The sequence below is a fragment of the Dermochelys coriacea genome, chromosome 8, assembly GCF_009764565.3.
Source record: "Dermochelys coriacea isolate rDerCor1 chromosome 8, rDerCor1.pri.v4, whole genome shotgun sequence".
Lineage (NCBI taxonomy): Eukaryota > Metazoa > Chordata > Testudines > Dermochelyidae > Dermochelys > Dermochelys coriacea.
Genome location: NC_050075.1, coordinates 101438334 through 101510422, shown reverse-complemented (window position 1 = coordinate 101510422; position 72089 = coordinate 101438334). Strand labels below are relative to the sequence as shown.

General features: G+C 45.4%; 1 long non-coding RNA gene across 3 annotated transcripts; it reads left to right on the top strand.

The window, feature by feature from the left end:
• Positions 1-29414: 29414 nt before the first annotated feature.
• LOC119860400 lies at positions 29415-67978 on the top strand. Of its 3 annotated transcripts, none has more exons than XR_005294525.2 (4): positions 29415-29691; positions 66319-66441; positions 66537-66637; positions 67831-67978. It is a non-coding gene; the product is annotated as an uncharacterized LOC119860400 (long non-coding RNA). The 3 variants fall into 3 exon arrangements; XR_005294524.2 differs by having other exon boundaries at positions 66533-66637; XR_006273875.1 differs by lacking the exon at positions 29415-29691 and adding an exon at positions 49186-49262 and having other exon boundaries at positions 66533-66637.
• The last annotated feature ends 4111 nt before the right edge of the window (positions 67979-72089 follow it).

Below are 72089 nucleotides of genomic sequence, written 5' to 3'. Positions count from 1 at the left end.
CCTCAGGCTTTTTAGCTCAGATTTCCCTGGTCCAATTCCCATTGTGTCAGTCAAGATGGCAGCCCGCGGATCAAGAGAGATCGTATTCCAGTCTGGAATAGGAAGTCCAAAACTCCTCTCTTTTTCTTTGCTAATACTTGGGGAAGTTTTGCTCAAGATGCCAAATTTTTCATCTTGTAACAGCCAGAGCTGGAAAACCAGCTCCAAACATGGTTTTTGGTTAGCAGACCGGCCTTGACTTCTGCAATTGTGTTCATTATTTGTATTTCGCTGATTAGTTTTGATGAAGCATTTCCAACCTATAGGGCGCTGACAAACTGTTCTCTTTGGATATTCATTATTCATGTTGTACAATTAGTAACCTGGTATTGTGTATGCTTCCTAATTAGATGACTGAACAGTTTTAAAAAGGAGACTAACTAAACTTGCATAACAATTTTGTAGCCAAATAATGATTCATGCTAAGATTTGTGAAATTTTCAGGATTCATAAATATTTTCACAAATAGCTGGTGATGTCTGAATACCCATATGAATCATAGGGAATTGAACTCTGTAAATGAGTAAATATATTCACAAATTGATTTAAATATTTTTTTCTAGCAGCTCTAGCCAATAGGAAGCTATCAGAAACCCAGTGGACATGTAGATCTGGGCAATTAAAGATATATTATTAGTATATATATTTTGCTAGTAACAAGGAATCCCAAGAGAGCAAAGCCCCATCATGCGAGGTGCTGTACAAATGCACAACAACAAAAAGTCCTGGTCCAAAGAGTTAACAATCTAAAGAGACAAGATGGTATGATCCCTATTTTACAAATGGGGAACTGAAGCACAGAGAGGTTAAACCCAGATCCTCAAAGATATTTAGGCACCTTACTCCCATTGAAATCACTGGAAGTTAGGAACCTAAATACCTTTGAGGATCTGGGCCTAAGCGACTTAAGAACATAAGAGCTGCCATATTGGGTCAGACCAAAGATCCATCTAGCCCAGTTCCTGTCTCCGATAGCAGACAGTACCGGAGCTTCAGTGGCAGTGTACGGAACAGGGCAATTTTTGAGAGCTTCACCCTTGTCTTCCCCCTATAACTTATATAGTTCTTTATTAAGTTCTACTTTTGACCATCACAACATCCCTTGGCAATGAGTTCCACAGGTTAATTGTGTGAAAAAGTAATTCCTCTTGTTTGTATTAATCTGGCTTGTGCAAATCACACACTGAGTCTGTAGGAGAGCTGTGAATTAAACCCCAATGCCTTAAGTCCTAGCCCAAGCACTCAACCACCAGATCATCCTTCCTCTCTGTCTACACAGTTGTATGTATGTTTACATATCTCATAAGATGATAAGAATGGCCAGACTGGGTCAGACCAGTGGTTCTTCTAACCCAGCATCCTGTCTTCTAACAGTAGTCAGTACCCATATGCTTCAGAAGGAATGAACAGAACAGGGCAATTTATCAAGTGATCCATCCCCTGATGTACACTCCCAGCTTCTGGCAGCCAGAGTTTCAGGGAGAGCCAGAGCATGAGCTTGCATCCCTGACCATCTTGGCTAATAGCTATTGATGGGCCTCTCCTCCATGAACTTATCTAGTTCTTTTTTGAACCCTTCACAACATCCCCTGGCAATGAATTCCATAGGTTGGGTGTGCATTATGTGAAGAAGTACTTTCCTAAGTTTTAAACCTGTTGCCTATTAATTTAATTGGGTGTTGTGTTATGTGAAGGGATAAACGCTTCCTTATTCATCATTCATAATTTTATAGACCTCTATCAGATCCCCCCGTTACTCATCTCTTTTCTAAACTGAAAAGTCCCACTCTTTTTAATCTCTCCTCTTATGGAAGCTGTTCCATACCCCTAATCATTTTTGTTGCCCTTTTCTGTACTTTTTCCAATTTTAATATCTTTTTTGAGACAGGTTGACCTGAACTGCACACAGTATTCAAGGTGTGGATGTACCATAAATTTATATAGTGACAATATGATATTTTCTGTAGTATTATCTATCCCTTTTCTAATGGTTCCTAATGTTCTGTTAGCTTTTTTGGCCTGCTGCTGTACATTGAGCAGATGTTTTCACAGAACTATTCACAATTAGGGTTGCCAGTTTTGGTTGGATATGTTCCTGGAGGTTTCATCACATGACATAATCTTTAATTAAAGATTAATCTTTAATTCCTGGACACTCCAGGACAATCCTGTAGAATTGGCAACTCAACGACTCCAAGATCTTTCTTGAACAGCTAATTTAGACCCCATCATTTTGGATGTATTTTTGGGATTACATTTTCCAGTGTGCACTACTTTGCATTTATCAACATTGAATTTCACTGCCATTTTGTTGCCCCATTACTAAGTTTTCTGAGATTCCTTTGTAACTCTTCACAGTCAGCTTTGGACTTACCTATCTTGAGTAATTTTGTCTTATCTGTAAACTTTTCCACCTCAGTGTTTGCCCCTTTTTCCAGATCATTTATGAATATGTTAAACAGCACTGGTCCCAGGACAGACCCCTGGGGGGACCCACTATTTATCTTTCTCCCTTGTGAAAACTGACCCTCTATTCCTGTCCTTTCTTTCCTATCTTTTAATCAGTCACTGATCCATGAGAGGACCTTCTCTCTTGTCCTACGACTGCTTATTTTGCTTAAGAGCCTCTGGTAAGGGACCTTGTAAAAGGCTTTCTGAAAGTCCAAGCACACTATATCCACTGGATCACCCTTGTCCACATGTTTCTTGATACCCTCAAAGAATTCTAATAGGTTGGTGAGGCATGATTTCTCTTTACAAAAGCTGTGTTGACTCTTCCCTAACATATTGTGTTCATCTATGTGTCTTATAATTCTGTTCTTTACCATAGTTTCAACCAATTGCTGGTACTGAAATTAGGCTTATTCCCTGTCATTGCCAGGATCGCCTCTGGAGCCTTTTTGAAAAATCAGCATTACATTAGCTACCTGCCAATCATTTGGTACAGTAGACACATGTTTGCACAATACCCTCTCGGATCAGTCTGAAATGAGACAGAATGGGGACTCTAGGAGTCAGGGAAAAGAGAGGAGTTTGTTTTTCTTTGTGCTACTTTATCTCACTTCAATGGGAGCAGTCAAAAATGTTGAGGATAAATGAAAAACAACTGTTGGGCCTGAGTCCAAGTGGTTCACAAAGAACCCCAAATGAGTTTATACCTTTCTTTCCAGTTGTACAAATAAAAGGTGCTGGCATAAAAACGAACAGCATTTTTCTTTGCGGAAATCATTCGCTGAACTCATAGCGTGAACAGAATTTTCCCCACCCAAAATGCAATATTTTGCAATATTAGGTTTTCCCTGTGTTAAGATCTTTCCGGAGAGACATCCAGCTGAGGCCCTGCCCACTTACAGTCATTACAGTCTCTGTGCCAGTTTTTGCAAGATCAGCAATGCTGCTTTGGAGCCTGGGCTGCATTCCAATTCAGGTAACTACTTTCAGCCTCCCTCAAGCCCTGCTGCACTTTCACTGGGACAGTATTTCCTGCTCTCGTATTGTTGCTGTGCACTGTTAAACTGCTGTCATGCCCCCGCCCAGAGGTAGGCGCACACCAGCTTCCAATTAAACATAACAATGGGCAGCTTTATTTTGTATCTAGCTTCTTTCATAAAATCATAACCCAAAATGTTTTTAAAAGGTAAGTAATCCTAGTAGGAAGGAAATTAGAAGTTAAAAAAGTTACATTTTCAGATGGGCTTTGAAGAGTTATAGAGTCAATGAAGCAGAGTGTTACAGGAATACAGATACCATGGTGATTTGTACAATATAAGAACCAGATTAGGATAGAATAGAAAGGCTGTCCTATAATAGTGGCAATGCTATATAACAATGCAGAGAGAATATGGGTGCATAGTTAGGATGGAAGTCGAAAGACAAAAAGCTCCATTTTGGAGGCTGGTATAAATCCATGCTGGATTTTCAAAACAATGAGGGCACACTGATCTCTTTGAGGAGGGTGGCAATGAAGCTGGTTTGCAATATGTGTAAGGCCCTTCATTTTCAGTTTTTACTAATTTTTACTGAAAAATCTCCGGGTTTACAAAAGCTATTATTCAGTTTTTACCAATTTTCATCCAAATTTTGGACCACTCAAGTACACGAAAATGCTGAATATGTTGAGAAAATCCAGTATATGACATTAGGTGGAGGTGTTTATGTCAATAATAAATTAGTCTAAGTAAATGTGAGGCTGTGTGTACTTAAAGGCAATGTGCTAGAAAATATGCACACACGTGCATGCATATGTGTATGTGTATGTACTGTTAATGAAATAAACCATAGCGTTAAACTGCTTTTACTTTCAATACTGTTACATTTCTCTATTTCCTGCTTTTTTCTGTCCTCCCATCCCCCAGTATTAACTCCAACACTTCTCCAGAAAACTAAAGTTAATTTCTTGCATTCATTTTTAATTTTTTTTAAATAACATACTGATAAATTCTCAAGAAATTTTAAACAAAATAAAAACTGAAAATGAAGGGCCTTGAATACGTGAGACATTGGGCAGTAGCAGCAGCATCTTGTTCAAGTCTGTCATTACCCTTAATTCAGTCTCCTTGTGCTTGTGTATTATATACAGGCTTTAATTACATGATCATATATTACCTCCCCCCTCCTCAAAAGACCCCTGCCTCATTCAGACAGGGCACACAATGGACCTGCTTTGGGAATGAATCAAGGTTGTGTAGTGAAGGAGGCTGTTGTCTGTAGGACTCTTGCTTCATTGGTTGTACAAGTTGGAATATCTGTCAAGAATGAGGCAGGGGGTTGTAGGAAGGGAAAAGATGATCTCATGGTTAAGTCAGTTGAAGGCTGCCCTCGAGAATCAGATTCTGTCACTGCCTCTGTCTCAAGGTTCCCATGTGATGCCGAGCTAGTCACTGACACCAGACTTTCCACAGGTGGTTACTAAAAAGTGTTTCAGAGTAGCAGCCGTGTTAGTCTGTATTCGCAAAAAGAAAAGGAGTACATGTGGCACCTTAGAGACTAACAAATTTATTTGAGCATAAGCTTTCGTGAGCTACAGCTCACTTCGAGGGATTCAGATATTCTAGTGAAGAGACCATAGAGAAGCCCAAGAGGACATTAATAATTCTGTCTTCAGAGCAGGGTATGGGTAGTGTGAAGTAAATCGAACAATGAGGCTAAAACAAAAAATCCCATGAACAATCAGCATAAAAACACATCATAATGAGGATAAAACAAAATATTGAATAGCTGCTTATTAAGTGAGCCCTGTCCAGCCTGCATACTGAATGAGGCAGGGGTCCTGTGGTAAAAATCGTATGTGATCATGTCCCCAGTCAGTTCGTTAACCACAAGACCATCTTTCCCCAAGACTTTCAAGCTGGGATATAAGGTAAGCCATTGACAAAGGAGTTCGAGAACATAAGGGGTGAGAAGAAAGAAGGGGGCAGATACGGATTTACTCAGTAAGGAAACCAAGGCAGTGGCATACATCCATTCAATAGCATCACTCTCAGGTCCCCCCCTCCCTTTTTAGATCAACAATACCTCACAGTTAATTGTTTAGAGAGTGTTTACTTTATCCTGGTGTATAAAAGAAACTGAAGGGCCTGATTCTCCTCTGATTTACGCTGTCCCAAATCAGGAGTAAATCCACCAAAGTCAAAGGAATTAAAAACTGCCAGGGAGATCAGAATCAGGCCCTAACTGTTTATTTAGAATTCTCCAGGGACAACAGAAGGGAAAGAGGGAACTGAATGAAACACTGCGTAGGGCACACTCCGCAGTTATTAGAAAATTCCACCTTCGTGCAAATTGTATTTCATCACTTAATTAAGAAGGCATTTATTCTTCCACTTTAATTAATATCTTGTCTCTTCCTTCCAAAATACTTAATCATAGAGTGAATTCATACTAGAAATATTACCCCGAAGTGAACATTGGCATCTTACATCTCAACAAATCTTTTAGAGAGAGATATTTAATAGCAGTAATTATAAACTACTCTGCCAACTTATGGGCTGCTTTACATTTCTGGCTTCCTGCCACATTTTTTTTTCCCCAGCTCCTAATGAATAGCAACTTTTGTGTACCATAGAGCTGTGCTCCATTTAAGCAATATCCCCAAAGAAATTGGCCTTTACCAGTAGTTAATCACAACTTTGTTAGGCATTGCCTGGGGCGATTTGACAAAACCCATTCGTTAACTAGAAACTGTAAACAGTGGTTTATATCTCAGCAACGTATACTTTCCGTGAGGCCACATTATAATAGACGGAAAATCGGTTATTTCCTGAGCATCCCATCAACAACCAATTTTCCACCAGTCAGCCCAGAGATGGATGTCCTATGGGCATAAAGGGAACTGGATTAATTGATGTCAGCGTCTAGTGAGGAAAGATACCAGAAACACACACGAGAAGCTAGTGGCTTTCGTAACAAAATAAAAATAAGCCACTGTGCAATATTTGAATTTCATCTTGTAAATCAGGTTAGCCTTTCAAGAAAGTAAACTTTGCTATTATATTACTATTGATATTACTCCTTAGCAGGAAGAGTAATTAAGCCCTAGACTAACTTACGTAGAGATGTGGTGGATTCTCTGTCACTTTACGGCAAGACTGAATGTATTCCTAAAAGATATGTTCTGGCTCAACCAGAAATTATGGGCTTGATACAGAAATTACTGCCTGCAGTTGGAAGGCCAGTGTTATACAGGAGATCAGACTCGGTGATCATAGTAGATCCTTAAAATCTATGAACCTGAGACTATTTTAAGGATTGATCATGCAATCTTTAGTCAAATGAGTAATCATTACACCTGTCCTTGAAGTGAATGGGCTCACTTGCCACTATACTGGTGTAAATAATTTAGAGACCCAATTCTGCTGTCTCTATACACATGGAGTACCCTTATTCACTTCGGTGAAGCTACTCATGCAGAATCCCCTTTTGAGGTCTCTAAATGTTTGCAAGACAAATAAAAAAGAAAGCTGGCAGGATCTAGCCTATTGCTTAGTTTCTCATTAAGAAATCTTCCTTTCTTTCTGTCAACTGTACAGCTGGGGTGTGTTACAAATGGCAAAATACTAACCCACAGCCATGAGCATAACCGGAACAATTCACTCTTAGTGTTCTCGGTTTGTTTTGTTTTGAAGTTTTCCCTCTGATCCAAGAACTGGGAAGTCAGATCACAGATGCAAGTGATTACATGCACCTTCAGCAGATGGCATAGAAATATTGCAAAACCCAGTTTTCAATTCTTTAAGGAAGAAAAAAATATCCAATTGAGTTAACAATTCCTTCTCTATTTTCCTTCTTAATGTGATAAATTGATAGGACACTATTTTATCAACACTTTCTAAAAAGTGTGACAAATTCCTAAATAAGGGAAAGAATGACTCCGGATGACTGACTAGCCAATGGAGTTGTTGTTGTAAAGCATGTGATTGCAACTCCTTGTGACATTACTCTGAAAAGATGGATTAAAAGGAAGGCATGTGTTGCAGTGTAAGTTACAACTTATCTCAGAAAGTTTTAACTTTAGGCCTTTGCATGCCTAAGGAATCATTTTAAAGGGAGCTTAAGCTTTACGAGTCCCTTTAGATTCCTACATAAATCTGCAGCTGCATAGATAGTTCAAACTATTTGATGAAGGGCTGGGAGTTTGAACAGGACACAGGGAACCACGATTCATGGTTTCTGTCCCTGGAAATGCCACAGAACCTCTGTGTGAATTTGGCCAAGGCACTAAAATTCTCCATGCCTTGGTTTCCCCTCTCCAAAATATGGAAAGAATATGGGAGCATTCTGAAGTTTGGTCCATATGCATGGCAGATCATTAGATGAATGGTGCTCAAGTGAACAAAATAATTTCCGAACAGCTTTTTGCTGTGCATTCCCTGCACTATTCTCCCCCACTTCCCTGCTGCCCGGCTCCACCTCCAGCCAAATTCTTGCCTTTCACCTCAGTTTTGCTGTTAACAGATCCTCCACAGCTGTGGGAGCAAGATTTTCCCATAAGCGGCTCCTCTGATGTGTCCATCTTATGTAGATGGATATTTTGATGTAACTAGACATTCACAAGTTTGAACACTTATCCAGGGTGGAGGTGAACTATCCCAACCCCATAGGTCTGCTAAACTGAAATGAACTCTAGCACGAGCAAGACTACTCATGAGATTTCTGAAACTTCTTTTTTTCCCCCCCAATGGGGACAGAAATACCACAATTTCATCAGTGCAAGCACTTCAGCTTCCAGTCCTGAGTCCTGCTTAGATCCAGAACCAGGAACATTTTAGAAATACTAAAGGTTAAGCAAACTTTTTTCAAACCTCAGAAAATATTTGGATTGGGTCTTATGTGATCTTTTCTGATTCACCCATTCGTATGGACCAGCCACATCACTGAGCTTTGGAATTGGAAGGATGGATGTTCATGGAAAAATCAGAAGATGGTTGGGATGTGCTAGAAAGGGTTATTTTAAAGATGAATACAATTACCCAGAAGAAACAAGAATGCAAAGACAAGAGTCTTCAGCAACATGACTGTCAAAGAGCTGGATGGCTTTGGGGGGCGGGGAATGTTCACATGTATACAAAATATATCTGGCCGTGATTTAATGGTAGGCTTAAACATGCTTTAAAGAGTTCTAAGCACAGGAAGAAATATGCTGCTAGTAAAGCTTCCGTGTTATCAGCACAACTAAATAATGACGTGCAATGTGTCATGTGTAAAGAATATATTAATGCTTGCATAAATATTTTCCTAATGTCTGCCTGGCCGATGTCTACTTGGCAAATAACCAGTGGATAGTAAATAATGCTCACGTTTCTGTTTATTTAAGGTCTATTTTCTCCCTTGTATTTTACATTGGCAATCATTGGAGGCCATGCAGGGGAAGGGGGGGGGGAAGAGCCGCAGCCTTGTAAAACGGTTTGTTTTCCTTACAGATTTTGGGAGAAATAAACTGTTTATATCTTGGTGTTTCGCTGCCATGGCAGTGGATTGTTTTGTGTGAGTATTAATGGTGTAAAGCTTAGCCAAGCGGTAGTTTATAAAGGGGGGAGGTGGGGGGAGATGTGGAAATTGAAAGAACATAGTGAAGAAGACACTCCCTATATTCTATATAGGTTTTTGTACTGCACTCTTCACTGCAATAGCCGAGCATCTTTCAGTAGTGCATTAAGCAATGTGATTCTACATCTGTCCTGTGTTGTTTGTTCACTCATCCTCTCCCCAGAGGCCCATGCCTGTGCAGTGGAGGGTATTGTTTTGGAAGGGTGTCTTTTGTTTGTTTTAATATAAATATCCCTGTGACTATGTCTATATGTAAGAGAAGGCAAGGTCCAAGAAGTGTGCCTTGCACTTGGAGTGGAAAGTGGTAAGGTTTGGAGCTGCTCCATACTTCCTGGGAGAATTCATTCCACACTCTCAGAACGTGGGGAAAGTTCTGTCTTGCACAGACGAGTTTTACCCTTATTGCTGGGAGTTCCATAGGGCCGGAGGGGCAGAGTTCTCAAGTGTGGTCTTTGTCCCGGAGCTTTAGACAATCTTTTAGGTATCCTGGGCCCAAGTCATGGAGCAGTTTGAAGATAAGGATAGAGACCTTGAACTTGATTTGAAATTCTATGGGCAGCCAGAATGGAGAGCAGAAGTCAGGTCTGATACGTCTGCACTAGCCTGTGTTGGAGAGGAGAGATGCAGCAGCATTCTGAACTAGCTGGAGTTTCCTAAGTGCTGAAGGCTTCATGCCCAGGTTTATTGCATTGCGGTAATCCAGCCGAGAGGTGACTGAGGTGTAAATCACTCAGTGACTCCATTGTTAATCTGGAGAACCTCCCTGTAGTCCATGGAATTGCCTGCACTGGGACAGTGTGGTGCTCTAAACCTGTCCCCCTGGTACAGATCTGAATGAGGTTGTCCTGACAGGTGGGACAGGGAAACTCAAGGGGTCTATGGCCACGTGTGCATGTGTTTATCCTTACTCACCCAGCAACAGCTTTTACCCCTCACAGAATACCCTTCAGATGAGAGCTGTGCATGAAATCAGAGTCAGATTTTGCAGTTCATGTATGGATCTATTTGGGAGGTACCTTGGGGGAAAGGCAGAATTTGGGCCATGGAGCCCAGGGTTCAAGACCCTCTCCTTCACAGGGCCTTAGACCCAGCTTCAGCTCTAGCCCAAATGTCTTCAATGCAATTTGATAGCTCCACAGCCCAAGCCAGCTGACCGGTGGCCATGCCATGGGTCTTTGATTGCATTGTAGTCATGCCCAGAGAGCGCAGTGTGCATGTCTCCTCATCTCAAGCTTTAGCAACACTTGAGAACGAAATGGCTCCATGCTACACACAGCACAGAGTTAAGTACCCATTTGCCAGCCATATTCCATCCAACTTGGAGAGTACACCCCCATTTATACCACTGATTTTCATTTAATCTGACAAAGACAGCTGTATCTGTTCACCACGTAGTCTATCAACATTTAATGGCTTGGTCCAAAACTCATTGAAGTAGATTTTAGCATTGGCTCTGATTGGCAAATTGTTTTGGTTGGTTTGGTTTGTTTTTATTTGCTGTTGCTCAGGCCTAGAAATATCTTGTACACCCCCAAAATCACACAATTCCACTGACTAATTGGAGAACCTTCAAATGCAAGGTTCCACATAAATATATCAGCTATACCTAGGTGATGTTATGGTCTCATGAGCAAAGTCTACAACTGTTTTCAGAGTTAAGTTCCTCTAATTCTATTTTCACCATCTGTGATGCAGCTGATTTAATGTGCAGATGAGGTAGTCAGGATTCACAATAGGCAGAATATCTAAAAATATATTTCTAGTGAAAGTTCCACTGCCAAATGAAATGGAAAGAAGGAAAATAATAAAGTAATGACTCAACTTGAAACAGTTGAGTTTTTTAAAAAAAAACAGTTAATATCCACTTCAGAGCTCAGCTGTCCCCCTCCAGCAATATTATTCACAGCTAATTAGAAGCTATTTTTAATATTTTGCTATAATTTAAATGTTCTTACACATTGTTTTCAACAAAAGAGAATGGCAAAAGGAAAGCTTGTCAAACTTGTCTTGGGGTTTTGCTTCTGTTGCTTTTTATGATTAAAATCTTTATTGATTTTTCCACAAATCAAGAGTCCAGAAACACTGACACAAACCATAAGGCAGCAGATAAATTGTAATAATGCTGGTACAATACTAGGCTCAAATCCTACACAGCCTAATAAAGTTATGTGGGCATCTGGAAATTGACAGATTAATGATGCATTTTAAAAAGTTGAGTACATTTTGAAAGCTAGAGATATTCCTTTTTATTCTAGACAGATAGATTAGATTGATTTATGGTTAAACAAGGTAATGTGTCATTTCAACACTGCAAGTCTCTTAGGGCAAACGGCTGATCATATTTAAACCGATGTAACTCAGTTGACATCAGTATGGCTACATAGGTGTAACAGAGTGAAGTACTTAAATCAAGATTGGATGCATTTCAAAAAGATATAATCATTCACAAATTACTGGATCAATGCAGGAAGCATTGGGTGAAGTTCAATGGGCTTTATTAAACAGGAGGTCAGACTAGATGATCATAATGATCTAGTCAGATCTTAAACTCTGAGAGCAAAATTTGACTTGATTATTAGAGCTGGGTGATTTTTTTCTGTGGATAGCAAACCTGTCCCAAAATCCACTTTCTGCAATGCTGAAAGTGTTTGCAAATTTGGGTCAAATTTGCCAAGTAATTTCAGCTGAATGAAAAAATACTTCAGAAACATTTAAATGTTTGACATTTTTGAAACAAACCTTTTGGATATTTCACTTCATTTTGAATTGATATTTGAAACATATTGTTTGACCTAAAGAAAATTTTTTTAATTTACCAAAATATAACTCCATGTAACCAGGCACAGACTCACCAGTGGCACCTCCTGCTGGTTGTCTCCCAGGACCCCAGTGCCCCTTTAACTAGGTGCTGCCCACTGGAAGTACCCCACAGTTTAGGTCTCCCCCTCCCAGGGGAATCCCCCACCCACTATCCCCACCTCACCTCAGCCCTAGGCTACTGCCAGTCACCAACTAGCCCCTGCTCCCTGGGGCAAACTGCTGTATAAGCCACTCATCACAGGCAAGGGGGTTTGGACCTGCTACCTCTACCTACCTATAGCTACCCCTGCAACCCCTGTACCCAATAGCCGTCCCAAACCTGCAGCCTAGGGCTTTCCTAGGCCAGAACTCCCCAGTCCTCCTCTAAACTAGCATCTCTATTCAGGTCTCTACAGCCAGGTCCCTACCTCTCAGGACTAAAGAGAGTCTCACTAAGCTTCTGGCTCACAGTCTTTATAAAGCCAGCTGGGCCCTGATTGGGGCGTGGCCCCCAGCTGCGGCTGCTCTGCCAATCAGCCCAGCTTTTCCCCTATCCCAGCCCTCTCCCAGGGCTGTTTTAGGCTCTTCCAGGTAGTGGGGGTAGTTACCCCCTGCTATGGGAAGAAGAGGTCAGTGTGCTTGGATTACCCTGCTGGTTGGAGCTCTCTGCCTCCTGCCCTGGAGAGCTGCTGCTGGCTGGGACCCCTTCTGGGAGCTGCTGCTATGGGGAAGGGTGAGCCTTGTCAACCGGCCAGCCTCCCCATCCTTCCGGAGGGAGGAGAAGCGAGGATACCACCACTGTTGTCACCTCTTCTGCCTGGGTCCTCACCTGGCTGGCTGCTGCCTGCTTGTTGCTGCTCCTAAGCTGGTCTCCTTGTGGAGGAGGAGGAGGAGGAGGAGGAAAACCGCTGTGAGGAATTGGGGAGGGGGTTAGTTATTGGACTGAGTGACTTGAACAGCTGTGCTCTTGGGGTGGTGGTAGCCTTTTGCTGCTTTGGGGGGGAGGTGTGGAGTCCTCCCCCAGTCCCTGTTGCCCCTGCCACATCTTCCTTCATTACCACCCTTTTTTGCCACTGCCCCCTCCACCAACCCAGCTGACCCTCAACATCTGCTGGTTTCCCCTCCACAGGGCTGCTTACTTCTTTGCCCACCACCATCCGGGATGGTTTCCAGCAGCGAGCAAGGACTGGAGTGAGCCCCACAAGTGCTTGTGGATGCACTCCCCCCCCCCTTTTGTTTGGAATTGGCTTCCCTCCCTCAGTTGCATTTGGGTGGGGGGCCTCCCCATTACCCCCTAGCCTAGTTTTTTTTCCTCCCTTCCTTCTGTAGCTCCCCAGAAGAATTTTCCCTGGTTGTTTGCCTGTCCCACCCTGACCCCATCCTAGGTTCCTGGGTTTGTTAGTGTGCCTGCCCCGCCCCAACTCTGGCAAGTTTGTTACTTTGCCTGCCCTGCCCTGCCCCAGGAGTTTGGTTCCCCCCCCTTGTGCTCTACTTTCTCCGCCCTCAGTTGTTTGCTGTTCCCCCTGACTCCTGCCCTGCCCAACCCGCAGTTTGGTGTGCCCATGTGCCCTTTTGGAGCGCTTGTGCCCCCCCCCCTTTAGTTGTTTACCCTCATCACTGCACCTCCCCTGATGCAATCAGAGTCCTTCCCCGCCCGAGTGCAGCTGGAGGAGCCGATGCCCGGCCCTGCGCCCATGGTTGTCCCCGTGTCCTCTTGTTGTTAGCCCCCTCCTCCTCTGCCTGCAGCCTAAGGGGGAGGAGTGGTTGCTTCTTCCCTTCCCCCAGGGCCCCTCTACAGTTTCCCCCCCCACCCATGCTGGTACCCTCCTTCCTGCATACAGTCCACCAGGGAAGAGTGGTTAGCCCTGTCCCACCTTCCCTATTCCCAATACCCTGTTTGCTGGACCCTCCTTCCCTGCCTGTTGTCTAGTGGGGAGGAGCAGTTGTCCATTGTCCCACTCCCGATTTAGGGCCTCCTCCTGCTTCTTTCCACTATGGAGGAGGACCCTGCCCTTCCCCCTGTTCCTGCTCCTGCCCCTACTGTTCCCTTAGCTTCCCCTTGCCACCAACCTTGCCCACCCCAGCGGCTACCCTCTCAGCCACCACTAGCCTAGACTCTGTGGCTGCCCCTTCCACTTGCAAAAAGGGCCAGGGGAATAAAAAGGGCAAAGGACCCGTGCGGAAAATAGAACCTCCCGTCGGCGGGGCTGCCCTCCCTGCCGCGGCCCCACATCTGCCACGGCCCCTTCCTCCTCAGCCATTCCCTCCACCAGCTTTGGGGGCGCTCCATCCCTAGCCCCCAGAGCATATGCCCAGGTGGCCGCCGCCCCCCCCCCGACTGCCGCCTCCAGTACCGTTCCTGGCGGCCGGGGCCCCTTCCCCTCACTGACCAGGGGGCACGGCATCCGCTGCCTCCTGGTGTCCGCCTCGCCCCACGTTGAAACGTACGTGCGGGTGCTGGCGAGGGTGGTAGGGCCCACGGCTGTCGTGGTGGCCTCCAAGATGTATGGTAAGGTTGTGTTCTTCCTAGAGTCGGAGGCCATCGCTCAGGAGGTGGTGGAGAAGGGCATGGCAGTGGGGGGGCGTGTTCGTTCCCCTAGAACCTCTGGAGGACTTGGGCGTATGGGTGGTATTGACCTCTGTCCCGCCCTTCCTGCCCAGTGTTGCCCTGTTGCCTGCCCTCTCCACCGTGGGGAAACCCATCTCCACCATCAGCCCTCTCCCGCTGGGCTGCAAGGACTCCGCCATGTCCTGTCCTTCCGCCGGCAGGTGCAGATTCAAGTGCCGCCGGCGACGCATGGTGGGGTGGCGCTCGAGGGGTCCTTCTTGGTGCCCTATCAGGGGGCCCATTATTCAACAGGGGAGGCCCGGTGCTTTCTCTGCCGGGCAACGGGGCACGTCCGGAGGGACTGCTTTCTGGTCCGGCCCGGAGGAGCATCCGGGACCCCCAAGATCCAGGAGGGGGCCGGTCCTGTCACCGCCAGAGACCTTGGCAGCCTGGCTGCCACTGCCGCTGCCCCTCCTCCCGTGGGGGAGAGGGCGGCAAGACCTCTGCTGGCTGAGGGAGAGGTCCTGCCCCAGGGGGAGGTTTCCCTTCCTCCTGTTATCCCGCCCTTGCCGCCCCAAGACCCAAAACGATCACCCTTGCCCCCTGGCCCTGCCCCTGCTGACCGGCCCTCCACTTCCACTTCAGAGGGCTGGGTGCTCGTCCGGGGGAAGTGCAGCACCCGTAAATCGTGGGCTCGATCCCTCCCCTCCGACGAAGAGGGGAAGAGGCCCCCCTGAAAGATGCTGCGGGGGGCTGACGCTATTACATCTTCTGCCGTGCCCCGGGATGGAGCCCAGCAGGAGACGCCAGCCATGGCAGCGGATGGAGACGTCACCGCCTCCCTTGTTGAGTCCCCTCCCAAGGAGGCCTCTGTAGCAGTTCCCCCAGCCCCTTTGCCATCTGTGCCCCTGCCACTGTCAATAGCTGGGCATTACTGCCCCGGCTCCTGGCGGGGAGGACTCTGGGGCTGCGGGGACTGAATTTATTTCCATATTCGAGGAGATCGAGGCCCTGGGTCTGAAGCCGGTCAACCATGGGGAGGATGACCCCTTCCCGCCAGCGGGCCTTGATCTGGGCTAAGTTCCACCACCCCCTCCTCTTTCTCCCTGCCCCTCACTCCCAGCTGTAGCCCCCGCTCTGGTCCTAGGGGCACCCCTGGCTCTTCCTATTTGCCCCGCCGTGGATGGCACCTCACCTGAGGCCGCAGAGCCCCTAGAGGCGACGGCTGATGCCGAGCGGTTGGGCCCCGAGCCTGTGGGCGTGCCCTCTACCACCCGGATGGAGTGGTTGGCTTCCCTTCCGGAGGGGGGCCCCCACTCCAGTTTCTGACGCCGTGGCTGCGGGTGACGTGTTTCTCGCAGCTCCCGTGCCTGGCATCAGTGAAGGCCCCTCTCTAACCCCGGTCCCTTTGTGCCCCCCTCCCAGCTGAGAGGAGCCGCACCCCGATAGCCCTGCTGCCGGGGACCGTGAACCCATCAATGTCCCCGTTCCTGTTCCTATCCCTGCTCCCAGCCCCTTTCCTGCCCCGGTCCCACTATTGGCCATTGTGTCTCTGATCTCGCCCCTTTTTCTGTCCTTGCCTCTGGCCCCGTTCCCGCTCCCGCCCCGATCCTGTTTCCGTCCCCAGTGAGTCGCTTGCCCCCCTCCCCGCCCCTCCTATGTTATTGCCGCCCCCGAGGTTGTCTCGTTTCCTCTGTCTATGGACAATTCTCGAGGGGGGGGGTCGTGTCCCCTCTTCCCAATATTATGGGGGCTGCACTATTCCCTCCGCCGCCCCCTCCTGTGCTGGGGATGGGGACGGGCTGCCCGGTGCAACCGCGCCGGGGTTCCGCTCCATGCACGCCCGTCTCCGCAGGCCGCGAAGATCTTTTAGGGGCCTCCTCGGAGGACGGCAGCGGGTTGGCTGCCGCGTCCCCCTCTGTGCTGAGGAAAGAGCTGCGCCGTTTCCTGCTGGGCACCCGTGGCTCAAAGGGCAAGGTGCAGCTCGCCCTCCAGCGCTGGGGGGACTTCCACCGCGTCCTCCGGGCCATGAAGGGCCTTTTGGGGGAGGGGAGAAGAACCGGGAGGCAGGGCCTCGCAGCCTATCGGCGGCCCCATAAGTTCCGCGACTCCCTGATGACCTTTGGGGTCGAACATGGGTTGTTGCGGGGCCCGCTGAAGGCCGTCGATTCCCCTGCCCGTGAGGATTCGCCCCATCCCTCCCTATGAAGGATACCATCTTTGCTATGCTGAACACCAGGGGCTGTAGTGTGGGTCTCCGCAGGAGCCAGGTGCTCCCCTTCCTTCAGGAGGGGGGGGTACTCTGTGATCTTCCTGCAGGAGACCCACACGGCTCCAGCCATCGAGGCTAGCTGGTGGCTGGAGTGGGGGGACGAGGTTTACTTTAGCCACCTCGGCGCCTGTTCAGCTGGGGTGGCCACCCTGTTCTCCCCCGAGCTATGGCCTGAGGTGCTGAGGGTAGCCAAGGTCACGCCGGGTCACCTGTTGCACGCCCGGGCCTGCGTGGAGGAGCTAAGGTTAAACCTGGTCAACATTTACACCCCGAACGCGGGCCCGGAACGAGTGTGTTTCTAGCGGCAGGCATCGGCCTTCCTCGGCACTCTGGATCCTCATGAGTGCCTGGTCCTGGGCAGGGACTTCAACGCCACCCTTGAGGACTGGGACCGCTCAGGAGTCGAGACATCCCAGTCGCGGGCATCCTCGGGGAGATCGTGGATCATCACTCCCTGGTGGACGTCTGGCGCGACCACCACCTGGACGACGATGTTACCTTTACTTATGTCCAGGTGAAGGGGGATCGGTCACGCCACTCCCGGTTGGACCACATTTATATTTCACATTTCCATCTGGCACAAGCCTACACCTCCGGCATCCGACTGGCCCCGTTCTCGGATCACCACTTGGTGACCGTGACAGCCTCTCTCAGTCCAGAGAGGCCAGGGCCGGTCTATTGGCATTTTAATAACAGCTTGCTGGAGGACGTGGGCTTTGTGGCGTCCTTCTGGGAGTTCTGGCTGGCCTGGCGGGGGCAGTGGCATGTCTTTCCCTCGGTGAGGCGGTGGTGGGGTATTGGGAAGGTGCGCGCATGGCTCTTCTGCCGCGACTACACCCAGGGCGCCACCCGGTGGAGAGATGTGGTGATAGGGCAGTTGGAGCAGGAGGTTTTAGAGCTAGAGAGGCATCTTGCTGAGGATCCACCCCTCCACGCAGCGTACTGGGAGAAGCAAGAGGAGCTCCGGGCCTTGGAGAACCATCGAGCCCGGGGTGCTTTTGTTCGATCCTGCATCCGCCTCCTTCGGGAGATGGATCGTGGCTCCCACTTCTTCTATGCCCTGGAGAAAAGGAGGGGGGCCAAAAAGCACAACACTTGCCTCCTGGCGGAGGACGGGACCCCCCTCACGGATCCGGAGGAGATGCGTGGAAGGGCCAGGGCCTTCTACGCTAAACTTTTGTCCCCGGATCCGACCGACGCCGATGCCCGCAGGGTGCTCTGGACCGAACTCCCGACGGTCAGCACGGCGACTGAGACCGGCTGGAGCTACCTCTCTCTCTGGCCGAGCTCTCGGAAGCCCTCTGTCGCATGCCCACTAATAAATCTCTGGGCATGGACGGGCTGACCATGGAGTTCTACCACGTGTTCTGGGATGTCCTCGGCCCGGACCTTGTCATTGTCTGGGCCAAGTCCTTGCAAAACGGGGTCCTCCCTCTCTCGTGCAGGTGAGCTGTGCTCGACTTATTGCCAAAGAAGGGGGACCTCTGCGACTTACGGAACTGGCGTCCCATCTCACTCCTCGGCACGGACTACAAGGTCGTAATGAAGGCCATCTCGCTGCGGCTGGGGTCCGTGCTGGCAGACGGGGTCCATCCCGACCAGACCTACGCCATCCTGGGCTGGACCATCTTTGACAACTTGTATTTGGTCTGGGACCTCTTGGAGCTGGGGCGCAGGGATGGTCTGTCATTCGCCCTCCTGTCCCTGGACCAGAAGAAGGCATTCAACAGGGTGGACCATGATTATCTCCTGGGCACCCTGCGGGCATTCGGCTTTGGGTCCTAGTTTGTAGGCTTTCTCCAGGTGCTGTACGCCGACGCAGAGTGTCTGGTCAGGCTCAACGGGACCCTGACCGAGCCGGTCAGCTTCGGGCAGGGAGTACGGCAAGGGTGTCCCTTCTCGGGCCAGCTGTACACTCTGGCAATCGAGCCCTTCCACCGTCTCCTCCGCCGGAGGTTGACGGGGTTGGCGCTTCGGGAGCCAGAACTGCGGCTGGTCCTGTCGGCGTACGCCGACGACGTGCTCTTCATGGTCCAGGACCCGGACAACCTGGTGCGGGTGGAGGCCTGCCAGGCCTTTTACTCGGTGGCCTCCTCCACCTGGGTCAACTGGGTCAAGAGCTCTGGCTTGGTGGTCGGGGCCGGGTGGCAGGCAAGCTCCCTCCCACCTGCGCTTCAGGCCATCCGGTGGAGCGCGGGTCCACTGCTCTATCTTGGCATTTATCTATCTGCCACGAATCCTTCTCCGCCGGAGAATTGGCAGGATTTGGAGGTCAGGGTGGATGAGTGTCTGCAGAGATGGACAGGACTGTTCCGGTGTCTCTCCCTGCAAGGGAGGGCACTGGTGCTGAACCAGCTAGTCCTGTCCATGCTCTGGCACCGACTCAACACCCTGAGCCCAGGTGTGCAAAGAGGAACAAGTGTGGGGAAAAGTGCAGCCAGAACCTCAACAAGAGGTTCTGGAGGAGCCGGAATAGGGGATGCAACCTGGCGCATTCGAGATCCTCCTGGCTCTGGCCAAAGTTTCCATCTACAATACCAGGAGGAGAATGTTGGATAAGAGGGTGCTCTGCGACTGCGGGGCCTATTTCCATTCCTCCCTAGTTTCGCGTATCTGGGCAGAGTTCCACTGGGCAGCATCCGCTGGCTCCCTCAACAGCTTTGAGGAGCAGTGGGCGCTGTCCGGGGTTCTCTGCTCGGTGTCCCCATCCGGTCTCCTCATTTTTGAAGCTCTGACCCTCACTCCGATCCCTGGTTTTCATTAGTTGGTTCCTGGGTCCAGTGGTCCTTCCTGCTAGGTTGGGGGAGGGGTCTTTAGCAGTAGGTGGGCTTGCGCCTACCCACTTCCCGGGATTTTCCAATAAGACCCTGCTACACTCCAAAACATAACTTTTTTTTGTTCAGAACTAAACAATTTCCTTTTTCAGATTTCAGTTCAGCCACTGGACCAAACAATCAATTATTCACTAATTATTCACTTAATTGTCATATCTCCATTTGCTAGGAGTTCCTTAAACCAAGTCACAGAGCCTCAATAGTGAATTAGGTAACTAGAAGCTTTACAGATCATGTCTGTAGTGCATGAGCATACACATATATATAGCCCCAGCTAAATTCCCAACAATCTGTCCTAATATGCACTGCTGTCAGTGTAAAAACCTGAGATGGATTTGCTCTGGGCTGGATTCTTCATTGTTTGCACCAAAGTCACGGTGAGGATTGAGGCATGTCTCTAATACGTTACCCAGTTTCTGTCTCCATTCCACATCCTCACCGCCACACCTGACTTCCTGAAAAGCCATTTACATTACTTGGTTCCGAGTGCTCTGCAATTGTTTCCATTTGATCATAAAATCACAGAAATGTAGGGCTGGAAGAGACCTTGAGAGGTCACCAGTCCAGCCCCCTTTGCTGAGGCAGGACTAACTAAACCTAAACCATTCCTGACAGGTGTTTTCTAACCTGTTCTTATAAACCTCCAAGCACCGGGATTCCACAATCACCCTTGAAAGCCTGTTCCAGATCTTAACTATCTTTAGAGTTAGAAAGTTTTTCCTAATATCTAATCTAAATCTCCCTTACCGCAGATTAAGCCCATTACTTCTTGTCCTCCCTTCAGTGGATATGGAGAACAATTGATCAGTCTTCTTTATAACAACCTTTAACTTATTTGAACACTTATCAGGTCCTCACTCAGTCTTCCTTTCTCAAGACTAAACATACTCAGACTTTCTAACCTTTCCTCAGAGGTCAGGTTTTCTAAACCTTTTATCATTTGTGTTGCTCTCTTCTGGACTATCTCCAATTTGTCCATATATTTCTTAAACTGTGGAGCCCAGAACTGGACACAGTACTCCAGGTGAGACCTCACCAGTGCCAGGTAAAGTATGACAATTACCACTCATGTCTTGCATACGGCACTCTTGTTAATACACCCCAGAATATTTGCTTTTTTCACAACCGCATCACATTGACTCTTGTTCAGTTTGTGATCCACTAGAATCCTCCAGATTTTTTTCAGCAGTACTGACATCTATTCCCCATTTTGTAGTTGTGCATTTGATTTTTTTCCTTCCTAAGTGTAGTACTCTGCACTTGTCTTTATTGAATGTCATCTTATTGGTTTCAGACCAGTTCTCTAATTTGTTGAGCTCATTTTGAATTCAAGCCTCTCCTCCCAAGTATTGGCAAATCCACTCATCATGGTGTCATCTGCAAGTTTTATAATCATACTCTCCACTCCATTATCCAAGCCATTAATGAAAACATTGAATGGTACCAGACCCAGGACAGACAGCCCTTCTTCCCCAGTGAACCATTGATAACAACTCTTTGAGTACAGTCTTTTAAGCAGCTTTGCACTCACCTTATAGTAAATTCATCTAAACTACATTTCCCTAATTTGCTTAGGAGACTGTCATATTGGACTGTCAAGATATCACATCTACAACTCCCCCCCCCCCATCCAGTAGGCCAGTAACCCTGTCAAAGACCCTTTGATCACATTTTCAAGGGCCTACCCCTGTGCCCATGCATTGCTCCATTGAAATCGGGGTTCTGCACTAGCAGATCTAATTGCAGGCTTGGGATATAAGGGCCAGATTGAGAGCCCATTGAAATCAATGAAAAGACTCCCCTTGACTCTGATGGGCATGGGATCAGGTTCTAAACATACAACTCTCCTTTCCTACCATGTCCATCTCCCTGAAGCGGCAGGAGGGAGAGAGCAGGGAAGTTACAACTCCTGATGACTGGGTTCAGTCATGGAACTCAGTAATGGTGAAAATCCTTTCCACATTTTTTACTGATGAACCTTTAATCATTTTAATGTTCAAAATCAAAGTTTGGCTCTGCACCTAACCCCCCTCTCCCTCTGAAAAGTTTCTGCATCATGTCACCCTATTACTTAAAGCTTTATTTAAAAACAAATACATTCTCTCTGTCCCCGAGTAAAGACGATAAGCTATATCTGCCCCCAGGCAGCTAGCTTACAACTTGCAGGATTACATTCGTCATCACAAATACCAGACTAGATAGATTTCCTGCTCTGTTCACGGCAGCACAGAAACATATTCATGTGTTCCTAGTGGAACCATATCAAAGCCGAGACGCTTATCTCCAGGACAGACACCAGATGGCACTCTAACATGTTTGATGCACGCAAACACCAGAAAGAAGTCATGGCTGGTTAAGCGTGCATTCAACCCAGTGAACAGCATGTAGTGACAGAATGCATGATCAGTGAACAGCAATAAACACAATGAAAACGGGCCTGGTGTCAGCATTAATGATAGCATCAGCACTTCGCTAAGTGCCTGTAGGAGAAAGGGGAGTTCTGGTTAAGGCAATCCATACTGTAAGGTACCACACAATGACAGAATGTAATGAGCCCTTGGATTGACAGGAGAGGATCATTGGTACATAGCTGCCTATTGTCCTGTATTTAAGAGTTATTAATGATTGCCTGCTCTATGCTTAAATATGGAGTATTTCCAACTCCAGATGTTCACTTCCCCACCTCACAGGGGTGGTAGTGAGGATAAATACTTTACAAGTTTGGGGGGAGCTATGGTAAGAGGGGGCCATAGATGTACCTAAAACAGACAGTCTTTGGCTGTAGCTACCACCAAACGAAGGAGAAATAAATAAAAACCTCTTTCCAGTGACAGATTAGCCACTGGGCCCAAAGGGGGGGCCCTTGGAAAAAATCCGCTGCCCAAGGGTGGAAGCCTGAAACCCCAGCTACCAAGCTGGTGGGGTGGGGGAAGCCCCTGCGCCCTAACCTCGCTCCATGGCAGCAGTGCCAGGCGGGGGACACCCCCCCCCGCAGCAGCCCCTGACCCTCACCCCAGCTGAAGCCGCAGGAGGGGGAAAGCGCCCCCCCCCGGTGTCCCCCGTTTGAATTGTCTGAAATAAACCCAAAGGGGGGGAAGTTGCATTATTGATTATCTCAAATTAAACTGAAAGAAACCCCACACTTGTTCTTTACTGATTTACAAATTACACCAAAGGATAAATAAACACACCCACACCAGCTATAATCCCTCAGTTATGACTGGAAATAAGATGCACATTTTTAACAGTAAGGGTTGTTAACCATTGAAACAGTTCCCCAGGAAGTGTGGTGGATTCGCCCTCACTTGGAGCCTTGGAATCAACACTGGATGTCTTACTATCTAAGAGATGTCCTAGTTCAACCTCAAGTTATTGACTCAGTTCAAGAATCATTCGTTGAAATGCTCTGGCCTGTGCCATCCGGGAGCTCACAGGAGATGATCACCTTAGGGGGTCTATGACACTGCAGCTTCCTGTATCTCACAGTGAGTGAGCTAGTTAACAAGGGGCTAACAATCCTAGAATCATAGCATATCAGGGTTGGAAGGGACCTCAGGAGGTCATCTAGTCCAACCCCCTGCTCAACTAAATCATCCTAGCCAGATGACAAAGCTGGGCCTTAAAAACCTCTAAGGATGGAGAGTCCATGAATCAGTTGTATTAACATGTTGCTTGCTGCCCATGCTTCGGGCTATGTTTTCAGAGTCCTCAAGCCAGTCTTTAAACTTTCACCTAACCGGTAAGGTTTAGCATGTATATTTTTTTCCCCAGCCTATGATTTTGTGCACTGTAAACGGAACAGTTTGATAGCAAAACATGCACCTAGTCTGTGCAAAAAATTCTTAATATTACTATTCCCACCCCTTCCTCCCTCTCTTCCAGTCACAGGTGTAGGTTATGTCCACTTGTGCCTAATCTTAAACCTGATCACCTTGATGCAGGAACTGGCTCTTACTATGTTTGTGTACAGCTCCCAGGCCCATACTTAATTTAAGGGTGGTGAAAGGTTGTGGAGGGGGGAGTGGTTTGTAGCAAATTAAATTTGCTCCTGAATGAGATAAACCTACACTCAAACTGTAGCTCTGACTCCTGGTTCTTTAAAGCTGTCTGACTATTGCTCCATTGTCTTTTCATTCCCCTCACTGGCAGAGCCATGAGTAACTAGAGCTGCAATTGCAGAAGATGCTCCTAGAGCCTAAACAACGAGGAGTCCTTGTGGCACCTTAGAGACTAACAAATTTATTTAGGCATAAGCTTTCATGGGCTAAAACCCACTTCATCAGATGCATGAAGTAGAAAATACAGTAGGCAGGTATAAATATACTCCATGCATCTGATGAAGTGGGTTTTAGCCCACAAAAGCTTATGCCCAGATAAATTTGTTAGTCTCTAAGGTGCCACAAGGACTCCTCATTGTTTTTGCTGATACAGACTAACACGGCTACCCTTCTGAAACCTGTCCTGGCTCCTAGTGACAGGTGGTTAACAGCTCCAGGATGCCTGACTTCTGGAGCAGTTTTACAAATGATCAGCATAGCAATTTTGTGGTTAACTAACCCTTTCCTGTAAACAGGCCTACTCATGGAGCTTCCAAATGAGGCATCTTCTGTGGTACTGAGCCAGGCTAAGAGAGTTGGGAGATGGTGTCATTCTTACTCCTCCTTTTAAAAATATGTCACTGATGGATATAAAGACCCCCCAGACCCTCAAAAATAAACAGAGCAAGCTTTAACCAAGAGAATGGACTTCAAGTGGCTTATTCCTGTAAACCATGTTTCACAAAGCTGAAAAATCCAGTCTCTAAGGTTGTGCTTGAAATTTTTAATGCCCATTTTTTCTACCAGTGTTTGTCTGGTGCTTTATTTGATGCCCAAGATTCTGTGTTTGTATTGCCGTAGCCCTTACGAAGTCTTAGAGATGGACCAGGACCCATTGTGCTAGGTGCTGTGCAAGCACAGTCCTTTACGTGTGCATCGTCTTCTCTTTAAGTTTGTGTATGAACCTGAGATTTAACAGGACGGGGGGGTGAGAGTTTAACAAGCTGGCCAAGACCCTAGAGCCTCGAAGCATGTGGAGAGAGCCTCTCTCCTCACTTCTTGTCAAAAGCCCTCATAATGTAGAAGAGTATGGGGAGTGCTGGGGGTGGAGGGACTCACAATCACGATGTGAAACAGGCTTCCATTCAAAGTGCAAGCTTCTGTTCTGGTGGGCAGAGGATAGGAATGGGAGATGGCATGTATGATCCCAGCTTCCAGGGTTTGGTTCCCTCAAAGAGAGTTTTCTCCATCAGGAGTCCCAGGGCTCCACCAGCCTGGGACCTTGTCTGCCTGGGCCAATGTCAATTGTGTCATTTTTGGCCCAATGTGTCTTATGTTGCACAGAAATTTGCTGTGACCACTGCTGTACACACTTTGAGCGCTGAAAACGATTGGCCTCCAAAACAAGGAACCCATACCGGGGGTGACAGGCAGAGCTAGTTGTTACACTGAGGGAAGGAACCCCCAAGGGTTCTAAGCTTCATGCATGAATACATTTCCCAGGGTCTTGTTCACTCATTGCATCCCACATTTGGGCCTGGGCAGGCTGAGGGGTGTGCAAGGCCCAGAAATGGCCTCTCTGATCCCAGCTCGCAGGACAATCTCAAACTGTTTGAAGGAAGCAGAAGCCTCAAGGCTCCTCCTGCTTGGGGCTCAGATGAACTCCTTCCACTATCTCCTGGACTCATCTTTTCCTGAGGGCTTATGGGAAGCGGGATGTTGCTTGAGGGGCAACTGTTGAGTCGTTCAGCACCAGTGTGGTGAATAATCCTAGGTCAGTGAGGAGCAAATCTACTTTTCTTCCCCTACTTTGGAGGCCGGAGGGCATAGGTCAGCTGAGGAGGTGGAAGGTTCTGTGCCAGAGTTCAGAGAGACAAGGTGGGGGGTTTTTTTGGGATGGGGGCAGTGAGGTCTAGGAGGAATGTGGCCCTTGGCAGCAGCTGGCAAAGTGCTATCTGGAATCCAGAACATTCTAGAAGCCTAAAAGGCCTAGGGGTTTAATTCTGGCCGCCAATGAAAAGCCAAAACAGAAGGGTTCAAAAACTGAAACTCAACACTCATTTATTTAGTCCATTACTGATCCTACTCCATTGTGGCCAGAGTAGCTGAGCACCTCACACTCTGTAATGTATTTCTCCTCACAACACCCTTTTGAGGTCAAAATTATTATTGTCTTAACTTTACAACTGGAAAACCAAGGCATAGGGAGGTTAAGTGACTTGCTCACGGTCTCGCAGGAAGTCTGTGGCAGAGCAGGGACTTGAACACAGGAAAGTTGTTAGGCTAATTCCCTAACCACTGGACCATCCTTCCTCTCAACCAGCCATTCTCCTTTAAATGATCAGTCCTCAGAAACAACAGTTTTATTTTTTTAAATGTCTATAAATACCCTCACTAACATAAATATACCTACAGAATATCTCTACAAACATCTCATATAACTCTTTGCTATCAAACATCACACAAAATTAAATAGAAGCCAACATGCAAATCTCTCCAAAGGACAATCTCCTTTTTTTTTAAAAAAATTTAACAGTTGTATTCAATCATTTCCCCCTTTACCTCTTCTTCTTCCTTCTTTATTTCTTTTTGATATGGTGCTTCCTAAAAAAACAAATGTGAAATTTCTAACCATTCTCTAAGGTCAGAATCTCCTGTTATAAATCACTTATGCACATCTTAACCTTAAAAAAAAAACCTCAACAACAAATCGTCACTTTAGCTTTCTTGGTTTCTTGTACTTACAGATACTTTCTTCCTTTCCTAACATTGCCCAAAACTAGTTTCTTGTTCTCCCCTTCTGATCCCTTAAGAGACTCTATAAAGAGATTCTCCCATTAGTGCCTTTTAGATTTACACTGCTACGACCAAGGTTAGAATCTGGCCCCTAGAACCATAGAATCATAGAAGATTAGGGTTGGAAGAGACCACAAGAGGTCATCTAGTCCAACCCCCTGCTCAAAGCAGGACCAACCCCGACTAAATCATCCAGCCAGGGCTTTGTCAAGCCTGACCTTAAAAACCTCTAAGGAAGGAGATTCCACCACCTCCCTAGGTAACCCATTCCAGGGCTTCACCACCCTCCTAACGAAAAAGTTTTTTCCTAATATCCAACCTAAACCTCCTCCACTGCAACTTGAGACCATTGCTCCCGGTCCCTAATGCTTGAGCTTTGCAGAGAAGAGACCATACTCAGATCTCTCTTGAGATCCAGGCTGGCTGGCATCCTCAGCCCCTTAGCCTCCAGAGAGTCAACTGCTACCCTGCCCCACCTGATCCAACCTCTAATTGCCTCACCTCTGCCCCCAGCAGCCTCCTACTCCAGAACTGCCTCTTACTCCTAACACATCCCCTCACCGCCCCCATGACTATGAACATCCCCTGATGCCCTTACCTGAGATCATCCTCATATAGGAGCTTTGTTGCTCCTGACTTGAGACTTTTGCTCGGGGTAAACAATAAACAGACCCCCTTTTAGAAGTGGAAGCAATTAGATCCTATATGCTCGCATGACAATGTCAGCGGTCTATCAACAATCACATCTGGAGATTTCTTTCAACCACTTTTTGGCCTGAGAAGACAACAAAGCTCTGGGTTGCTGAGAACCCTTCAGCCACCCATGCTTTTCATATTTCTCACCGTCAGTGGAGACAGTCACTCCCACCGAACCAGTTCCAAGAACGTGCCTTTGTTTCAACAAGGACTAAGGAAGATCAATGGAGTCTCTTCTATTCCGTTGCTATCCAGGAGAATAAACAGAACTCCATCTTGCCCCACCTCTCTCTACCAATTCCGCAGGGACCCTGGTGAGAGAAGCCAGCGTTAACGCTCACAGACCAGTGTCTTGTTCAAGCAAGAACGCTTGTAGTAAGACTTTAGTATGAATTAAAGATAACACGGCCCTCTGTTGTGGTGTGGCAGAATTCAGCAGCCACCACACCTGGCTCACCTACTGCTTACCATTTAGCAGAACTGCAGATTTAAAGAGACAGACAGGTGGAAAGAAAGCACTGGTGCCCCATCCACTGCTGGATAAAGCACACATACAGAATTTCCCCTGAGCTCCTTCCCAGATAAACCATACTTACGTGTAGCAGCTATTACAGCATCACTTTGAAAGTCGCCCTAGTTCTTTAAGGAGGCCCTCTGCCCCTTCTCCGCTCTTCTTATGTTAAAGTGGGGACTGGAGGCAGGGAACCCTATTAATAAGGGGGGAATTATTTAAAGACTCTGGAGATGAGTGATTTAGTTCTGATCCCCAGTAAAAGGGAGCGGAGGGAAGTGTATCTGCAGGGCCTGACTGTGCCCCAAGGGGGTGCTCTAGGATGGCACCCTGACACAAGACTCTATAGACTGTCCCATTAATGCTGTTCAGATTCACACTGCTGGGACCCAGATCAGAGTCTGGTTGCCGGTGTTGGAGGCTTGCATGGGAGATCTGGGCCGGGACCACTCATTCCCTAGAATCCCCCCAACCAGCTTCTCGTCTTGCTTTCCTGCTGCCACCTCTAGCTGTGGTCCAGCAGGGGGAGCTGTGAGAGTAGAGTGTGTCTGGTTAGCAGGCCCACAGGGACCAGATGTGTGACAAGCTGGCTGGGCTGGAGGAATGCATGAGTGCGGGAGCTGCAGGTCAGGCAGGATGCATGCCACTTGGCAGCCCTGTTGCATCTGGGTTTATACATAGATTAGCCATCGAATGTCCCGTACTATGTGTTTGCACAGTACCTCGGGCAATGGAATCCAGATCTCAGCTGAGACTCGTCAGTGCTGCTGGAACTGATACTCCTTGCAGGGACAGCAGTAGGGGACCGTGAACCTGGGACTTTCAGTAAGAAAAGCATGAGGGTCTGCTGCTTGTGTTGAAGGCCTAAGGCCCAGAGCCTCTAAGCTAGTCAGCTTCCTCACTTCCACTGATTTCAGCCTAAATATCTTTGAGAACTTGGGCCTTAATCCTTTGGCTGGCAGCTCATAAAACTATTATGTGAGTCAGCCACTAGAGGGGAAAAAATGCCCATCCTCTGTTGTGTAGGTCATGATACTGTCATGTAAACAGTAATGAAGTCATAAAGTATGGCTTCAAAATGTATGTATATAACAAAGGACTTTTATTCATTTAACAGCTTTTTCAGCAATTACATTTGTTCCTGACTGAGATAAACCCACATTCAAACTACAGCTTGATTTTTGTTCTTTCTTTCTTTCTTTCTTTCTTTGCCACTCTCTCATCAGCTGCTGCCTTCAGAAGCTGCATAACGATTGCTCCTTTTATTTCCCTCACTGTCAGGGCCTTTTTCCAACTAGAGCTGCAATGGCAGAAGATGCTCCACAAGTCTGGTGATTAAGAGCTCCAGGATGCCGTGTGCCTGAGTGCACTTTCGAGCAGTTTAACAAATTATGAACAGAGCTATTTTGTGATTAACTGACCCTCTTCTGTAAACAGACCTGTTAACCAAGTTCCCAAAACAACACTGCAACCCTCCTGTTCGGCGGACTATCTCACCGTGAGTGTACAACACCAGTGATTTGCATCAGCAGTTGCTGCTCGTGGGTTTCTAAGGTCTTGAGTTTTGACCCTAAATAGCCTGCAATCTGCCTCCTTGATAGATTGACTCTCTTTTTGTCCCATATCTGCAATCTCTTGCTTTCACTGAGCTCAGTGGTTGTGCTCAAGCGGGACCTTGAGTTGAAGTCAAAGGGAAGCTGCTCCTGTCATGGCATCATGCTTGGGGGCCCCTAGGCTTCTGAACTTGTGCCCCCAGGCACACAACTTGGTGTGAATAAGCCCAAATATATTGACCTTCAGGGCACACTGAGAGACTCATCTCCTTTGGGGGCAGTCACTCAGTGGACTGGGCCCTTTCAGAGGGAACTGGTCCAGCCCTGTGCCTCATTAACAATGGGGCCTGATGGAGAGCAGCTGGTCTCTCTAACAAGCCACAGTGGAGCAGGGAGAGGAAGCTGTGGCAGAGGCTGCAGAAAGCAGGAGGTCTGTGATTGGGGCCAAACCCCAGAGCCAGAGATCTGAAGAAGGCTGAGGGTGAAGGCAACAGCAGAGTGAAGAGAATAGGCAGCATCGAGTGAGTGTTGGACCTTCTCCTGGGGAAGAAAGGACACAAGGTAGGAAGATAGGGGTGTTCCTGCTGGCAGGAGCTGGGAAGGACTCTAGCTAGAAGGGCCTGGGGTGGCTGCTGATAAGAAGAAGGCTGAGGAAGAGCCTGGGACAAGTGGAGCAGAATAGGTATTGGACTGATGGACGATATTTTGGGACTCTGAGGATGGTTTTGAATTGTTTGTTAATAAAGCCAGACCCCAAGGAGGGGTGATAGCAGCCACAAGAGAGCTTCTACTGGAGTTATTGATTGAGGCCCTGAGTAAAGGGAAACTGAGTCAGAGGTACTGCAGAGCCACCTCAGGCTGGGAGGTGACCATGCCCTGTGGCAGGGAAGTATAATCTTTAGAGAGAGTGGGGTGGAGGGTGAGTTATATTCAGGGAATGTCCTTTGCCAGTTGTTTATACAGTGCTTAGCACAATGGGACCCTGACCTGATTGAGGGCTCAAAATTATGATCATCCCCTTATTTTTCCCTTGTTTGGTAAGATCTAATTACACTGCTGTGCATGGCTGAGTTTGCTGCTGATTTTGCCTTGGTGTCTGCTTGTAGTTTTAAATGACTCTTAAAGATGCTTAGAACAGGTTGGGGAAGGGGGTTGTTTCATTTTTTCCCTTTCTTTCCCTGTTTTTATACATTTTAAATAAAACTAACTTGGACATAACTAATTGGTGGGTGCAATTCCAAAGGCTGCTTTTGACAAATTGTCCAGTTGGATTTTTGTTAGGGTTTCTATAAGGTACGAGATGTGTAAAGGTTATCAGAGTCATTTAGTGCTGAATTTGCCAAGGAAACTGCAAGCTTATGGCACCTTATCACAGTCAGAGTGAGTTTTCTGACAGTGCTTGGATTTATAGACGGTGTTATACTCTCAACCACTGCAGGTAGGGTGACCAGACAGCAAGACAGCAAAAAATCAAGACGGGGGTGGGGGTAATAGGTGCCTATATAAGAAAAAGCCCCCAAAATCAGGACTGTCCCTATAAAATCGGGACATCTGGTCACCCTAACTGTAGGCATCACTTTAAATAAAATAAAAGGCTACAAGGGTCACCAGAGAAAATGCATCTGTTCACTGCATAATGACTGTGTGCAAACAGTATTGCCCTGGGGTATGCTGCTTCAAATCACCAGTGTAAGAATGAGGCCATTTTCTTAGGTTAGTGAACATATCATTCAGAACTGGAAGAGGCAATGAGCCCAACCCCCCCAAGGTATGTCTACATTGCAGTAAAACACCTGCAGCTGACCCATGTCAGCTGACACTATAAAACTGCAATGTAGACATCCAGGCTCAGGGACCCTGCAAGGGGGGAGAATCCAGAGCCCAGGCTTCAGCCCAATCCCAGACATCTACACTGCAGTCTTAAAGCCCTGTAAGCTCCAATAAGCTGACATCGTCCAGCCGCAGGTGTTTTATTTCAGTGTAGACATACCCTGAGACAGAAATTCTTCCTCCAGTTTCAGGTTCTTGACTTCTTCTAGTGGATTTGTCTTTACACTGTACTAAGACATTAGAGAAAATCAGAGTGACTTTTATAGGCTAAGCAAAGAAATTGTTCCAACCCTCTGTTTGTTAGTGAGAGACTCAGCCAGGACACAGCGTCTCTCTAGCACAAGAAGTCCAGAAGGTGTAAGGAGACATCCAACAGGCATAGATACAGAGGGAAAATACATACAGTAGGTTCCTAATTCTCTCGATGGGGAGATGGCATGGCTCAGTTGTGTCAATGTTTCCCAGACTTTTGAAAGCTGACTTATACCCCTTCAAAAAAATGAAACCACGCCCCACCCTTTCCTTACTCCCCAGCAAATCTGCCATATGTTGTTAAAGGTCTACCCAAAACGAGCAGTTGGAGTGGAACATGTAGGTCTTTGCAATATATTTCCTCTCTTCGCTTGCATGCTTGGCATAGTGAAATAGTTAACAATCCTTACATGTAAAGGTTTCAAGTAGTAACAGTGATATCTGACTCATGCAGTGAAATTAATTTTGCCGTTCACAACTCAGGGTCATTTTCAGGTTCTCTGGAAACTTAGGTAGCTACTGCTGCAGCAGCACCCTGGGATCACATTGTCGAGGTTTTTCTTCAGAATGGTTCCAGCTAGAGATGCCCAGAGATTCTGGAGACATTGGAGAGGCTTTTCTGTGCCCACCTATATAGAGTGAGTCACACCACGCCACTTTGGAAAACACAGAGTTATGCAATTAGGAGTCAGATGACGTGTGTTTTAGTTCCATCTCTGCTACTGACTCCCTGTATTTCCTGGGGAGAATCATATCCTGTGCCTCAGTTTCCCCACCTGTAAATAAGAGTGCTTTATCATCACCCCCTCAAAGAAGAAATGTTTGTGGGGTGCTTGGAGATCCATGATGGCTGTCGCTATAGAAATGTAAATGGTTCTTCATATTAACACATATCGAGTGTTAAGAAATTAATCATTGATTTGGCAGGGCGGCCACACTGTCTATATGTGTCTAGGAGAAATAATAATAAAAAGGCTATATAGCCATTGCATGAAAAGCCTGCAGTCTGGCATGTCCATCTCCCCTATAAGATACCTTTTTTTATAGTTACTTATAAAATAGTTAACATGCTTAATTGGAGGCTGTTAAATATATTCACACCATGTTCTTGACCTCCATAAAGCAGCACCAGTGTTTTCAGGTATAGCATGGCAACATTTTAGTTCAGCCTTATATTAATGTTTTATGTTATGTCACATAGGGCCTGATCCTGGACTCACTGAAATCATAGACAGCATTCCCATGGACTCCAATCAGCACAAAGATGTTTGTTCATGGCATACACACAAAGTAGACAAAAACATAAATACTCTGTCTGGAAGGTTGCAATGTAACATGACTTTATTTCTCAGAATGCAGAACGAGAAGACACAAGAACCCAAACCAGAGAGAGACAAAGCAGGCTGCTCCCTAAAACAGAGAGGCACAACTCCACCTTACTCTTGTTTGGCTCTTTTCAGACTGACTGCTTCTAGATAGCACTCCTCACTACAGAGCCCCCTCGTCTGTAAGCATAACCAGGAACACCCTTCACTTCTCTTAAATTCATACCTTGAAATTCCAACATAGTCCTCAATACACCACAAATGTCAAGCTCTTTAAGTATTTTCTAATGAACACTTATAGCAAGACTGAGATTGGATTATGTACCCATTAAAGGATTATAAAGGGAGTTCTTACTCCTATGCAGACTACCCGGACCTTGGATCTGGGTACACAGGAGTAATCATGGCTACTTTCAGGTAGATGCAGCTGAGGTGGCCTGGGGGGGGGGGCGCGCGGGGGTTGTATCTTACTGCTAATATAGGCCAGCAGCATTCCACTGCTCCCAGAAGCAAGGGGGATCTGGGAGAGAAACCAGGACTTCCAAATGAGCAGACTTTGCTGACCTTTCTTCCCCACTCTCACTTTGTATGACTCCATCAGGAAAGGCCCCGTTTGCTTTCCCTCCCTAACTGGAAGGCCATGGCATTGTGAATACACATACCATTTAGCTGGGAACTGCTGTGATAACTGGGCCTACAAATTTACTCAAACTATGAGCTCAGCTGTAGAAAAGTATGTGAAAGTTCATAAAATGACACAATAACCTACCATATAAAATGTTGATGGGAAGAGTTACAAAAAGGAGGCAGAAAGATTAAACTAGCCTAAACAAAAAAGCCTCCTGATATAACTCAAGGACTGTGTTAAAATCACCCTTGGTAAATAAGAAAAAATGAGTCCAGAAATTAATGAACCAAAATGGGTGTGTCAGATATTGGGCCTAATTGTTGGACAAAATGAGGGGATAGGCTATTCCACACATCACTCCCTTTTTGGGTCCTTAAGAACAGAGACTTTGGCGGGAGAACAGAGGGAGGTTACTGGAGCGAGCGTCCTCATCATATGTGCCACCACCCCAACCATCTCCTGGGACCCAGGATCTTCCTCCTAATCCTCAGAGATTTCCTGACCTAAATAGGCCACAGAGAGGAACCTAAATGACGTCACCCCACCAGCTCCAGCTGAATCCCAAACATCGCCTGAGATGAAATGGGATTGGACTTAAACAGCAGCAACAATAGCTCCAGCTCATCTCAACTAACTTCTTCTCTCTTATCCAAAAATGGCAATTATTACATCTTCAATACCATCTAAGAGACTGTCAGACAACGGAGGTGGGGGGATTCCCTTCCAAAACTCTCTCCAGCTAAAGGGAAAGGGAACAAGAAACATTGTTCAAATGAAAGCCTTTCTTCATACTTTATATTTCAGGAAATGCTTTAACTCTTTTCCCTTCTCTTCTGTACCTTTAATAAAAGGTTGAAATAACTTTTAATGGTGTTTTTGCCATGGTATTAAGCAGGCTGAGGTCTCTGTACACCAAACCTCAAACCTTGTTTAACACTGTTTAATGTTGAACAGTGAGTGGCTTATGTAACATCTTTGCCCCATATAGTCCATTCAAATTAATACCACAGACCTTTATCTCCTTCTATTTCACTTTAAAAATCTATTTGCAACCTCACCCAAGCATGAGCTGATTTGGTACATGGACGGTAAATTTTCAGGCTAGATTCATCCCTGGCATAACCACAAAAGAATTAATTTGGCCCTTATATTGTCTTTATTCAGTGTTCCCATATGCTGAGGTTTGGATAAGCAGATGCCTCATGGCTCATTCTTCCTTAGTGGCTCTGTCTTGCTGAATGTGGCAACCATTAGCCATCTCCAAACATTCAATGTAAGGCACCCCCCAATCATGAGATTTTAAAATAATAAAAGTTTGGTTCTTTCTTTATTTGCTGTTTTGGTTTTTTTAGAGCCTACAGGGTACACTCAGGTCATGTGTTCAAGCTTTGCTCCAATGTGGTGAAGGCTAGCAACTTTAAAGGAAGCTGCAGTTCTCACACCACTTGTCTCCTGAAGCTGGGGCCTTAATGAAAACATCAAATAGCATGAGAATAGCAGTAAAATCACGAGAATTGGCAACACATCTAGGAGCAAACAATCCATTTCAAGGAACTGTGCCTAAATTCCTGCTCATGGTCATCTCAGGCATCCTCTACCGAAAGGTCATGCAAGTGGCTTTCTGACATTCTTCGCCCTCCTTCCTAAATATAGGAATTACCTAGGGAGACGAAGGCACTTTCTCATGAAGCAATGCCAGACTTCTGCCTGCCTCTGTATTCTAGGAATTCCTCCCCCTGAAGCTAATGTAAAATATCCCTCCTTAGCCTTTGACAGCCTTGGTTTCAGGTTCTCCTTGCCAGCTGAAAATCCTTTCCACTCTTCTGGGCAAGTTGACAGGCATAACATCTTTCTTTTAGAAAACAGTCAAAAATCCAGAGTGATACGGGCAGCAGGCTGTGTTTGTCTTAACTCGAGTTGCAGAGCTTTCACTCAAGCTGTGGATATCCTTGCCTCCAGCTCTTTCCAAAACCGCAAACGTCATCTCCATCCATGAGACTGAAATGATTCTGCGTCTCCTGTCAGAAATAGGTTTGAGAGCCATGGGTGGCACATGAACTGCCAGCTAGGGGAGGCTAGCACCCAGACCACCCCTTCTGCCTGAACTCCACCCCTTCCCCCCCCCCCCGCCGGAGCCCAGAGCTCCCCCCACTGAGGCCACCGGCCCAGTCCTAAAGGCGCGCCGGGAAGGTGGGCAGCCACAGCCTCCCCAGCCCCAGAGCATTGGGGGCCAGAGGACTGGAGCCACATGCAGGGAGTGGTGGCAAGCAGGGGGCAGTGCTATGCCTGGCTGTTTGGGAAGGCACAGCCCCCCCCCCACCAGACTGTGACCCACTGCCCATGTTGAGAGCCCTCTGGATGTGTTAGAGCCTTAACATGGACAATGGCTTATACGCCAGTGGTTTTTGACCTTTTTCCATTTGTAGACCCCTAAAATTTTGAATGGTGGTGCAGACCCCTTTGAAAATCCTAGACATAGTCTGCAGACCAAAGGTTGAAAACCAGTGGTTTGTACAACATGTATTGTATGGCAGGGGAATAAACAGATTTCTGGGAAAGAATCTTTATACTGCGTAAAGCAATGCTAAGGCCCTTGAGCATGACCTGACTGGGGTCAGGGTGCTTTTTATTTTTCATCTTAATCACTTGATAGAGCTGTTAACTTTCTATGTGTGTCCAAGCATCTCTGGCATCTCTAGGTGTATCCCATAAAAGAGGCAGCCAACAGCCTTCCAATTCCTATGCAATCAATCTCACAACTATAGGACAGAACTTCCCTTCAAGGAAAACCTCCTTTGACTGAGGTCCAGTGTAGGAACATCTCCTAAGCCACCTCCTACACTGATCAATCACAGTGACTGTCACCTGTTTTTTTTGTATGGCTTTATGGAAAATTCCTATAGAATTGTAATAAGGTTGACGACCATAGGTTTCCAAAGACATCTAATAGAGTTCTATATCATTTACTTACGAAACCTACAAAATATAATAGAGAATGGTATCATTATTATGGGTTCATTGAACCATTCTGTAGAATTCTATGAAAGGGATATCATTTTCTATTAAATTATATGATGGTTCAAAGGTCATCATTACATATTGTGATAGACCCAGGCCAGTTTGGTATAGCAGAAGGCAGATATACTGGCCACTGGATTATCAGTTTTCTGTTCCCTGACTGACCAGAGCAGGGGCTGCTCCAGGCTAATGAGAACACCTGACTCCAATTAACCTGCAAAGAGTCAGGTGAGGCCATTAAGCTAATGTGACCATCTGACTCTAATTAAGGCCCCTCTGATACTATAAAAGGGCTCACTCCAGTCAGGCAGAGGAGAGCTAGGGGAGAGGATGTGTGGCTGAAGGGCTGGTTAATGAAGTCATCTTCAAGTCATTGGTAAGGGAGCCCTAAGGAAAGGGTGAAGAAGGGAGAAGCAGGAGAGTTGTGGGGAAGAGGCCCAGGGAAATGTAGCAACTCTGGCAATAAAACGTTGTCATACCAACAGCTGCTACCATTAGGGTCCCTGGGCCAGAACCCAAAGTAGAGGGCGGGCCTGGGCTCCCCCCACCACTACCGAAACACCTCCTGGGAGGGGAAAACAGGCCCTCTCAGGACAGGAGGCTAAACTGTTTTGGCATGAGGCCGTAGGAGCAATAGAGACTGTGGGAACTCTCTCACCAACCTCCATCGCTAGCTTATGATGAAAAGAGCTCAGTAGACTGTATCCCTGGCCCGAGGGAGAAAAGGGCTACGTGGAGGGTTTCTGTGAACCCCTGAAGCTAGCATAAACGGCCTGGAAGCGTAGGACCCACAGGGACAAGGTTGGAACTCTCGAGTATTCAGTTCTGTACACTTCCATGATGACCTTGTCTTCCATCCCAAAGGGTCCTATAGCATTTTATAAGTAGTGTGCCAGACTGTGTCTTTTAAAGTCCCAGATGCTTGTAGGGGTGGGAGTCCAACATCAGCAGTAGCTAGAGGTATTCTACCTACAATGACTACATTTCTACAGAAGCCCTAGGAATCTCTATTAGTCATGCCTGTCCTCAATTCTCCTTGGAGCCTGTCAATCCACTCCCTTAATCAGCCACAGGAGTCACTGTGGAGCAACATCACGGGGCTCCAGATTATCAGCTGGAGTGACACTGATTCACTCCAGCAGAGGATCTGCCCTTATTTCCCATGAGGTTTGTCTCTGCAGAACTGCCAGCTCCCAGTGGTGTGGGAAGTGAAACACTAGGGCTGGGACTCAAGTCCTGGTCTCTCTCCTAGTAATACAGAGCATTGCCATGGGAGTCCTATAGGCCACCATTAAGAATTTATTCACACAGGAGGGTTGTTTTTCCTCTGGAAATACTCCAGGATAGAAAATAAACTAGCTGAATATTTTTTTTGACCTCTAGCACATATACAGCTTATTAGATAACTCCAGTAAGATGCTAAACTGAAGCAGAAAACATACAAAACGGTACATTCCATGCATATTCTGTGCAGAGATAGGTGTGCACTACTGGGATCAGATCTGGATTTAAATCTTCCAAAGTGGGGCTGTGTTTGGAGATTGGGGCCTTGATTCAGTCCATTGCACAATGCTAGGAACAGGTCATGGACTGCAAACATTCGGATCTGAACTTGCTCTGGATCCAGAGTTTTGGTTCAGATCCACATTTAAGTCAGAAATGCCATGACATCTACACACAGGCTTGTTTGAAATAGCCAAAGCAAAGGCTCTTATATCAACAAATGCAGAATGTTTTCATGGGGTGGGTTTTTTTTGGGGGTTTTTTTTGGTTTTGTTTTTCCCCCCCAGCCCTCTTGGCTGAGATAAATTTATTTTTTTACAGCAATAAATAACAGAATAATTATTTTTACTTCCTACACAGGAACTTCAATATTTGATTGATGTTGCCCTTCTTGGCATAGCAAATAAGCCTGAAATAGCTCTCCCTGGCACACCTGCCAATAATGTTTTGTGTTACCCTAAAGAGTTCTGGTGATCTAGGCTTGAATTCAGGAGGGAGGCATCTCTGCTGCTTCCAAGCTGGTTTTCCCTTTCCCGGTGTCAGTCTCAGACACATGAACAAACTGTGCTGGGGGTCTCCCCTCACACAGAGATTCCCTTCTGTCATTTCAGCAGCTCTGTTGGCTAACGGAGTGGCTCGGGGTGAGATTTTTAGGACAAGGAGGGGAATGGCAGGAGGGTGGGTGTCATGGCAACCAAGACCAGTGCCATTGCACCCTCCAGGCAGAATGGCCAGTCCTCTAGGGCAATGAAGTTTTCCGGAACTGTATGTGGGCTAGTAGGAACGAGCTTTTGCTTACAACAGCCTCTCCCCTAGAGCCATCCCTCATGATAAATAGTTATCCCATGCCCAGTGAACTCTCAGGTTTGTATTGGAGAGAGAGAAATGCTTGTAGCGGCCTGCTCCCAGCATTTGAGTCTACCTCTGGTGATCACACCTTCAAAATCCGGAAGTGGTTACAGAAGAGATCAATAGCCTATAAATTAGAGACGGGGAGCCATTAGGTCGGTTTGCCCATTGTCCTACCAGTGGGGGTGGGGTGGCATTTTTGGTTGGCCTGGTTTTAAATAACTCAGACAATAGGGTTTCTGCAAGGGAGACTATCCTGCTGAATGGTGCATTTAAACGTTACAGATTTTCTCCACATATTCAGCCTAATTTCCATTGTTCATCTCACTTCCTTAACTGAGCCCAAGCTAAGTAGTCCCTCTCCTTCTTCGCTTTCAGTTTAGACCCTTCAAGCAGTGGTGACAATTAGGGAGGAACTGGGAGAGAAAGGTGAATGCCCTCTCCCAAGGTTTTTGCACTTGCTCAAAGCTCCAGAGGCCATGGGGAGTGTCACAGCATGACCTGTCCACTTTTAAGCACTTAGGAGCTGTGCTGGTCCAGAGTATTGCTCCAGCTGTGTGGTCACAATGCCACTAAGATCTGGTCTGGGTTCCCCTTTGTGCAGATAGAGGGGCAGCCAGAACCAATTTCAGTGAGTGGTGTTGTGACCTGGTGCCCAGGGTCACAGTGCCACTCAAATTTGGCCCAGCCACCCCTCCATCCATCCAGAGGGGTAGGCGGGCAAAATAGTGTTGCTATCTAGTGCATGGGGAGTCTGCTCTTGTACAGTGGAGCACGGGCGAATCCTCTGAGAACTTAACTCCTGGCTAATGCACTGCGTGAGTAAGAGAGTGTTTAATGAGGGAACTGATTAGACGTCATTAAGAGCCTTGGTTTCCAGTGGCTGATTCCTAGAGCTGTCCTTGCTGCTAAGCAAGTGTAGGAGCTAACCCTGTGGTCTCCTGTGCAGGCAGTGAAAGGCAACAGAGAAGCTGCATTGGCCGTGAGGTTCCCCAGTACCTGCTGAAATCACTGAGAGCCAAGTTACGTGGCAGAACCTCAGAATGGGACATCACAGCCGCCAGCGGTGGCGGGATGGTGGCTGGTGGCCACAAAGAGACAGCGATAGCAGAGAACTGCAGCAGGGGAATGGTGGCGGCAGAGAGAAGGCAGAGGCATTGCCCACCCCAGGTGCGGAAGGTGAATTCCCTCCCCCTCGCATAAGGCACCTCTGAACTCTGGGTCTTTGCTAACCAAAGATAGCTGACTATGAGTGGGGTGACAGGGAGGGAGAGAGGAGCAGTGTGTTAACGAACATTTGTTTGTTGGTGAGAAACTGAGGTAAAGGACACTGCCCAACGCACTGTGGGGTGGGTGTTTGCCTGTGCTCACATGCTCTTGAAGTGTGGTTGTGGTATTTTCCCAAATTAATGTTGGGTCCCCTTTTAATAAGCTTTACTTTGTTGTACACAGACTCTATGCTTGTGAGAGGGGAAGTATTGCCTCTTAGAGACACCCAGGTTAGTGTTCCCAGATTACTAGGTGGGAGCTTGAGCCGGTTGTATTTTCTGTTGTTAAGAGAAACCATTAGATATTGAACCCGGACCCTGTTGCTACCAACTCCGCCTCGTACATTTTAAAATTACATTCAAATGGCAGTGGCTGGATCTAGCATCTGAGAATCATTTTGCCTGAGAATCATAATTGTAAAACTTAACCAAATAAATATTGAAAGACATTCTATAAAATTCCCACACAGACTCCCCTGCAACCTGAAACGTAAAGTAAATGTAGACTTGTATAATCACAAAATCATAGAAATATGTAGAATATACACATGCAGCAGGATCCAGTCCTGCAAAAAATGTGCTAGGAGTATAAGAGTATCTTTTTATATAAATTGGCTTGTTTCCCATTCCAGAGCCAGAGACATGCCATCCCAATAAACAGTCATGGATCACTTAGGAATCACAAGCAAGTATGAATGGTCCTGTACCCTCCTTGCTTGGCTGAATATTTAATGCTGAGTTGGTACATATCGATACCACTAAATATTCCCTGGTCAGTCTGGTCCTCTTAATTTCATCAAATAGTTCTTCTGATGAAGCCTGGCTAAGCTTCTTTGAGGTCTTGTAAAACAGCTGGCTGTAGGATTGATCCAAGACCTCTTCTGGATCTGTTCCGACAGAGCACAAATTCTCCCTCCCACTTTCTTGACACTGTAGGTGATGGGACCAAATAATTCCAAAACATTCCAAGTGAGCTGATTGTGTGTTTGAATTTAAGTGTGTTCCCACGATGGAGTCACTTTGCTCAGCTGAGATTTCAGTGCGGAAAATACAGCGGTGACAAAAAACGATCAGAGAGCTGCAGTTTGTGCAGTCTGACCTGAGTTACCATAGCCAATGTGTCCCACTGAAATAGGTCCCACTTGTTGCAAATGATCACATGAACTTGTGGACTCTCTCACCTTGGCTAGCAGGGTACTTGCTAGTAGCATCCAAAAGGTGATTTTATTGTTTTCTGGGTGGGAAATTATAGCTTGAATTGCTGTTTTGCACCACCTAGTGGCTTGCTGGACAGCAACATCAATCTATTGATCTATGGTACACCCATCACCATTGTATCTAAGACCTCAAGTTTTGGGGCAGATTGCTTGTAGTCCAGACTGCAAGGTGAGCCACTCTCAGATGTCATGAGGAGAGGAACTAGAATAGTCTGAAGAGGGGAGAAAAAGGCAGAGCAGAAAACTATAGTTACCAGTTGAGCCAGCAAATAGAGCCAGAGTAGAACAAGGTCAACAGCTGCCATAGAGATAGCAAGGGCTAAAGAAGAGGCCGCTCTTCTCAGGCAGAGATTGAGAATTCTGCTACCTCTGGCCACCCTTGTATGGCACATCACACTTGGTTAGACCATGGCAGCAGCTAGGTATGTGTAGCAGAGAATACAATCTGAGAATACAATCTCAAGTGAGAGTTTGTTCAGTCGTAGGAAGAGTTATGGACTACCACGGTGATGGGAGGCTGTCACAGGCTGGCTGGCCCTACAGTGGGAGTCAGTTTCAGCCTTGCCTGTGGCAGATCAGTGGCAACCTCCAGCTGATCCTGATTGGCTGGGGATCAAATGGCTTGGGTGGGTTATCAGCTGGGATAGGCAGGTGATTTCCATAAAGGGCTGGGAGAGCTCAGCTGCGGAAGGGAACTGCAGGGGGGAGGTTCTCCTGGGACTGGACCTGAAGGAAGAGGGTGGTAGGAGAGGAGGCTTCTGTAGCAGGCCTTGCAGAGGACCTCATCCCAGGCAGATAACGTGGAGGCACAGTGAGAATAAGGATCCAGACTAGGGGAAAGATGCCAGGGAGGAAGCCCTGAGGGTCAGCAGTTTGGGTCGGAGCTGGATCTTGAGGGAGAAAGTTGGGGGGGGTGAGCACTCTATGAGAGAGGAGGGGAGTAGGGCAGCCCAGGAGGGGCAGAAGACACTTCTACTTTGAATTTCCTTTGGGGCTATTGTTTAAGTTTGTTACCAGTACCCTGCCTGGGAGCACTGAGAGATTGGGGGGGGCCCACAAGGGAGAGCTGTGGTGGCCGACCCTGCCACAGCAATCATAGAAAAACCTAGATAGGTAGAGCCACAAAGCCAAGTGTGGTCTATTCCAGGGTTTGTCTACACTGGGGATTTTTTTTTTGGCACCAGTGTAGCTACACTGATGTAGCTGCATCACTGATGTACTAGTGCAAACTGCTAGTGTAGAAGTGATGCACCTGGGTAAAATGTGACTTGCACCAATTTAGTCTCCTCTGGTTTGAAACCAGGGTAAGCTGTGCCAGTGTGAATCACTTATTTACTCCAATGCTACAGGTCTGCACTAGGCATGTTTGCACTAGCATAGCTTTATTGGGGTAGCTACACTGATGCAAAAATATCCTCAGGGTAGACAAGCCCCTAATTCTAGAGAAGACTGGGACACAAATATAGGGGTTCTGTTCCTCATGTAGCACCCTGCATGGGTCTTGGAAGGAGGAGCATGCGGGAAAAGTTTGGAGGAGGGATCAGGAAGTCAGTCTGTATGCACATGGCTGGACTGCTAACTGCACTTGCAGAATCTCTGTAAATAGTTCTCTTAATAAAGAGCCAGTTTAGTTTTATGAGCATGCAGTCCTTTCATGTTATTCCCCAGCACATGCTGGCACTGACTTGCTGTGTAATCTTGGGCAAGTCACTTAGCCTATCTGTGCTAAAGTTTCCTTTTCCAAAAATGGGGATGATAATACTCCCAGCCTTTGTAGACCGCTTTTAGATCTGGAGATAAAAGAGGCTGTATAAATGCAATGTATTGTTGTACAAGAGCAGGCACTGTTCTGAGACCAGTGCACGGAGAGGGGTTAGTTAGAAACAGAAACTTAACTCTGAATTTCTTGGCTTTTGTGAGGTTTGGTTAAAACCCCTTACTGTTATTTTAACAGTTGGGGTCTTTATTTGTTTTAATATGTATCCACATTTCAGAACAATCCCAGGTTCGATTCTGACTGTAATTTAACATGACTATACAGAGTTCTAATGCAGCCAGTTAAAAGCAAATCAACCTAAAATCATGAGCTTCGCAGTAAAGCGAGTCTACAGAATGTAGGAGTAATATGGGGAATGTTTCATTTTTCTCAGTAAAGAATCCGGCGGCCCTATTCTGTGCTCACTGCCAGATGGAGAAATTAAAAGCAAATAGAACAGGCATAAGAGTTAAAACACCATTTTCCCCCTCCCCGCCCCCCACTTTTCACTTGATTTTGTGTTGAAATTGTGTTTGGCCTGGGCAGGTAAGTATATTAATTGTTCTCTGTGTGTGGCTAAAGACAGCTAGTCCAGATCTGCTCTGAAGAAGCCTATATAACCTACCCACCTCCTGGGTGGCGTGGTCTGTCCCATCTAGTGCCACCAAGACCACTTAGTGAGAGATTAATGAGTCTACTCTACAGCCTTAGTTAAGAGGCATGTGGCTTTTAGCTCATGCACTAAGCTCCAGAGGTCTTGGGTTTGGTCCTGCCTGCTGACGACGGGGATCTGTCGGTGTTTCACCTGCAAATGGTTACATGGATATTCCTGCTGAAAGCTGCCCTAGAGCACTCGTGCTTTCTGGACCAAAGTCTTAGAAAATAACCCTGCCAATCCAAAGCGTATTGGAGTTAGTGTAATTCCTTCCATGCCGTTGAGCTGTATCAGGGCTTTTCCAGTCTAAGGGAAGCGGTGGAAGTCTCATCTCTACAGTCTTTTGAATCAGGATGGTCACAACACTAGAATCTACTCTAGCTCTAGAGAACAATTGTTCATGGGCAAAAGTGAAAGTTTAAGTGGGGGCTAGCCTAGATTTCCGAAAGAGTGTAAATAAAGCCTGATTGTGTCCGTAGTTTGGTGGGTCCTTCTCCTTTATCTAGTGATTCTACAGCCCAGGGATCAGACAAATTTTGTATGTGAGATATGGTCCCTTCCCACAGGCACTCCCGGTTTTATTATATTTGTGTTACTGAGTTTGCTGTTGCTCAGTTTGGTTAGATTAGTATACAGTTGAGAGCCTGGAGCTGTTAAATCAGAAGTGACAGGCTAGGAAGCTGAACAATTATCTTTCTGCATGGTCAAATGTTTGGCAGGCAAAAATTTGCCAAGTATTAGTTCCATGTCTTTTTCTGGCAGAATCCAGAGGCAAGAAGCAAAAAAAAGGAGCATAACATTGTCTATCTGCTCTACAGCTACCTAGTTACACAGGTTTACAATAGCTTTTCAAACAGGAAAGCTGCCAAGCTTGGGGGCAGGGAAAGCAAATTTCAGTCATCGTTACAGATGTTGCACAAGGAATTATCTCTCATGCATCCATTGGCTCAGAACTGACTGCCATACAAATGACTTTCTTTCTGCAGCTCTTCAAACAAAGCATTACTGTTCATTATTACAAAAACACAGATTTAATGCCATCCTGAGTATGCTGTGGGCTTTTCAATATTTAAACTGGACTCACCAAACTTTGCCTTTGTGCCACAGAGACCCAGTGCTGTGGGATGGGGAGAAACCCAGTATTCTGTTTCTGGCAAGTGTCAGATGTTTCAGAGGAAACAAACAGAACAGGGCAATTATTCAATGGTCCACCCCCTGTTGTCCAGTCCCAGCTTCCGGTAGTCAGAGGCTTAGGGATACTTAGAGCATGGGGTTGCATCCCTGACCATCTTGGCTAATAGCCATTGATGGACCTATCCTCCATGAATTTATCTAATTATTTTTTTAACCCAATGATACTTTTGGCCTTCACAACATCCCCTAGCAATGAGTTCCACAGGATGATTGTGCATTGTGTGAAGAAAGATGTTCCCTAACCTCCAAAGAGAGTGGACGGTGCAGGTGTTAACGGAGTTCATGCCTGGATACATTCCTTCAACCACTCTTGCTGCCATTGGGGCCAATCTGCACATGGTCAGAAATGACTGCTGTATCTGTCACCTTGTTGGCCAGCCCCTCCTTAAAACCCAGCCATAATATCATGTTACACTCTCTCAGATTGGGAAGAATCTAAATTTATGGAGAAACTATTAGAAAGCAGAATGGAACTTCATTCTAATGAGCTCAACTTTGTTCACAAAATAACACTCAAACCATTCACGGATACCTTCTCCCTTTAATTTGCAAACCTTTTCGTAGGCTTGGAGTTAAATCAGTGATCCACAGAAAGGAGAAATTTTTTCCTCAGAGAGATAATATTGGAAAAATATCTGGCCCTTAAAGCTGTCAGGACCTTTGATATTCAGCTACATGTCATTTCTGTATAGCATAGCAAACTTTAAGACGAAACGATCTCCATAAATAATGCAGCCCTGTGATTTCCTCAACTACCATTTCTTTGTCAACCTTAAGGGTGGAAAGAACAGGAAACACAATGAGTATGCTAAGGCACCATCCCTTTGGTTTGTAAGCTTAGACAACAGCATTATCTAGAGATGAGGATGTGACCCTCCCCTCCATTAGAAGCAAACCTAGAAATAAGAGGCTAATCTCATGCAAGGCTTTGAATATCAGGAGTAAGGCCATGTACTGTTTGCTGTCCTCAATGGGAAGCCAGTGCAGAAGAGCAGAGCACTGGGGTGATGTGTTCCTGAAGAGTAGCTTTAGCAACAAGGTCTATCTGGTATCAGTTGGAGCTGTATAGTTGCTCTTCTTGGCAAACGTGCTTCATCATTGCTCTTCCATCTGACTAATTTCAGGAGAGATTTAATTGAGGAGGGGGTAGAGTGACTCAGAAAGGGTGTTGCATGAGTAAGGAGAGGCATGGAAGAAAAAAATTGATGTTTGTTGGAGAACCAGGGAATTTGGGGCAGAATAGAGAGGACAAGATGGTGACATAAGAGACTAATTATTCATTACCAACTATTTGCCCAGCTCTCGTCTGGAGTGTGACTGTTTTTGCAAGTTGCCTCCACTGTATTTATCTCCTGTCCCCAAATATCAAAATGTATCCATGGTGCAACTGTGTTGCACTTATTGTCACTACATCACTGATGTATTTGGGCTAACGGGACTACTTATGTCAGAGAAGCTTATCCATGTAAGTAATTTATTTTCTGTGTGAGATCTTTCTGCTATTTTGTTTTTAAATCTGTAATTATTTTTGAACAATATATTCCCCATGAAGCGTCCTCAGTATGAGACCAAACACTCCGAGGTGCCAGAGAATTCTACTGGTTATGGATATTGGTTCAGAATCGAACCCTGACAAGATTTATGGCTGAATTCACCTCAGTGCTCTTGCCTCCCACAGATAAACTCTAATAAAAAGATGTGTTGGGCCTCATTCCTTCCCCTGTTGGACCCTGAATGCTACTTAGATGTGGGTAATTGTTAGGAGAAATCCCTTTATTTTGAGGCCAGATATCTGACATGACAGCATGTGGTACCATAAAACCAAAAAAAAAAAAAAAAATCCCCAACAATGCACAAAAGTTGGCTGCAAAAATAGCACCAGCCTGGGAAGGCCCGTGCTATGAATTTTGTGGAGCTATACAGTGTACTGATGAAAAGGATGGAGAGGTCCCTTCAGAACAAGACAAACTGCTGCAGTTACATGGTTGCAAACAGAGACAAACCTATCGGTGTAGAAGCCCATGGTCATGAAAGCCAATGGGAATTAAGCGTGTGCCGCCCCTTGTAGGGTTGGAACCTGCTGGTATACTCTTGAAGCTTCCCATCATGTATTAGAACCTGTGTGCGTGTGAGAGGTTAATCTATTGTTTGTTTGGGCAATTCTTCTCCGGGGAAGCGGTGCACTGACAATCAAGACTCCTGGGTTCTTTTCCTGGCTCTGACATTGACCTTAGGCAAGCATGGTCATCTTGAATGACTTTTGCTTATAAAATGATGTACATAGAACTTCAGTTCCATGGTGATGGGTGCATTAGGCAGACAAAAAATGTGTGCATCCCTTAAATTCTCACTTTGTGCAGTATATTAAAAATGTATGCATGTTCTACCCTACTCACCATTGATTTGGCATGCCAAAGAGATGGGGGAATTGAATATTGTGGTGGTGGTATGTAATCAATTCCTTCTGGGCACTTGGGGCACTGTCCCTAATATCTGCTTTTGTGTTTTATCATGACAGTGTCACCCCCCCACTTTGACAACAATGCCTGCCTTGAAACCACTTCCCTATTTGTCCTCCCCAAACTATCTTCATGCTTCCTTCCACATCATGCCTTCCACAGGACATGGCCTCCCCATCAGATCCTCCTCCTCCTCTTGGACAGAGTAGCAGTTAGGGATAGCAGCTATCTGTTATAATTATGCATTGTGTATATACAGTTTAACCTTCTACATCTTCCATAGAAGTTACTTGTCCTCTTAAACTGTGAGTTCCCTAGGACATGGGCTTTGTCTTCCTGTGATTGCTTATTGTCTACAAACAAGGACCTAAAAATAATCTCCATCCCTAGATTATAATGGTCTAAAATGGATGGAATTATTTTCTTAACATGCACTTGATTGAGCATTGTCATCAGGTGACCTGAGACCCACACAACCATTGATACAATAAAACCTCAGCTAAGCATGCCAAGAAAATAAACATCTAGTTTATATAGGCTATCCCGGGGGAAAATACAGTTAATACTGAGGTTTAAAATATCTGAGCCCCTGAATCTTAAAACTCCATCAGCACTTGGGGTTTTCCAATAACCTTACATAACTCAACAGATCACTTTAGAGTTTTGTCTGACCATGGTCTCTGCTCTTGATCACCTAGTATTTATAGAATGTATGGATTAAAAATAATAAAACCTGCTCCTTTCTGAGATTGCCTTGTAATGAAAACAAGAATATTTTGGAAGCAAAGAATAGGAAACGTTGACTGGGATTCCCCGCTGCTTTTAAAGGAGCCTGGCTAGAAAGATTTATGTCATGAGCAACAGAAGGTTGGAAATAAAATAATGCCCTTGATGTTATGGTCTCTCATTCAGCCAAGCGAGATGGCTTTTTCATGTACCTTGCTGAAAACTCAACATGAAAAAGGGGGCAAGAGATAAAAACCTTACAGTGTTAATGGATATTTACAAAAGATGGGACCAAATAAATACATATTCCGCCTATGAGAGAAACTGCTGCACTTGGTGACGTACCCGCTCCCATGCGCAATGAAGGTAGCATATAGTGAGGCAGAGTGTTTTATATTCTCCAGTACAGTGGCTTTACTTTCAGAGGCCAGTATCCTCTTACCCTGTTCAAAGCCTGAGTAGGCCTTGTATATGGGTGCTCCAGAGCAGATGAGGCCTGATTGAAGCCACCCCACCAACCTGAAGAGAGGGATTGGAGCTGTTCTTTTGCTATTACTGCAGCAACCCTGAGCGGCATGGCCTACATAATCTCTGCTTCAACTTCAGTAGCATTACCCCTGTTTTATATTTCTGCCTGTGAGAGGAGAAGCAGGCAGGGTTTACACTGCAAGACAGATTACCATAAGGGCTGAGAAACACAGGGAGGGTGCTATGGGGAGGAGAGGGGTTATAAGAGCACACTATAGGGTGCCTGGAGGGAGTAAGGTCAATCTTGAGGCAGAAGCGATAAAGAGGAAGTGAGTAATGGGAGGTAACTAAAGGGACTGAGCCATGTGGAAGGAGACTGAGGTGGTGGTTGAGGGGGGCAGGAGAAAAGACATGGAGCTGCTTGTAACAGGAGACCGGAGGGGCATCAAGGCGCTCTGGGGTGGCAGAGTGAACAGCACAGCAGGGGATGAGAGCTGAGATGAAGGTGGATTGTTGAGAGCTTTGACAATGATAGGCGTGAGCTAAAACACCAGAGTCAAGCACCTGTTGGCCCTCTGGGAAGGTGTGATGGGGTATCACCGCTGCTTCCATCCCCTTAGCTTCACAGAATGCTTAGAGACCTTCCTTCTACTCTGAAACCTTCTTTTATAGTGTCTCACTCTACCAGTTTCACATACTAGTGCAGCCATGGTATTTACAATGCTATTCAACATCCCTACCCAGTCTCTTAAAACTCTCTTGTATCAGCCCCTCTCCCCTTCCATTGCACTTCCTGACTGTGCTTTTATCCAATCTTCTTACTAATGGGCTAATTAGCTCATTAGCTTCCCAGCCCTGATCTTATCTGGTAAATTAGGCCCTCCCTGGGGCCTAATTGATTAAAACAGTGACAGAATGCTCCTGTAGTGGGTGATTTCCAGCACTCTGTCATGGAAGGTCCGGTCCAAAAGCAACATGTCTCTGGTGAGTCTGTTTTGTTTTTTCCTAATTGATTCAGAGAAATCAGCACAACTTGAAACTTTTTTTTTTTTTTGAAGCCAGGCCTCCAAGAATCTAATGCTGGCCTAAGGAGCGAGCAAACAGGCTTTAGCTGTAGTAAAAGAGAGCCTACAGCAATGCTTGGAATAGAATGCACGTATTCTGATTGTAGGACTGATTATTACAAACCCCTGTGTTATCAGGTGATGAAGATCACACCATGAGTTTCTGAAAGGGCAATTTTCACGATAAGAACAGAAAGGTCTAAGATTTGTTCTCTTTGATCTTGATGTCATGATAATGTGGCCATTTTTAATGTACCTGTTTCTCAGTGGATTTCATCACAAATAGTTAATTCATACAATTTGAAAGCCACCAGAGTGATCATCTCCTCTGACCTCCTGCATAACATAGGCCGTAGAATCTCATGCAATAGTCTTCACTGAGCCTGTAACTTCTTTGAGCTATAGCATAATATAACATTTTCTGTAGTGCTTTTTAGTGCTTGGAGACCAAAATGTCATGCATTCTTAGGCCCTCTCTCTCTCTCTCCCCATTATTTATATGGTCTTTTATCACTGTTGTATGTGAGCATCTAATACCATCGGTGGATTTCATCAGAGAGAACCCCAAAGCCCTTTGTACATTTTTCAAGCTCTACAATAATATTAAAATAAATAGGAACATTCATGTAATGTCTGCATCATAAATATAGAGATGGGGCCCAGGCCAAAAGCCCTGGTCTAAAGACACCTAAGCTACAGGAGGATCAGGAACTAGATTTGGACCCAAACTTTCTGTTGCTCTCCCGAATGGGCTGAATCCAAACACCTTTGAAATTTGGGGCAGTTCAAATCCAAACTCTGCAATCCAGGCCATCTCTAATTACATATATTGTCTCATTAAATATATTAGTTAGTTACCTCATCAGCTCTCCTACAAGAGTTGTCACGGACAATACATAACAGATGTCTGTTTCAGGCAACCTGCAGTCATTCCAGGGGGCTGTTTCCCCAATATTCACATACCCTTGAGCTCTCATAGCTTGTATTCTGCTTGTGGCTGAAGGGATCTCATTTTAATGATCCTGTATAGTTTCCTGGAAAAGAAATCTGTCCATTTCTGCAAAGGTAGAGGCAAATTTTCAGAAGCTGCATATGCATGGAAATCAGTGGTGCAGGCAAATAAAGGTAGTTGGCAAAGCTTCAGCATCCATATGAAATTTGTTCCCAGTGGATTATTTCTGTCCCCTGCCCCTCTACTAACCTCTCTCCACCAGGTGAGAAATGTGTTCTTACCTTGAATTTCCATGCTAATTAAGGGTCACAAGGTAAGACGGGTCTGATTCTGAATTCGCTCCCATCAGTTTTATACAGGTGTGAGTCTCCTGGAGTTATTTCTGATTTATACCAGTGTAAGTAAAAGGAGAATCAGGCCCTTTATTTTAAAGATCTACATTTGACATTTCTTAGAGACAAAGGTGGTGGCCTTGTGCTTAAAAGAGTTCATGCTGCTCTGTGCTTCATGTTGCATTGCATATATTGTACCTGCTGTGCAGGCCAGGAAGCTCTTAACTATCTGGCAGACTTCTCCCAATGTACAGCCCTGTGTACGGCAGCCCTATATAGATAATAGAGATGATCAAAAATGGAATTTCTTTCCCTTGGGAAATTCCAAAATGTTGACATTTATTTTCATCCCAAATTGGGGGACACAGTCCAAATATTAAAGCTTTTTTACAGAACAAAAAGTTCCATTCTGAAACATTTCAATTGGGAAACGATAAAATATTGGGAGTCCCATGATGCTCTTTGCCAGCTCAGTCACAGGGTGAGATCTCAGTGCATCATGGTAGATGTAGTCCGGCCGAGAAGAAGGACCCATTGCAGGGAATTGCTAAATCTACAAGTCCCATGAGGCTCAGCAGCAGTTCAAGCAGAGGTAGAAATTAATGTTCACCTGAAAGATTTTGTTTCAATTTTCCTGACAGAAAATTTCCCCAAAATTGATTTTTCGACCACAGAACATTTGGAATTCAATGAAAACCTATTTCCTGAAAAGAAAATGTTTTTATTCAGTTTTTTTTAAATGCCCAGATAAAAAACAACAGTGATAGAAACTGCTGCGGAAATGAAGCAACTCAGGCAGCAGCTTAGCTGGAACAAGAGCCATTGTATTCTCAGCGACAGAATCAGGGGTGAAGTGGCTTGATTCTGCACCATTGAAACTGGTTTTATACCAGGTAACTTCACTGACTTATTAGAGTTGTTCCTCATTTAGTTTGGTTCAAGGGAAAGCAAAATTGGTCCTGATATTTCCATGCAAGGAGCTCTCATTGTACACAAAAGAAGACACAGTACAGCCCTGCTTTTCCAAAAGGTTTCAAAGCAATCTGAAACCTTCAGACAAATGGGACTATGGAGGTTCAAAGAAGCAAGTCATCTACACATTGTGTGACAGGGTCAGGCCAGATGGCTACAGGCGAGTGAAAGAAGGCAGATATATTAGCCCCAGGTTAAATAGGTCCCTTTTCCCTGGGTAAGGTAACAGGGAAGGTTCCAGAATAATCAGGAACTTTCCAGAAAAAATTAAGGCAGACAGGTTGATTAGAACACCTGCAGCCAATCAAGAAGCTGCCACAATCAATTAAGCCAGGCAGGCTAATCAGGGCACCTGGGTTTAAAAAGGAGCTCACTTCAGTTTGTGGTGTGTGTGCAAGGAGCTGGGAGCAAGAGGTGCAAGAAGCTGAGAGTGAAAAAGCGTACTACTGGAAGACTGAGAAGTACAAGCATTATCAGACATCAGGAGGAAGGTCCTGTGATAAGAATAAAGAAGGTGTTGGGAGGAGGCCATGGGGAAGTAGCCCAGGAAGTTGTAGCTGTCACGCATCTGTTACAGGAGCCACTGTAGACAGCTGCAATCCACTGGGCCCTGGGCTGGAACCTGGAGTAGAAGGCAGGTCCAGGTTCCCAACTCCCTACTTGATACCGGAGGAGTTGACCTGGACTGTGGGTTCACCAGAGGGGAAGGTCTCTGGCCTGTTCCCCGATCCACTCAGTGGATCAGCAGAGACTGTGGGGATTGTTCTTCTTCCTTTTCCCCATGCTGGCCAGTGATGAGGCTAACTGAGCGAACGGCAGATTTGAGCCACGAAAGTGGCCAAACTGAGGACTGCCGTGAACCTCTGAGGCGAGCAAATCCGCCAATAAGCGCAGGACCCACCAAGGCAGAGGAGGAACTGTGTCACGATTGCTATTAGGGGACACATGGCTCATGTTCAGTTAGACATGCATATCAGTTAACTGGAGGTCATACTGATGGGGTTGCACTCAGAGTTTAGTAATGAAAAAGTCTTATTAGTTCATCCACTGCATACTCCTATCAATGCAGTATTATTTCCTAGAGTCCATGATTTTGTATAATATACTATCGACTTATTGGGAATTCCATTCTACATGACAGCCACACATCCTCACCAAACTGGAGCAGCTGAAATAGAATCAGCAACACTGGATCCATACTTCTCTGATGGTATGTCTGTGCTACAAGAGCTACAGCAGCACAACTACACCACTGTAGTACTGTTGTGTAGACACTTGCTACAGAAATAGAAGGGGGTTTCCATCACTGTAGTAAATCCACTCCCTCGAGAGGGGGTAGCTTGGTTAACAAAAGAATTCTTCCACCAACCTACCTGAGAGGCATGTGGGAAGACAGCGGAATAATAGCCGAGCACAAGGTTATTGAGTGCTTCAACCTTCACAGGATGGAATGAGCTTTTTGGCTGGGAGGCAAAGGGAGGGGAGGAACTACTTACTGCTCTATAGAGGAGTAATGTGCAGAGTAATCGGTGCTTGCTGCCAGAGGAGTCTTTATGCACAAACTTACACATCAAAACTATGTTAAAAGAACATTATTAAGGTTGCAAAGTCAAGCAATCAAAACGTAGGAAATGCCAGAATTAAGGTTGCACAGCCCCCTGGGGCAATTGAATTATGATACGGATTATATGATCACATGCTGGGTTTTTCCACATAATAACAGTAATGTTCTTTTAACGTAGTTTTGTGCGTGTACTTTCCAAGGTTCTTAACAAAGCAAACTGAACAAAAGGAAATTCCATCATGCGGCATCATATTGACAAGCACATCAGCTGGCTTATAACCTGTAACCAGATCACTGCCACTATGACAGTAGTAGGTTGTCATTCTCTGTGTCAGTGATTAAAGTGCTACCAGCCCTGCCTATAAATAAAATGGGGGTGACTTGGCCACACCCCCTTGGGAGTAATATAGGGCATATTAGCCAGTCCAGCTGCCTAGTTGGCAAGAGTGTGCTAGGTCTGGATCCTACCCTGCTTCTGTGCAGATGGGACAGGTGCAGGGGAGAAAAGGTGTCCTGCCCCCATTTCCCTGCCTTCCCTGCTCACACAGGCAAGAATTAGCTCTAAAGGGATATGTAATCAAAGTGCAGCTTCTTACGGGGAGGTCTCATAGACAATGAGGCACAGGTGAGACATATGTGAAAGCATTCGGGCCCATGCCTGGGCCTTGTCAGGGCTAATGAGTGACACTGCACCCGGGTGTATCTAGCACGTTGACAGAACTACTTTAAACACAACCCAACCCCTTATCTTAATTTGGAAACGTGGCCCTGACTGCCTCTTATGACGTGCCAGTCCAGGCTGCCTCCGGCAGCTGTGAGCATATGGGTTTTGGCAGGCAGCTCCAAGGCACAGCAGACTGGAGGGAGTCAGCAGCGCACATGGAGAAAGGCAAAGGAGCTGAGACCAGGAGGAAAAGCACAAAGTCTCATTGGGTATTAGAAACCCATCAGCAGCCGTAAGAAGGAGAACACTCTGTGTCTTAGGCCGCCTCCTTCTATTGGCAGGAAAGGGGTTAACGCTGTCCCTCTGGCTTAGGATCAGTTGGCAGGGTAACTGGGGGGAATTAATGGCATCCCATCACACCAGACAGGGGATGTGGGCCTGAATCTAGCAGAAGGCAGGGAGGCTCTCTGGGGAGAGGGGCAGAACTGTGAGGAGAACCCGGCAAGGGGGGGTGTTTCTCTTCCTGTCTGGCCCTGGGTGAAATGGGCCAAGACTCATACCTTACTCCAGACTCTGGCTGAGAAAAACCCCGGGACTCTTCTGTCTGGCAGAACATTTTTTACATTGACCTCCCTGCTTTATAATCCAACCTGCTGCAAAGGTGTTTAAACTCCCCCTCAGAGTGCGGGATCCTTTCATGTCCACACCAGCCTGTCATACCTTCCAACATGACTGCTGGGGGTCTACAGATTGGGGGAGAAGGGACAAGATTGCAACTCCATGGCCAAAACTAAACCTGTAAGACAGTGGATTTCAGTAAAATGCTCGTCTTGTTGCCTAATAATAATTAATATTTAGAATGTACTGATGTTTTATTGCAAAACGTGAGACAGATATTATGTAATTAAGCAAATTGATCGTTCTGGGTAGGGGCTGATATAAAGAGCAGCTGACTAGAGTAACCTCTTTGGGGCAGGGACCATGTTTTTGTTCTGTGTTTTGTGCAATACCTAACACCATGGGACCTTGATTTATGAGAAGGGTCCCCAGTGCAAATAATAAATAACAAATAATGATGGTGTCAGTTTATGGGAAACTCGTATGAAATGTTCTCCAATAAATCAGATCTAGTTAGAGTATTAGCCAGAGCTAGCACTTGAAGTCTGGAAATTCAAATCTGGACCCTGGAAGGAGAAACCACCGGAAGTTGAAGCTAGACAAATTCAGATTAGAAATAAGATGTAAATTTTTAATTGCGAGAGTAATTAATCATTGGAACAATCCACCAAGATGGATTCTCCATCACTGACCATTTTAAAATCAAGATTATATATATATTTTTTTTAAAAGATCTGCTCTAGGAATTATTCTGGAGAAGTTCCATGGCCTGTGTTACACAAGGGATCAGGCTAGATGCTCACAATGGTCCCTTCTGGCCTTGCAGGCCAAGATTCAAACCAGCCCTTTACACTTTTGGTTCTGAGTTACATCCAAAAATGGAAGGGGCCTGTTTTTCAGCTCAGATGCACCTAGGATCTTGTGGAACAGGAGGCTATAATGCAGGTGCAGGGGACAAGTTGCCAGAACAGATGAACTGTTAAAGTTATCAGGCACATGTCTTGTTAATGATACAAAGAAGGAATAAGGAATCTGGAGAATCCAAGAGATGTAAAGCAGAATTTAACACTGCAGAATTTTCATATAGAAGTGTTTATACAAGGGGGGAGATGCTCTTCAAATGGGATTTGTACCTAATGAAAACAGAAAGGAATTCGGTGGAGGAACTTCATCCTGGCATTGGTACAAAGGCTGGCCAAATGACTTAAAAGGGTAAGCCTGATCCTGAGGCTGCCCTAACTCATGCCTATCGGCCCTACACCACAATGGAACGTGGTTTACCCAAGGTGGGCATGTAGCTGGTTTTCAGCCATTTTGAGTACAAGGGAACTTTGAACTGAGCCTTCATTCTGTTCTGTGATGGTGTTTAAGAACTGGAATAAATGCCCAGGGAGGTTGTGGAATTCTGTCACTGGAGATTTTTAAGAGCAGGTTAGACAAACACCTGTCAGGGATGGTCTAGATAATACTTAGTCCTGCCATGAGTGCAGGGGACTGGACTAGATGACCTCTCGAGGTCCCTTCCAGTCCTACAACTCTGATTCTATGATGGAGCGAGAGGGGCAAAGTCTCTTCAGCTTTAAAGGTGGCCTGCAAAGGGAAAAATTCATGAGCCCTTTTGCATGTCTGTATAGTGATCACAGATGGGGAGAGCAGGGGGTGTTCTGCATGGTTTTGACCTTTAAGAAATATCAGGACTCTCACATCTGGTCTTTTCTGTTCCGGAAGAACCTTGTGAGGCTTCAGATATGGACTGTGGGTTTTTTCCAACCATGAACTGAAGGGGTTTGGTGTCAACTCTTGCACACACGTATCAGTTTTCCACACGTCTCCATGGTGTTTGAGTGAGAAAGGTGTCAGCAAAACCAATCGGAAAGTGATTTAAAGAGTCTGAATAAAAATCACTTCCCTTCTCACACCAGGCCACTTCACCTTGACTGGTCCCATTAAGTAGTTATGCTGAAGCATCTGTTCCATCTTGTATTTAGTTGTGGCACTCTGAGTCATTTTCCCAGACCAGAAGAAGAGCTCTGATTAAGCCGGAAAACTTGGCTCTCTCACCAACAGAAGTTGGTCCAATAAAAGACATCACCTCACCCACCTTCTCTCTCTAACTTCCCTTCTCAGTTAATCCGCATTGGCTCGTGTAGCGTCCATGATCTTCTAAACCTGCTATATTCCAATTGTCCATAGATCCTACCAGAAATACCTGGGAGACTAAACTTGAATTTCTAATATTAAAAACAAGCAGGGAATAATAATTTCAGTCCTTCTGTAGTCATCATAAATCAGCCAAAAAGAGGCACAAATCTATTTTTTTCTTTGCTGGTCATCTTTTAGTAAGGAATAAGCAACCTGGTTCAAAGATTTTTGAGGCCAGAAGGGGTCATTAGATCACTAGTCTGACTTTCTGTATACCACAGGCTGTAGGATTTCACCCAGCTACCCATGTATTGAGCCCAATAACTTGAGTTTGACTAGAGCATATCTGCATAGATACTTACCTGGTGTGGATACTTTGCCCAAAATTCCACCTGATCCCAAACATGAGCCTTTTTTAGCCATTATTGTCCACTTTTGCTCCTTATTGAACTTTCTGTTTCTGATCCGGGTTGGTAGGTGGAACTGCTGGAATAACTACCTGAACAGCTATTCCCCTAGAATTGCCAGCCTCATTAAAAGCACCAAAAAAAAAAATCCTGTAAGAAAACCTATTCTCATGACATTTCCAATCCAACTTTTCAGCCCCAAGACCTGCGGAGAAGATTCAGATAACCATCTAAAGCTTGTGTTGCGTGGGCAAAGCAAATCACACTCTAACCTATCTGAGATATGCCTGTGACTCCCTTGGTAAGAGGAATTTCTAAGCCTGGAGCAATGTATGGTCATGAGAGCTTTCCAAGAAATAAATATAGGAATAAATATTTACCTTCTTTGTCCAACTCTCCAAACTAAGAGTTGTGCTGAAACAATTATCTTTCCCTTTTAAGCTGTATTTATTTTGAGACTTATCTGGCATGAGAAAGCAGCCCCAGATTTAAGTAATGTACACCTTTTGTCCTGTGAGTAAGGGGAAACGATAAATGTTAACATACTCTACGTATTTGTGCTCCATTAGGTCCAGAACTGCACATTGGTGTTAAGAAGTGTTTGGGATCATAATAGAGGTGGTAAAGTCTGTTGCTTATGGTGCCAGATTAGAGAATTTCAATCTTGCTTGAGGTTTGTATTGTGGAAATATTTCCTAATGACCCAGATGGAAATAACATCCATACCACAATGTAAAGACCTGGTTGGTGTTTTTTCATCTAGAGTTGGATACACTTGGCAGAGACCATTTTTCCCACCAATTTAAGTTTTTGAACAGTTGATTTTAATAAAAGAAAAACAACTTTGAGCGAACAAGAAAACTATGTCCTCCAATGTTTTCCAAAGACAGCCAACTTCCTGTGAAGGCCCTTAAACTCCAATTCTGTTTTTCCAGTAGCCTTGGTTGCCATGTTTTATTTATTATATTCCCCCTTTTAAAAATCGTGCATGGTAATGATAAACTGGAGGTGCCTGTAACTTAATATCTATGTATTTCAAAACTACACATAGCTGGTGTAAATCGCATTACACCAGTTTCAACTAGTTGAGGATCTGTTTTTCTTGTTAGTTTTGTTTAGTTAGTGGTATTATAGTAGTTTTTAGAAGCCTCTAACCAAGATCAGGGCTTCATTGTACCAGGTGTGTAACATTCCCTGCTACAAAGATGTTACGATGTAAACGGACAAGACAGACAAAGGAAATATTACTATCTCCATTTTATTGATGGGGAACAGAAGCACAGATGGGGAACAGGGCTTATCCATGGACCCTTAGTCCCTGAATTGTAGAATATCAGGGTTGGAAGGGACCTCAGGAGGTCATCTTGTCCAACCCCCTGCTCAAAGCAGGACCAATCCCCAACTAAATCAGTCCACACTAGCTGAGATATAACTTGTAATGCACACTAGTGAGTTGTACAGTTATTAACCCATGTAGACTCTGTTGGTGTGCACTCAAAGTTTCCTAGTACACATTGATATAGTCTCTTTTCAAACCGTATTGTTGTACATTAGAATTTACAAACCAGCTGGTGCTGATAAAAACACAGTGTAGACAAGCCCTAAGTAACTTGCTCAGGGTAATATAGGGAGCTTGTGTCAGAGTCGAGAACTGAACCCAAGATCTCTTGAGTTCCAGTGCAGGGGTTTATCCACAAGACAGCCCTCAAAAGGACAATCATAGGCCTCCGCATAACAGTCAAAATCAGGGACCAGCTGACCACTGAACTTTCACTCTAATTCTGAACCAAACGTTTCCCTGTTTTAAACTTTTAAAAGTTTGGTTCATTTGTTTACTCTCAATATTTGACACTTTTTACTTCCAACTGGAACCCAAATCAGAAGGTCTAAAGTATCGTAAGAAAGTATCTGCTCTGGCTAGATGCTGGTGGTATCTGAATCCTTGCAAGCAGGCCTGTTCTCGTGAGACTTTCAGCTCAGGGGGCTGAGCTAAGTATCGAGTTGTTCTGTCGTTATTTGTACCAAAGCTTCCAAAACTTTGAAGTTGAACCATCCCTGTAAAACCTGCAGGGAACTGGGCTGGTGCCCACTAGCCTTTAATTTCTAAGTTAAAAACAGGCAATCTATTATATAGGAGCAGAAGTGTGTACACACAGTGGAATTTCTCACAGTGTTATTTATTCAGGGACTTCTGCATTATCCATCACCTTTACAAACTAACACAAAATAGCTAATAGACCACAAGGACAATGTATTCTATATTTAATTCCTTTTCCTTCAGTAGGCCCACACCTTCAACTGACAAGACTGTAATTAATTAAAAGCCTGATTTAATTGGTTAGCTTTACATCATGCCTTAAAGATTGATAGGTGTTGGCTTTAGCGTACAGAGAGGCCGTGAGCTCCAGATTAGAAGGGTCTGCTGCTAGTCCAGGAAATTTGTACTCTTGGCAACCACTGCATGTTAGTGGATATTTAATTGGATCACAAGATGACATCTCATGATGGGCTCCACTGGTGCATGATGTACCCACTGGAGACTGGGAAGTGGATCTATTGGATTTGGACCCCCCCAGTGATGGTTGCCTTCCCATCTGGATCAACTCCATTTTACAAGTCTCCCCATGTGAAAGGGATCCCCATTTTCTCACTGTCCAGGGTACCAGAACCACTGCACAAGGGTCTGTGAGTGCCTCTTCGGCACTCTCTGCAGGGACTGAATGGGTCCTGGTGAAAGAGCGACCCTCTTGTCCCAGAGCAGAGCATGCGGGCAAGAGCAGTGCTGGAGGAAGCCTTCATTGCTTTTGCTCATGCTGTAGCTGTTCTATAAATAAGTAGGACTGTCAATCCAGCACCTTTCCGGAGCCTTAAATTCCACTTAAACCCTTTACATTAAAAGGTATGTCCAGCGCATGTGGTGCAGGATGTTTAACATACCGGGTACTAAATTGACATCAGTGCTTCAAGGGTCTGACTGGCATGTTATTAAACACTTTACAGTATACCAAGTTGCCAAATACCTTCCATTTAAATGAACTGCCCTTTGTGTTATTCCAAGCAATTAAACCACATTATATTTTTAATCTGACATTTTAGCTGGCGCAAAGGTCTGTTTTAAATATTGCAATCTTTTGATCCTCCAGTTATAACCACGAGCTGACTGGGGTGTTTCATCTATTTGAACTTAATGTTACAAGCGTGGTGACTTTCAGAGGAATTGCGCTTTCCATTTTGTTCCTCCCTTGGTGCATGCGTGACAAGCTGTGCGCGAATCACTTTATTACCATGTTCCTACAATTAAAGACAAGCCTGATCTCAAGTCTAGGCCTAGATTTCAAATACTTTCATTGTCGAGGATATTCAGAGTCAGGATCCACTTCATGCCCATTCCCCACACAGTCTGGCTGCTTTATACCCGTCGACCAGATCCTCTGCTGAAGTAAGTCACCGTCACACAGAGAATAGAATTCATTAGGGTTTGTGGAGAGCTGTCACAAAGAGAGAAAGGAGTGCACATCAGGATTTATCCTGGATTAAAGTTGGAGATTATGCTTTGCAGTTGAACTGTGAACAGCGACAGCTGAGGTGATATAGTGGTCAATAAAATATGAAAGCTGTTGACATTAGGATCACAATTTATAGCAAAGTTCCTGACAGCCACTGGAGGAGCCGACACAAGTTGCTTTTCACATGTGGCAAGCAGGGGTCAGGTTCACGGGGGGAATTTATTTATTGAAACTTCTTATTGCTGTACTTCTAAATCTGCAGCGTATCGTTAACCTGTGAGCTGTGAACAAAGGCTGTCTTTTCCCAAAGATAGTAATTTGGGGGGAGGGGGTGGTTTAAATCAATTTGGAAGGCGAGCGATCCAACCAAGCTGGAAAAGAAAACAATGACTCTTAGAACAGACGGGCATGTTACTGGAGAGACAATGCCTCTACAATCAACCACAATGTTGGCTTGTAAACTCTATTTATGCAGGTGGAACACAATCCTTGCCACTGGAAATAGTGTGTGCTCATTGTGTTAAATCCTTTCCCGCTGTTGGCATCCTGTTTAAACATATCGAATGCGAATGGGGTGCCTGCTATTCATTTGCAGACCCCTCGTGATAATGGGAACCGTAATGGTATAATTTATGCAGAATAAACTAAGAGGAGCTGCAAAGTGGAGTTAAGTGCATGAAATATTGAATTGAGAAAAAAAGATAACAAAGACCAATATTTTTTGCTGCCTTATTTGCTGGGCCTATGTAATTGCCCATGTACATGGAGAGAGAGGAATCAGCCAGCAGCAGTGCTGGGCTCAAATGACTCTGACTTTGCTGGAAGAGAGAACCAGAGTGGATAAACAAATATTGGGTCAAATCAATAATTCCCCATAAGTTAATGGAATTACATTGGGGATGAATTTGGACCCATTCACTTTTCTGTACATGTGATCGAACTATTTAGAAGAGTGTTGCAATTAACATTTAGCTGTTTATTATTATTTGCTTAGAGCCATCAATGTAATCAGTAAAACTTAAAACAGAGAAACAAAGATGGCAGCTGCAGCGAAGGGCTTTTGCTCCAAGGTCTTTGTTGTTAACATTATTTTAGTGTCTATGTGCCGTGCATGATACAAAGTCAAAGAGCACAAGAGTCTCTGCCCCCAAAGAATTTATTGTCTATATAGACAAAGGGAGGGAGGAGAAACAGTCCCAATGTCACAGGCAGAGCTGGGATTAGAACCCAGGATTCCTGACTCCCACACCAATGTCCTCGTCACCAGACCACATTATCTCCCTGAGCTAAACCAGTCCCTTTTACCTCAAATTTATCAGAGTTGCCAACATCACTGCAGCTCCCTCATTTTACCAAGAGAGAGAGAGAGTGGTGGTGACCACTGGCATATTTACCACCAGCTTGTTTAGACCTTCTCTGAGTAAGGTTGGACAACATGATGGTAGCAGTTGCAGGAAACTGGTCTATTCTAGGGCTCTGCTGTTTGCTACCCCAGCTAAAGTTGAGTTGTTGTTTGCAAAAGTAGAAAAAGTAGAAAAATAGGGACAAAAAAGTGTAGCAGACAGATACACACAAGACAGAAGGTACTTAAAAATCCAGAGCAAGGAAGAATGTAGGCCCAAATTTTACCATCTTGAACTGAGCAAAACTCCCATTGAGCTCAATGGGCTTCTGTTCAACTGTGGACCCTGGAAGTCATTCCTTAGAGGCTTTTTATTCTGTATAACTGTGGTTCTTGGGGTACCCAGGACTGTGAGTCACCTGTTAGCCCGTCTCCAGCGTGAGTGAGTATTGCCTGTGCCTAGCTGCGTGTTAGCGCCCTAACAACACCAGCCTGTCAACCAGTCTCCTCCGGGTTATTCCAGCCTTGTCTTTGCCTTGCAGGTTAACAGTAGGTGCACCACTGTCTTGAGTCCCTTTGAAGCATTCCCCTGTGGTAACCAGCCCTTGACACTGGCTGCTCACAGAGGTCCCAAATTCTCTGCACTCCAGGGAACAGCGTACCCCAGTTTGCCAGCTTCACCTTAAACCACCACTCCTGTATAACACACAGCACTTGTAATAAAATAAAAAGAAGGTTTATTTAGGAAAGGACAGATTCTAAGAGAAACAAAAAGAAAAGGAGTACTTGTGGCACCTTAGAGACTAACAAATTTATTAGAGCATAAGCTTTCATGAGCTACAGCTCACTTCATCGGATGCATTTGGTGGAAAAAACAGAGGAGAGATTTATATACACACACACAGAGAACATGAAACAATGGGTTTATCATACACACTGTAAGGAGAGTGATCACTTAAGATAAGCCATCACCAGCAGCAGGGGGGGAAAAGGAGGAAAACCTTTCATGGTGACAAGCAAGGTAGGCTAATTCCAGCAGTTAACAAGAATATCAGAGGAACAGTGGGGCGTGGGGTGGGAGGGAGAAATACCATGGGGAAATAGTTTTACTTTGTGTAATGACTCATCCATTCCCAGTCTCTATTCAAGCCTATCCCATTTGCAACTTAGGCTTGAATAGAGACTGGGAATGGATGAGTCATTACACAAAGTAAAACTATTTCCCCATGTTTCAGAGTAGCAGCCGTGTTAGTCTGTATTCGCAAAAAGAAAAGGAGTACTTGTGGCACCTTAGAGACTAACAAATTTATTAGAGCATAAGCTTTTGTGAGCTACAGCTCACTTCATCGGATGCATTTGCCATGGTATTTCTCCCTCCCACTCCACCCCCCACTGTTCCTCTGATATTCTTGTTGACTGCTGGAATTAGCCTACCTTGCTTGTCACCATGAAAGGTTTTCCTCCTTCCCCCCCCTGCTGCTGGTGATGGCTTATCTTAAGTGATCACTCTCCTTACAGTGTGTATGATAAACCCATTGTTTCATGTTCTCTGTGTGTGTGTATATATAAATCTTTCCTCTGTTTTTTCCACCAAATGCATCCGATGAAGTGAGCTGTAGCTCACGAAAGCTTATGCTCTAATAAATTTGTTAGTCTCTAAGGTGCCACAAGTACTCCTTTTCTTTTTGCGAATACAGACTAACACGGCTGCTACTCTGAAACCTAAGAGAAACAAGACAGTGATGGGAACAGATGGTTACAATACAAAACAAAATCATAAAATGTGAACCTGGGTCCAACACTTATTAACAGTTACCTTTCCCGCCTAATAAAGCAGGTTACCCCACATCTGTTGCAGAGCTGGCTGGCTTCACAGGAACCACGATCCAGTTTTTCATGAGAACGCCCCTGCCCCTTGAGATGTCGCCTCAGTAAAGGGATACAGAGTGCCTTCCCCACCCTGTGTTATACTGAAGCAGTCTTTTGTCTTTAGCCATAGACAGGGTGATTTCCATTGCTTGCAGTTGTTTCTGAGGCCTTTCCATTGAAAGGCTTTGGATGGAGCAAGGCGAGACAATTGAACCTTTCATTACATCCTCTGCTTATCAGGGCGGGAGGACATCTCCTTCTTGCTTGAATGGGCCAGTACTGAGACACATTATTGCCTGGTGACAAACTTTTACTCCAAGTCCATACAGCATACTTTCAATATACTTATATTATTCCTTCATTATTACCTATACATACATCTCACAGTGATTATAAAGCTTGACAAGTTAAGAGCTTTCTGTAGAAATCTGACATGCTATGCTTTATGGATAAATTTCCTGAAAGACATGTGTTTGGTGTAGTGAGTTTGTCAGCTTTGAGATGAGTCATTTGCAAAGAATTGGGGTTCCTTTACCAAGGAGCCTCTGTGTCACAACCACCTTTTATTATTAATTATTTGCATTCCTGGACCAGGTTCCTATTGTGTTAGGCACTTGTTAGGCACACAACAATAAGATGGTCCAGCCTCAAGGAGCTTACAATCAAGTATAAGGAAAGAGACCACAAATGAATTCAGATGGGGGAGTACAAGGAAACACTGAGACAATATGGTTTCAGAGTAGCAGCCGTGTTAGTCTGTATTCGCAAAAAGAAAAGGAGTACTTGTGGCTCACGAAAGCTTATGCTCTAATAAATTTGTTAGTCTCTAAGGTGCCACAAGTACTCCTTTTCTTTTTGAGACAATATGGTTAGCATGGTCGGCTCTGATCTCTGCACAGGAGTAGCCTAGTCTTTATGAAGGCTTTTGTAGGTTTAATGGTCTTATTCAGGGCTCTTATTTAAAAGCTATTATCTAGCCCTTTGGGGTCAGCTAGTATCTGAAGGGAGCAGACCTCCCTCCCAGGCAGATGCTGTTACGGTCTTCCTTCCTTTCCCATCCTTCACAGCATGTTGTGTGTAAGAGTTAAGCCACATGTTAGATTTTAATCTGTCTGTTGGGAATGTGGAGGGGTAAGGAGTTGGAGTCAGCGGGGCTGGATATTCTGGCCCTGCTGTATTTTATGTTCATTTGTTCTCCAAGTGCAATCATTTTGTTTTTATTTAGCTGACGGGACGGTTTTCCAGGAACTTGTTTTAATTTATAATGCTGAATCTGAGCACGATTCAAGCGATTTTGGGGCTTGACTCTGAAGCAGGTCTGACGAGAATAACTTGCAATAGACCATTGCTAGGAATCCTTCCTTTCTAGGTACTGGCAGGGTGCTTTCATGCCACAGATCTTCAAAAAAGTCCAGAGCAGGCTGAAAAATCTCACACAAAACATTTTCCCATCTGAAAATGAGGTTTTTGACAATATCAAAGTTGTCCAGATTTCGGTGGCATTTTCTGACAGGTGAATCCAAACTCAATGTTTCAGGATGACCTGAGATTAAACTTGGGTCGACAAATCAAACACAAAACATTTTTATTTCAGGTCGGCCTTACTTTCTGCATTTCAAAGTGGTGCTGTGTTGCATCTGAGTTCCCACGTCCCTCCTGCTGCCATTCTCTTCTATGGGCCTTGCTCCTCAACTTATCTACCTCTCCTATAATGGTCTTTCCCTGTAGCCGAGTTGCCGCTATGCGTATGGAAATACCTCTGGCTTCCGAATCAAAAGTTTTGAGAACTTTTTTTTCTACAAAAAGTTTTGACATTTAAACTTTCCATCCTGATTTAGACCAAAAACAAATACTACACTATCAGAATTTCCTTTGGGGTGGTTTTTCCAATCAGCTTTGTTGGAGTTTCATGATACTCATTCAGAAGACTAAATGTGTAGGGAAAAACTCTTTGGCTCTGGGAAACATACATACTGAGGCTGAGTTAAAGCTGACATGAGCAACATCGGAACACAATCATAGAAGGGGCAATTTGTTTTTTTATTTGAGTATCTTGTGCCCCTAAAACATGTCACAAAAGTGCTCTGGGGAGGAGGGGGGGTTATGTTAAAAATATGGTCTCTCTAAATGATGATATTTTACAGTTGGATCAAAAAGATCTCAAAGTGTTTTACACATATATTTATTTTTCATTAAGGATCAACTAGCTGAAGGGGGGTTCCAAAGAGAATGGAGCTCAGATGTTCTCAGCAGTGGCAGATGACAAAACCAGGAGCAATGGTCTCAAGTTGCAGTGGGGGAGGTCTAGGTTGGATATTAGGAAAAACTATTTCACTAGAGGGTGGTGAAGCACTGGAATGGGTTACCTAGGGAGATGGTAGAATCTCCATCCTTAGAGATTTTTAAAGGCTCGGCTTGACAAAGCCCTGGCTGGGATGATTTAGTTAGTGTTGGTCCTGCTTTGAGCAGGGGGTTGGACTAGACCTCGTGAGGTCTCTTCCAACCCTATGATTCTATGATCATAAGAGCCCTGGAATGAAAGTAAATATTTACCAGTGTGAAATCTGGGGCACAACCTGATTTTAATGACTTATTTATGGTCCCACAGTGAGATGGAGGCAGGATAAAACCTCAGCTTTCCCAACACCCAGTCCTGTGATCTAACGATTGTACTTCCTCACTTCTAAATTGGGAGCCTATTCTGAAGGATCTGATCTTAGCATGAAATCTGGTAAGCATCATTTCTCATGAAAAATCTATTAGAGGTTAGAAAAAGAGGTCTGTGTCATTCATTCTGTTCTGACTGGTGTCTTACGTTGAAGTCAGATTGTCCTAGGGTTTGCGGCTCTAAAGTGAAACTGGAATGACCTGTCCCCCGAAGGCAGAAGCAAAAAAAGAGTGAAGGCAACACACATAACACTGCAGATGTAAGTAACTAGGGGCACCTTTATCACATCTTCTGTTGAGAGGTCTTTTAGTAGTACAGTCTTGCAGACATGACATGACTAACTGTAGATCAAAGGAAGCTCAGCCTCAGTGGCCCAAATGTGAAACATGTTTTAACTTAATAGGGTTAGAATAATAGTGGCTTGGATTGTGTGTGGGAGAAATCTGCATCTGTAATAAAGTGAGAGGGACAGATGTCCTGTTAAAGATACTCCCATGGCTGTGATTCTTCACTGCCAAAGCCACTACCTACCCTCCCACAACTTCCAGAGAGAGATTGGCTGGCCAGAGATTTGGATTACAAGACAGCACTTGCATTAAGAACAGACACACACAGAGCAGGAGGAGGGAGAGAGAACAAATGGGGCAGGGGAGGTTGGAGGAAAGGCAAGATGGGTTCTCGATGGAAAGCCTGCTCTTCCCCTTTGAGGAAAATAAAAGGGTAGGTGTCCTGGAGCAAAGCAGAGACGGCCATGCCAAACAGCTGGAGAAATCTACCAGGCCTCTAGTCAGTCATCTTCTGCTAATCTTGTTTTACGGCTGTGCACAAGAGGAGACATTGAAATAAAGATGCTCTTTATTTGGATAGTGGAATCTTTTTCACCAACAAGTTTGTAGCATCTTGCCTACAGAAGCTGCTTTAGTCTGAAACTGGATTGGCAATCACCTAAGATAGTGTTTCAAAGGGGTTTCGTGACAGAGGGAACTTTCACTGTGAGATGAGGCCACCTAGTCAGTAGACTCCAGCATCTGGAAGCTAATCCCCAGAGCACAGGCTGTCGGAAGAGGCTGCTGGCCAAGAGACAGGGCAGGATGACAGATAGCCCAGGCAGCAGGGAAAGGGAAAAGATCAGGCAGGTGGCCCATGGAAGGGAAAGACATGGAGGATTCTCCTTCTTGACTTGAGGAGAGAGAACCCAAATATTCATCACCTAGGGCAGAGACACACCTACGGCTGCCCCTGACTGGCTAACTTTTGCAAAAGACAAATCGGTTCTGTCACTTGGGCAGATGCTGCAACAGCTAGTACTGCATTTTCACATCGAAGCTGCCACATTTACACACAGATGTGAGAAGCAAAATAAAAACTATGGGATCAGGATCCTTCTCCGTCCTGCTTGGTAGTAGCTGCTAGTCAGTAGTCAGCACTGAAGCACTCTCCTTCACTTTCTAGGTGCTCAAAGCTTCCTGACGTTTGAGAGTCCGTGAAATACAGGTGCTCTTAGGATCAAGTTCCTGGCAGAGTGAATTGTTCCCTGACATCTGCAAGAACCTGCACAGTGATCTGCTCTTCAATATCTGTTTCAAATTCAATAAACTTTACAGCAGCCACATCTAACCACAGTGTGTTTTATCCTTTAACCGCTGCCACAACTATGTAGTGAAACACATTTTTCCATCTTTCCCTAAAGAGTTCAATTAGCACATGATCTAGGCTGTTATCTAAGCATGAAGCAAATGCCATTAATGACCAGTGTGATTTATGGCATCAGTTAACGAGGTAAGATCCAATGTCACAAACGCATAGGGAGATCTGGATGCTCTTGTTCAAATCACAAACCAATGCCAGCTGCTTCTAAGTTTGTCTCTGCCATCTCCATAATAGTGGAAAAAATTGTAAAGTGGTCTTGAAATCTCCATAATTTTGATTGGCTAAACCAGTCACATGGTTTTATTGTATAGCTTACTGATTTCCATTTCATTTGTGGTGGGCAGGTACAGGACAGGCTTTGGCCGTGCGGGTTTCCCACACACTATCTTGCTAATGTACCTCAAGCACATTGACCATCTCTAGTGGTGAGAAGGGGGATTAATCTCGATAGCCTATTCAATCCCTGGACTCGCTGTGACTGCTAACAGGGTGGCCAATGAGTGCCAATTGCGATGGTGATGTCAATGCCTGTCTTCAAGAAACTAGCCTGAAGACCAATTCACCACAGTGCAACAGGGAGCAAATGCATGGAGTCCTATCCAAATAATGCTCATGCGAGCAAACCAACAGCTTATTAAACACAAGTATGGATGTGTACATCCCTCTTGCAAGAGTTAAATCAATGTCAGCATCAAAGAGTGTCTGATTCTACACCCATTCCCTGATTATGCTTCTCTAGGGGATATGCCTGAGGCATCAGCCATGTCAGTATCACTGCTACCCAGAAGAACTGACCACCACAGATATTTGAGCGCTTCAGAAACGTATTACTCGGAGTATTTCTAGACTCTAGTCCTGGCCAGGCACTCACCACTGGTAAATATGCAGCTTTGTTGTGATGCCATCAAAGCTAGTGGTAGTGTCAACAAGGGAAGTTGGCAGTGTCATTTACGATTGTTTGCATGAATGAAGATTTGCCCTACGGAGAAGCCCTTTAGAATTAATGGAAGAGTGTAATCTTTCTGTAAGGCACTTTAACCATCCTCTAGAATTGAAAAGATAATGATATCCATGCTGTAGTAGCCTAATGAATGGTTCAAAAAATCTGTAGAAAGGAGACCATTTGTGTAGTAAATTCTATAGGTCTTTTAAAGTCATTTCTATAGAGTTTTATTGGTTTCCTCCACATTAACTTCCATACAACTTTTGCATATGGATTTGTTTGTCAGAAGAATGGGACAGTAGAACCTCAGAGTTGCAAACCCTAGAGTTACAAATTGACCAGTCGACCTCACACCTTAGTACGCAATCAGGCAGCAGCAGAGACAAAAAAAAAAAAAAAGCAAATACCGTACTGTGTTAAACATAAACTACTAAAAAAAAGGGAAAGCAGCATTTTTCTTCTGCACAGTAAAGTTTCAAAGCTGCATTAAGTCAATGTTCAGTTGTAAACATTTGAAAGAACCACCATAACTGTTTGTTCAAAGTTACAGACCTTTCAGAGTTACAAACAACCTCCATTCCTGAGGTGTTTGTAACTCTGAGGTTCTACTGTATTCATGAAATAGATCCAATAAGGCCCTGGGAGAGAGAGAGGGAGTTATGCCATGTTTACAAGTATATTATATTACAGGGATTGGCATCCTTTGACACGCGACCCACCAAGGTAAACACTTGGCCGGGCCGGGCCAGTTTGTTTACCTGCCACGTCCGCAGGTTCGGCCAATTGCAGCTACCACTGGCCGCGGTTCGCCGCTCCAGGCCGATGGGGGCTGCAGGAAGCAGCGTGGGCCGAGAGATGTGCTGGCCGCCACTTCCTGCAGCCCCCATTGGCCTGGAGCGGTGAACCGCAGCCAGTGGGAGCCACAATTGACCGAACCTGCGGACGTGGCAGGTAAACAAACCGGCCCAGCCCAGCTCGCCAAGGGGTTTACCCTGGTGGGCTGCATGCCAAAGGTTGCTGATCCCTGTTATTTTATTTATTATTTGTATTGTAAAGAGGAGCCCTAATCATAGACCAGGACCGCATTGTGCTAGGTGCTGTACAAACTACACAACGTATGTAACATATAGGAACGACATGGGCACATTGAGTGCCAAATAACCATGCTTACTAACTGTATACAACATGCAAGATATGTACAGTGCGGCTCTGCAGGGTTCTGATGACATCTAAACCATATAACCCGCTAGAGTACTAACAAAATATTTAGAGGGATACAACCGATTGACTATACAGTGAAAGGTTCCTATTAGAGTTTCTATTCACAAATTCTGTGAGGTCTGATTGGTGCAGTCAGTGCTGTGGTGGGATGGACCAACCATTTAAGAATTCACATCAACACTACATGCTGCAGGGTGGGAACCTAGGTTGATAGGATGGAATTATCCCACTTGGAACACAGGTGGCTGGGACACCAAAACTAAAGTCCTGGCTCTTGTGAAAAATGTGAGAAGATTGTTTACCACTTTGTTATATATATAATATATAAAATTTAAGGCAGCATTTCATAGTGGCTAGAGCACTAGACTGGCACTCAAGAGACCTGAGACATAGTCTAAGCTCTGCCACTGGCCTGCTGGGTGATCTTGGGCAAATCACATCATCGCTGCGTGCCTCAGTTTCCCTATCTTTATAAAGGGGATAACGATACTGACCTCTTTTTCAAAGTGCCCTGTGACCTACTGATGAAAAGTGCTACATAAGACCTAGGTGTTATTATTTTGTTGTTGTTATAATCCAGCGATGAAGACAGTGGAGAGGCAGATGAAGGAGATATATGCTGCAGAGGGGAAAGGTTAAATGTCTTGCTATGGGTCCACTGAAAGTATGATTATGTAAGCTCTGGTGGGATGCCATTGTTTATCCCTCAAAATACTCCATCAGCCCCATTCCAATAAGCAGGCTCCAGTGGCTCCAGTCCTGAAACTGGAAGAGGGAGCTGTGTAGCAATGTGGGAGAGGGGATGACTTTTGTTACTTCAGTTGAGTGTCGTTATAGTCTTGGCTTGGGAAACACCTGCCAATAACCAGCAGGGCCTGATCAAAAGTGTCAGATGTTGTGGCTTCTCCTCCAATCCTCTAGGTAATCAGGCGGGAAACCGGAGAACTTGTTATTGCAGTCAAAATCTGCCTGATCACCAAACAGCCAGCAATTTTTTGAAAATGACCCAACCCGCCCACGTGAAAAAGAATCCACGCTCAGCATCAGCCATTGTAAAGGGTCAGCAATTTTTAATATCCGGTAACTTCCCTCTCTCTCTCTGTGTACTTTTCTCTTTCCTTCTTTGTGCATATATCTGTACATTCCTGCATTTGGAAAGGAGAGGGGTGGATGTGAGGGGCTCTTGGCACCACATAACTCAGGCGGAACAAAGAGAAGACATAGCAAATACTTAAGCACTTTAAAACCTCTCCTGTTAGGAGCGGGGAAATGTCATTGGCAGCTCTGATGTGGGAATGCTGGGTGGGGTGCCACTGAAAACAGCTGAAGGAACTGATGTGGTAGGAATGGAAAGCATATGGCCAGGAGAGCAGAACACCTTTTGTAGAGTCCTTTTTTACCTGGTTTGGTAACAGCTAGTGGAATGAACTGGCACAGAGTTATGCTAATGGCAGCATTGGGGATGTACGGAACGCCGGGGGCTTGTCTCATGGTATGTCATAGTGTGGCCTCTGCACCGCATCCCGAAGTCATGCGCGTACGAGTGACTTTACGTACTGCGTGCTGCAGATATTTGTGCAAAAAAAGTCTTGCCGAGTTTAGACTGGGCTACTTTGGGGAGGCGGAATATCTGTCTGCTTTTCTCAGCTCTGTAGCAAGATCCTCACTAAACTTCAGTCAATAGATTGTCGTGACAGAGTTTGGGCTGAAATTGGCCACTTTGGGCTGCTCGGGTTTTGTTAGAGCCTAACTTAATTATTTATGTGTTAGGAACCAGCACAGCCCCCTTGCGACACAGCTACAGGGCTGGGGATGGGAGAATGTTCCTAGCTTCATAGATTTTAAGGCCGGACGGAACAACTGGATCATCTATTCTGATCTCCTGCAAGTGCAAGAT